At 34.4% G+C, this 72089-nt stretch overlaps 3 protein-coding genes and 1 long non-coding RNA gene across 6 annotated transcripts; 2 read left to right on the top strand and 2 right to left on the bottom strand.

The window, feature by feature from the left end:
* The first annotated feature begins 15784 nt into the window (after window positions 1-15784).
* Window positions 15785-21366, top strand: LOC120086165 (RING/FYVE/PHD zinc finger superfamily protein). Its single transcript, XM_039042650.2, has 10 exons — window positions 15785-16931; window positions 17592-17678; window positions 17768-17899; window positions 18999-19130; window positions 19228-19293; window positions 19383-19493; window positions 20067-20159; window positions 20346-20376; window positions 20599-20669; window positions 21015-21366. The coding sequence occupies exons 1-10, from the start codon at window positions 15957-15959 to the stop codon at window positions 21090-21092; spliced, it is 1776 nt and encodes a 591-aa protein (XP_038898578.2). The 5' UTR covers window positions 15785-15956; the 3' UTR covers window positions 21093-21366.
* A 2509-nt stretch (window positions 21367-23875) lies between these two features.
* Window positions 23876-29937, bottom strand: ATSBT5.2 (Subtilisin-like serine endopeptidase family protein). The gene is made up of 9 exons (XM_039040470.2): window positions 29473-29937; window positions 27933-28186; window positions 27743-27854; window positions 25724-26240; window positions 25541-25641; window positions 25195-25440; window positions 25002-25116; window positions 24681-24891; window positions 23876-24575 (listed from the first exon to the last, which is right to left on the bottom strand). Exons 1-9 carry the CDS (start codon window positions 29661-29663, stop codon window positions 24004-24006), a joined length of 2319 nt encoding a protein of 772 aa, XP_038896398.1. The 5' UTR covers window positions 29664-29937; the 3' UTR covers window positions 23876-24003.
* Window positions 24779-26357, top strand: LOC150034030 (uncharacterized). Of its 2 annotated transcripts, none has more exons than XR_016531905.1 (2): window positions 24779-24919; window positions 25702-26357. It is a non-coding gene; the product is annotated as an uncharacterized LOC150034030 (long non-coding RNA). The 2 variants fall into 2 exon arrangements; XR_016531904.1 differs by lacking the exon at window positions 24779-24919 and adding an exon at window positions 25355-25489.
* Window positions 29938-48855: 18918 nt separating the features above from the next.
* LOC120085804 (la-related protein 1C-like) lies at window positions 48856-54339 on the bottom strand. 2 transcript variants are annotated; one of them, XM_039042002.2, is made up of 7 exons: window positions 53335-54339; window positions 52394-52973; window positions 52177-52309; window positions 51988-52078; window positions 49736-49807; window positions 49332-49476; window positions 48856-49253 (listed from the first exon to the last, which is right to left on the bottom strand). In XM_039042002.2, exons 1-7 carry the CDS (start codon window positions 53803-53805, stop codon window positions 49195-49197), a joined length of 1551 nt encoding a protein of 516 aa, XP_038897930.1. In that variant the 5' UTR covers window positions 53806-54339; the 3' UTR covers window positions 48856-49194. The 2 variants fall into 2 exon arrangements, with proteins under 2 accessions (XP_038897930.1, XP_038897929.1); XM_039042001.2 differs by having other exon boundaries at window positions 48856-49476.
* Between the last annotated feature and the right edge of the window lie 17750 nt (window positions 54340-72089).

Here is a 72089-nt window from a genome sequence, read left to right on the forward strand (position 1 = left end):
AAATACTGTAATAGATATGTGATATCAAACTATAGGATAAAAATATAATAAGATTATATTTATTATTAATTAATTGATTAATTATATGATAATTAAGCCAATTTATCACATTCGGACGTGGGTTAGTGGGAATGCGTCGGTTATTGTAACTGATGAAATAAAAATGAAATTATTGCATTTTGAATCGTTCGTTCAATCGTCCGTCCAAAAAAAAGAAAAAGAGAGAGTGCGTTGGTGAATCGTAAACGATCGCTTAAGTATCTCGAGAGCCTATACGATAGTCACTCTCTGCCTAAACGATCGTCCACCTCGCGCCTAAACGATCGCACACTAGTTCCTACACGATCAGATAGCTCCCCTAAACGATCATAGTGTATGCCGAGTTTGCTAAATGATCATATATCATTTGCTAAACGATCGTTCCGTACAATCTACACGATCGTGTAGTTTCTCCTAAATGATAAGCATTGTGCTATACGATAGCGCCTTTTTCCCTCCCACTTGCTTATCGCCTACACGATCTGGTCTTCTTCTTTCCTCTACCAAATTTACCAAAGACTACGCTTTGCGTTCTCACTCCGAAAATACATGGGGCTCTTTTCTGGTGGTGTCGTCCCCATTGCGTTTATGAGTTTGCAGTTGTTCATGCTGCTGCAGTCGACGCATCTGTTTGGGCATTGGTTGATCGGGTAGAGATTTCCACTGCGTTGAGTTCCAAAGTTTGAAGACTATCTTCAACTGGTATGGCAACTCTCTCTCTCATTTATTTCTTGTTCAAAGCATGCCTTTAATTGACTGGTTGTTTGCATAACTGTACGTTTGAATGTATATTGTTGTATTTTGGTCACTGTGAGATCGGAGCGATCCGAACGTTCTCATGGAACTCTTCAGTAAGAGATCCTTCAGAAGGAACTCTTAACGTAGAGAACCAACGAGCAGAAGCAGATCGTTCCAAATCCCATTGTAAAAGAACACGAACATTTACATTCTTACAGAACAGTTATGCATCAAATCTAAATTACAGCATGCTTCAAAAGGAAAATACAAGGTATCGAGTAAACATACCCTTGAAAAACCTTTTATTCTATTACTTCCTCGATCCAACAGCCAAGCGTCCAATAGGTCGAACGCAACACGAGCAAACCAGTAAATTGCACGAACTAGTAGAACCTTGAACACAATCGAGTAACACTCGATCCTCGACCCTCAAACAGAAACTCGACACTACAATGAGGCTACCTTGATATTCTCGGTGTGAGAATCCAAGAGGTTTGGGCTCTATATGGATTTGGTAGAGGGAAGGAGGAATTGAACGATCGAGTAGGTGGAAGAAGGGAGAAAGGAGAAGTCTATCGTTTAGACTTGGGTACTCGATTGTTTAGCATCGAGTAGCTATCATACAGGTTACTCGTTCCTTGATCGTTGACTCTCTCAAAAGCTATCATATAACTTTTGCTATTTACCCATTTGACCATGAAAAAAATGAAAACGATTTTCATTTTATCCATCAGTTATAAAAAACTGATTAAAACTTTCCACTAAGTTGGTTATTAGGAGAGAAAAACGAAATTCAATTATCTCATAATTGATTTAATTATAAGTAAATATAATAACTAATCTATCATATTATATTTATAACTTATAGTTTTAATATCACATCATATGTAATATATAAACCATAGTTCTTTTTCTCCTTTATGGCATTTAATATAAATCATATTTATATTAATTCCTCCAATTAATATATCTAATACAACAAATCAATTATATCACATATAATTGAATCAATTTAATTATATCATATATAATCAATTCCCTCTTGTTAATTTGAACACTTCAAACTAACCTAAAAATTGATTCTCAACATGAATCCATTGAGCTACAAGGGGACCTTATGAACCTTTAGCTTGAAGTTCTAGCGGTAGTGAATAATTGACTAAACTCTTTAATCACGATATCCACTATCCGTTAACTATCGTGCACTCCACTAAAGACCGACAGCTGCACTCTTCGCACTACAGATATATTTTTGTGTCCATTGAATATAACCAATCAACAGTATGATGACCCTTCACAAATCGTTCGTAAATACAGTTGGCCAATTTACCGTTTTGCCCATGTAGTTACATCTAACTTCTTAAGTACTACTAATTCCTCTAATGAACAATACTTCATAGTTCTACTATGAGTAAACACTTCTCGGGCCAAGAGAAGGTGTGGTGCCACATTGTTCAAGCCCCGGAATCAGCCCTTAAGGGAGCAATTTATCTATTTACCCCTGCTTCGGGGAAGGAGTGAATTCCGTCTTGTGTAGCTGAGTTCCTAGCTCCCCAATCAGACGAATCCCCAAAGTGGTAGGTTTGAGTCGGTGATCTGGCCACTCGCACCCATACAAATCAAAGGACCACCCTCATAGGCAGGAGTTCCTAAATCACTCAGAATTAAGGTCATGTTACCTATGGTCATCCTAGTGAAATGAAAGTCTCTGTCATGAACGGCGTTATATAATGAGACTAAACATTTCGTGGTTCGGTCTTATACAAACTCCTTTGTATAGAGAATCCCACTCGTATGTCTAATACATGAATGGTCAAGATCAGACCATTAGTAGCACTTTACAACACTTGTAACATCTACAAAGCGGGCGACACTTGTAGCATCACCAAGATAAGGTTTTCCTCCTTTATCCATATACTACAGACTATTTAGGTCATCACTTAAAGCACGATCTACTTGTATGTCTCCACATACATGCTTAAGTTACAATGATAACCAGGGATCTTAGTTTCTTGGTTTGTGGTTAATGCAACTAAAATATCTCATATTTCATAGACTGAAGTGAATAGAATATCTTATATTATAATCATAAAAAAGTTTGTTCATTCAGATGTTTACAAACTATAAGACGCTACGAGATTTAGGGCATCTGTCGGTCTTTAATGAAGTGTCTGAAAGTTAACGGATGGTGGATAAAGTAATTAAAGAGTTTAATTATTTATTCACGTACCATTGGAGCTTCTAGCTATAGGTCCATAAGGTCCCCTTGGTAGCTCAAAGGATTTAGTTGAGAATCAGTTTTTGGGTTAATTTGAAATGTTCAAATTAATAAGAGGGAATTCAATTATATATGATATAATTGACATAATGTATATGATACATTATAGTTTAATTGAACGAATAAAATTTGAATGGAAGGAACTTTATTTATAGAGGACCTTTGAGCGAAAACGAATCGTCCAAATCCCATTTCGATTGAATGCATACATTTACAGTCATACAAGAACAGATTATACGTAAAACTTATATTATAGCATGCTTTCTAAATAAAAACAAAGGATTAAGAGATTATACCTTTGAAGAACGGTTTTTTAAGTTAATCCCTTGATCATACTCGTTAATGAACGTGCCAATCAAGTCACGAACACTCCTCGAATAGCAATAAACAACAACTCGATCCTCGAACCAATAGGGACACTACCACTTGGTGACCTTAGTATTCTCGGTGTGAGAATCTGGGAATGGTGGGCTCTGCCTAATTTTGGTTAGGGGGAAAGTTTGGAGTTGGAGGAGGAAGATGATCGAGTAGAAGCAAGGCTATCGTATAGCTAAGTCTCTTGAGTGTTTAGAAAAATGAGTCTATCACATAGGCTCTCAATGTTATCATGTAGTTACTCGATCGCAAATCGTGTCTCACCAAGGAATTATGAAACAAAGTTCATTTATCCCAATTTTTGCCATAAAACTAAATCACTACCCACTAAGGGTGGTTAGAGAGAAAAAAGATAATTATCAAATAATTAATATATTATATATAAATATGATACCTAACTTATCATATTATATTTATAACCTATAGTTTTAATATTGCATCATAAACAATATATAAACCATAGTTCTTTTTCTCTATTTTATGGCATTTATATAAATCATATTTATATTAAATTTAATAACTATGTATCTTATTCATAGAAAATATATTTGAATCATATTCAAATATTTATTCCTCCAATTAAACAATAATGTATCATATTCGAGAGGCGTATGAGGAATAAATATTTGAATATGATTCAAATATATTTTCTATGAATAGGATTCATAGTTGTTAAATTTAATATAAATATGATTTATATTAAATACCATAAAATAGAGAAAAAGAACTATGGTTTATATATTGTATATGATGCAATATTAAAACTATAGGTTATAAATATAATATGATAAGTTGGTTATCATATTTATTTATATGATTAATTATATTTGGTAATTATCCCCTTTTTCTCTTTAACCACCTTAGTGGGAAGTTAAATGGTTTTATGGCAAAATAGGATAAATAAAAATATGTTTTTATTATTCCAAAGTAGAGGCACACGATTAACAAGTTTTCTACACAACAACCTTGAGAGCCTATGCGATAGACTTAGTTCACTAAACGATCAAGTGACTTATCTAAGTGATAGAGTTGTCTTTCTCGATCATCTTCCTCCTCCAACTCCAAAACATCCTCCTAACCAAAATAGCCAGAGCCCACTACTCATGGGTTCTCACACTTAGAATACCTAGGTAACTAAGTGGTAGTGTCCTCTTTTGGTTCGAGAGTTGCGTTGCTGTATGCTGCTGTTTGGAGTGTTCCTGCTTGATCGAGGCATTCGTGAAGGTTTGAGGGATTAACACGAAGAACAGTTCTTCGAAGGTATAATCTCTTAAACCGTGTTTCATATTTAGAAAGCATGTTGTATTTTATGTTTTTTGCATAATATGTCTATATTTACTATAAATGTATTTGTTCAATCGAAATGGGATTTTGACGATCCGCTTCCACTCAAAGGTTCTCTGTAAAAACGAGTTCCTTCAGGGGCATCTCACAATATCGCAAAACAAACACGGTAATCTAGATGCTCACTCCATGGGAATTTAGAATGCCTGCGAAATAAACAGTCTCTTATAAATTTTTGAATCACCAAGTTAATCTGTTGGCCGGCTACATCATCAATACAACGAATGCTTAGGTTCACCGTCCACTCAAATTCTCAATGTCTCATTTATGACATGTTTGTTATGAATTTGAATTGCTTCAACCTCAGTCATTCTGAGGTTTTACATGGGTTTTCCAAGCTCCTCTAGGCTCTTCCCCTAATTTCTCTCAACACTTCTAAGTCACCTCAATGGTTCTCCAATCTCTTTATTAAGCTCTCCTCATGGGTCATCTTGAGCTCTCTCCCAAACTTCTATAAGTTCCACTAGGCTCTTTCCTAAGCTCTTCTGAGCTCTACTATGCTTACCTCATTGGCTTTAAAGCTCATCTAGGCTCACCTTATGGGTTCTCTAAGCTTTCCTAGGCTTACCCCATAATTTCGATGAGCTTCTCTAAGCTCACCTCATGGATTCATTGAGCTTATCTAGGCTTCATGAGTCCACCAAGATCACTCTACGCTCTCCATGGGTCATTAAGCTTCACTAAGCTATCCCTTTGGGTTCTCTAAGCTCTCCTAGGTTCTCAATGAGTCCTTTGAGTGTTGGATTGACACCATCACGCAGCGGAAGAGTTCAGGATCCATAAATACTCTAATTGATTAATTTTGGCATAAAAGAAACATGCTAAAACAAAGTATAGTGGGTTTCAAAAACGTACCTTGCCCGAACCGTTGAAATCTCTATTTCCAGCTGCTAAATCCTCCAAATCCTTGTGTAGACCACCACAAGATCTTCCCTAATATCCTTTTGATGCTCTAGATTGAGTTGTAGGACTCAAAATAAGCTGGAATCAAAGGGAATATGGAGAAACCTCACTGAACCAACCCATTGAAAAACACCTTATTCATCTGAATTTTCAGCAAAAAATTCAATCGATTCATCAATCATTTCTTCACTCCAATCTCTTCAATATATTTCAGACTATCATGTAAAGAGATGTGTTGTATGGGATGCAGCTCATGCTTGGAGTAAATCACGGAAGAGGTGATAGGTTCCTTGTAAGCTAGTTGAAGATGAACTTGAAAAACCCATTTTTCAAGTTCGTGTAATTTTCAATTTCCAAAATCTAAAATTGATTTTAAAATCATATTTTATTTCTAAAATAAAAATTTATTGATTTTACAAATTAATTTTCTAATAAAATTAATAAATAATTATTTAAACAATTTAAATAATTCTAATTAATTTAATATCCAATATTAAATTAACTTTTACATAAATCATCTTCATATATTTAAATCATATTTAAATATATTTTCTCCAATTCCGTTTGATTCTAATTTGAACGTTTCAAATTAACTTATCACGCTACTCTAGAGCTAATCCATTTCCGAGCTAGTAAGGAGACCTCATGGACCTACAGATCATGGGCTCCAACGATCCGAGATTAATCGGCTAAACTCATTAGACCGATCTAACCCCCATTTGTTAACTAATAGGTCATTCCATTAAAGCCCATAGTTGAACTCACCTCACTGTAGATATATTATGTCCATTCGATATAACCATGATTAGTAAGTTAACCCTTCACAGGTTGTTCGCAATAATGGCTGGGTCAAATCTCTGTTTTACCCTCAAAATTACCTTTTATTCCTTAAATTCCCACTGATCCCCTAATGAACAATTGTTTTGTGATCCAATCACAAAACCGAGTCCCTCTCATGCCAAATGAGAGGGCGGGACCCCTTGTTCAAGCCCAAGAATCAACACTTAAGGGACCAACCTCTCTACTATCCCTAAAACGGGTAGGAGTGAATTCCCTCTTGCATCCTATGTCCCTAACTATCTATCCAGTCTTACACCTGAAATGGCAGTCTTATTGAGTCGGCGCTGTTGAGCCAACCCTCACCTATGCAAATTTAAGGGCAATCCCGAATAAACAAGAGTTCATAGTTAGCTCAGGATTAAGGTCAAGTTACCTAGGTCATCGCTTTGAAATAGTCATTCTTAGTCAGTAAACAACGTTATAAAGTAAGAGTGACTTATTTCGTGGTCCGATCTTGTACAAACTCTTTTGCACAAGAACACCCCCACTCCTCATGTCCAACATGGACGAATTAGGATCATTTCGTTTGTAGCACTTTACAACTCCTTGTAACAACTACAGAGTAGGCCGCATCCAATAGTGTTACCAGAATAAGGTACCCAACCTTATCCATATACTATAGATCATTTTGACTATTTACTCGAACCTGATCCACCTTTATGTCTTCACATAAAGTTCAAGTACTCATCCAATATTTAAGGGACTTTTAGGTTTATTGGATTTCTATTCAAGCAATAGATTTATTCAATAACATCTTTACTAAATTTTCAGAATAAGTTCCATTGTGTACATACTACGAGTTTTAGGACATAAAACCCAATATTGAGCCCACTTTAAGCTCTTCTCATAAGTCTTATGAGCTTCACTAGCCTCTCTTTATAGGTCCTCTAAGCTCCAATAGGCTCTCACTATAGGTCCTCTAAGCTCACTCTAAGCTCCTCATAGGTCATCTAAATTTCACTAGGCTTTCCTTATGGGACCACTGAGCTCCATCAAGCTCTCCTCATGAGTCCTTTGAGTTCTTTCTAAAAGTCTTTATGGGTCCTCTAAGTTACCACACTAGGCTTTTCCATGGGTCTTATGAGCTTCACTAAACTCTTCTTATGGGTTCTTTGAGCTCTAAGCTCAACTAAGATTTTCCCATGAGACGTATAAGCTCTACTAGGCTTTCCCCATGGGTTGTTTGAGCTCTATTATGACCTTCTCATGGGTCCTTCTAAGCTCTCCTAGGCTCTTCTAGAACCTTCTTCCTAAGCTTTTCTAAGCTCAAGCCTTCCTAGACTCTTCATGCCTAGTCTTCTCTAAGCTTAGGTCCTCTTGGGCTTCTCTTCATGCTTAAGCTTTTCAAGGCTCAAGCCCTCATATGCTTCTCACACCTAAGCTCCTCTAGACTCAGATTTTTCTTGAGGCTTCCGTAGGCTCATCACGCTTAGGCTTCTGTAGAGCCTCCCTCCTAGGCTTAAGCTCTTCTCATCCCTAGGTCTCTCTAAGGCTATCCTCATGCGTTTTAAGCTTATCATAAGACTATAGCCCTCCTATCTCTCTATCCATAACAATAGTCATATAGAAAAAATATATAGCAAAGATAGTTAACTTGAATATCTAAAATTATATTGTATATATAAATTTTTATTCTGAGAATGAAATTTTTTATTAAACATTGAAATAAAGCTTCCCAATTCATATTAAATATATACATAGTCATGTAGAAAAGAAGAATGATTAATCCCTAATAAACCTATAAAAGCTATAGTTTTCTTAAAAGCAACCAATTTCATATATCAAAACAAATGACAAACCCAAAACAACATTAAATACTTATATACTGCAAATACAAGTGATACATATTCTTTAACTGGTGGAGGATTTAATCGATGAATCTAGTTTTTATACTCTAATAGGTGATGATTTATACATAGACAATCTATTTAACAAAAAAAAAAAGTAAAATGAGCAGAGTTTAACTCACATAGTATTTATACTATCAATCTTGAAGTTAGAGGTTTGATTCCTCCTTTCACGTAGGTTTGATTCCTCCTTTCACGTACCAAACTTTTTTTCTGTTGGGTTGTGGTGACTTAAAATTAGCCGCCAAAAACCTGGTGGCTAAAATTATGATGAACGCAATATGCGATGCATGTCTTAAGATATGCGTTTTACTCATGCGTCAGTGGTCATACGTTGGAATGAAAATATGCGTTACTCTTATATGCGATGATCATGCGTTCCTGTCACAATTTTTCTTGCGCTCGCGCCAAGTATAACGCGAACGCAAGTTTCTCGGGTGATCCGAGGTCAAACTCAGGGACTTGTAGCTAAATGTATGTGGTGAGTGTTTGTGGCGAATGAATAAAAGAATGATGGGGGGTTGTAAGCTAAGCACTACTCCTACTCTTAACTAACAGACAAAGTAGTGGGAATATGAATGAGAGATAGAGACAAGGCAACTGTTGACGCGTAGTAAAATGCATGGAAAATAGATAAAATGTGAAGATATCTTCATCGCAACTCTAAGCTTGACCGCAAGGGCAACCTCAGCCAATGCAACTATTGCGATCATGCCATACACACCCGCTGCAAATGCACGTGGTTTGTAATAGCAAACGGAACTTATTCCTAAGTCTCCATTCTTGCTTATGCAATCTTAATCTAGCTCTCCCGAGTTTTGATTCTAACCTAGCTCTCTCAAGTCTTAGGTTCTTTCTTTAGACTCTCTCCCAAGTAGCTCTAAAGGTGTGATGGACGCATACATAAGACAAGGTAACCACAAAAGCCTGATTGATGTAAGATTATTCCTATTCCTAGAGAACACTTGCTTACATTGCTTAATACGATCAACTACTTACCCTCTCAGGCAGTTAGTTGCTGCTGATTTTACTCATAGACAAGCATTGCAACCGCCTATAGACAGACGTTGCTACAGCTTCACACTAAGAAAATAAGGTTTTCTCACCATACTTACGCAACGCACACCTCCCGGTGGTTTGCTACATGCTTCATATTCTTATGTCACATGACTAAGTATGCGATACTTTAGCAATCTTACTCAATGATGCGATGAAAGTTAAGGATACTAAGTAAAGGAAGATGGAGATGGAATCGAAGGAAATATAGAAATGCATTGATCACAAAATGTATTAATTCCTTAAGCCAAAATGTAATACAATACAATATAAGAAAAGAAGAGAAAATGAAAAGACCAGCTAAAAGCAATGTCTTGCTTCCAGCAGATGTGTGTCAAGGCTACTGGTGGTGCCATGGATGGGCGGTGGAGCAGACTCTCTTGAGCTCTAACTCCGACGAAGTCTCCGGTCGTCACTCGGAATAGATGAAGGGGATGAAGAACGCTCAAACTTTCCTCTCACGCTTTCATCTGGATCACAAGGATCCGTCCGAAGGCCGAAACTTGGATTAAATGAAATTCTGATCAGTAGCTTCTATTTATAGAGCTTGATCGCTGACAACATTAATGGACCTACTCTGATTTTGACATTCGCGGCGTGATGGTCCTTTTCTGAATCTCTGCTGCTAATGGCGTGGTAGGTGAAATGTCAACATCATCTTTTGATACTCCCGAGATATGCGATCATGTTGCATTTCACCAACCTTGCATTCATCCCTCTATTATGGTCATCATCATGTAGCCGCAACGTCCTTGCAATGACCGCATTCACTCGATGACCGCAACTTCTCAGCGATGGCTGCATTCGCTTGGCAACCGCAACTTCTATACGATGGACGCATGTGGTTGATGGCCGCAACATCCATGCATCAAACGTATGTGTTCGCCTTTGCGATGGAGAAATTCTCCGCATGCGGTCGTCTATGTGATAGCCTGGCTTTCGCGTATGCGCTCGCATCCTACGTTAGCTACACAGATAGACAATTGAACGCATAATAATGCATAATAGTGGGTTAGCTGAGATTCTTAATGCCGATAGACGCAAACTCATTTTCTCATGAATTCCTAACATAATCGCCGCATATTATGCTTAACAACCCTCATAATTCTAAATAAAAGGCCTAAGATGACGTGCATTTCTGCATGTCATCAGGTTGATGCCCTAAATCTCGTGGATCTTGTTGTTTATAATTGTAATGTACAAATAATTTATTTATTTAATAAAATATGAGATGTTTTGTTTATCATTTCGTAGCATTAACCCACAAAACCAATAATCTAATATTCAAGGTTATCATCAGTAGCTTAAATATGTATGTAGAGACATACAGGTGGATCATGTTTAAATGATAACCTAAATGGTCTGTAGTAGATGGATAAGATTAGATACCTTATCCTGGTAACACTACAAATACAAACTGCTTTGTAGATGTTACAATTTTTGTAAAATGCTACAAATGATCTGATCCTGATCATTCATGTAGACACATGTGAACGAATGTGTTCTATACAAAGAAGTTTGTATAAGATTATACCACGAAATGACTAGTCTTATTATATAACACCGTTTATAATAGAGACTTACATTTCACTAAGATGACCATAAGTGACGTGACGTGAATCCTGATAGGTTGTAAACTCTTGCCTATGAAGACGACCCTTTGATTTGTATTGGTGAGAGTGGCCAGATCATCGACTCAATAAGCCTATCATTTTAGGGATTTGTCTGATTGAAAAGTTGAGAACATAGTTACACAAGACGGAATTCACTCCTTCCCTAATGTCTGGGTAAGTAGATAAATTGCTCTCTTAGGGGACTGATTCTAGGGCTTGAACAATGTGGCGCCATACCCTCTTTTTGAAGAAAATCGGAAACAAGATTTCCATGAGCAGCGGAAGCAAGACTATTCCAAATTAGAATCACGAATTAACATATATTTATAGTCGACTTAAAAAAATGGTTATACAATTACAATGCATAAAATACAGCATGAACAAATACCAAATGTATAGAGGGAAACTCTACACACATATACAGAAGCGTCTCCACGCTCCGATGCGCACCTCTGATCGAACAACAGCAACCACGAGCGCTCGATCTACACGACTGCAACACAGCACGAACACCGCACGAACACTTCGCGCTCGTCCTCAACGATCTCCTCGGTCACGAACTCCTCTGCAACAACAAATGGCCTCCATAGCACCACGAACGACCTTCAGAAAACCTCGACAGTGTTGATTTGAGTTTGACACCACCAATAAGGCGACCTTGGTATTCTCGGTGTAAGAATCCAGAGGGTGGGCTTTGTTCGGACTTGGTATGAGGCAGACGAAGGGAGGAAACAACGATCGCGTACACGACTAGGCAAGTGGGAGATTGCTGAGACCTATCGTATAGGTCGATGCCCAATCGTTTAGATAAAGCTATGTGATCGTCTAGCAAAAACTATGCGATCGTTTAGCTCTATCGTTTAGCTCAGTCTGTCGCGTGCAGACTCTACACGATCGTTTACCTTGGGCCAGAAATCGTCAAACAAAGCTATTCGATCGTTTAGTAAATACTGCACGATCGTTTAGCTTGTCCAACCGTCGTTTAGTAAATCTGTATTTACTTGACGACTTACGTGAGTTTCTTTTTGTGGAGAGAAAACTCAAAATCTTTTCAAATTTTTGTAAAACACTTCTTTTCGAAATAGGAAACTACTTTCCTTTTAAACTCACGGTTACCATGATCCAATAACCACTCACTACTTTGGTTATTTAAAAGAAAAAGTATTAATTATCCAATAATTAATATTATTATAAATATAAATGATAACCAACTTATCATACTATATTTATAACCTATAGTTTTAATATTTCATCTCATGAAACATATAAACCATAGTTCTTTTTCTATTCTATGGTACTTAATGTAAATCTCATTTACATCAATCCTCCACTAGATGTATCTTATACATCATATCGATTATATCATATATAATCAAAATACCTCTTGTCAATTTGAACATTTCAAATCAACACCAAGAACTGATCCTCAACAGAATCCAAGCTACCAAGGGGACCTTATGGACCCGTAGATCTGAAACTCCAACGATACGTGAATAACTAACTAAACTCTTTATTCACGGGATCCACCATCCGTTAACTGTCAGGCACTCCACTAAAGACCGACAGCTGAACTCTCCTCACTACAGATATATTATGTGTCCATCTTAACCAATCAACAGTGCGACAACCCTTCACAGATCGCTCGTAAGTACAGCTGGGTCAATAACCGTTATGCCCCTGTAGTTACATATGTCTTCTTAAGTACCGCTGATCCCTCTAATGAACATAAGTCATAGTCCTACTATGACTGAGTCTTCTCTTCCAAAGAGAAGTTGTGGCCACTATGTTCAAGCCCCGGAATAAGCCCTTAAGGGACAATCTCTCTACTTATCCCTGCTTCGGAAAAAGAGTGAATTCTATCTTGTGGATTGAGTTCCCAGCTCCCAGATCAGACAAGTCCCCAAAAAGGTAGGCATGTTGAGTTGGCAATCTGGCCACTCTCACCCATACTAAGGACCGCCCTCAAAGGCAGGAGTTCCCAAAACACTCAGAATTGAGGTCGTGTCACCTATGGTCGTTTAGGTGAGATACAAGTCTCTAGTATCAACGACGTTATATACAGAGTCTAGTCATCTCGTGGTCCAGGTCTTATACAAATTCTTTGTATAGGACACCTCCGCTCCACTCTCCACATGAATGGTCAGGATCAACCATCTGTAGTAGTTTACAACATTTGCAAACCTCTACAAAGCGGGTCGTATCCGTAATGTCACCAGGATCAGGTATCTCACCTTAATCCTTATACTACAGACCGATTTAGGTTATCACTTAAGGCATGATCCACTTGTATATCACATATACATGCTTAAGTTCACATAAGATAACCAAGGAGCTTTGTTTATTGGATATGATTAAATGCCAGAATTAAATAATAGTTATTTTATTCATTGAACAATGTGTATCTTTACAAAACAACGAGACTCCGGGAGAATTAGGACACTAATCCCAACACTTTTGGCCCGAGAAGGGTTTGGTCATAGTTAGACTATGACTTATTGTTTATTAGAGGGATCAATGGTACTTAAAGAGTAAGATGTAACTACAAGAAAAAAATGGTAATTTGACCCAACTATACTTACGAGCAATTTGTGAAGGGTCATCCCACTGTTGATTAGTCATATCCAATGGACACAGAAATGTATAGGTAGTGCGAAGAATGCAACTGTCGATCTTTAGTGGAATGATCGACAGTTAATGGATGTTGAATAATTTAATTAAAGGAGTTTAATTAATTATGCAAGTATCATTGAAGCTTCAATCTACAAGTCCACAAGGTCCATTCTGTAGCTCAACAAGGTTTATTGGGAATTTATTTTGGATTGATTTGAATTGTTCAAATTAATTGAGGGAATTAATTATATTTAACTTAATTATATATGATATAGTTACTATAATATATTTGATACATTATAATATAAAGTCTATTTGAGAGGAAATAATATTTGAATATGATTCAAATATTAATTATGTGAATTGGATTTATGCAATTAAATTTAATATAAATGAGATTTATATTAAATACCATGCATTAATGAGAGAATTAAAATTATATGTTATATTGTAATTGATACAATATAAAACTATAGGTTATGTGTTATATATGATAAAACATATAGTTATATATATATATATATAACACATAATTTTTTAATTTAGTTATATATATATATATAACACATAATTTTTTTAAATTTATTTTAATTTTAAAATTAAAGGGACCTTCTTTAATTCTCTCATAGTGGGAAAAACTGAATCCTACGATCTTCTTCTTCACATAAGAGTTACAGTGGGGTTTCAACCATTCTCTCTTAAAAAAAAAATTCCTACAGACACTCTCCCTCTAAAAAATCTCTCTCTTCCAAAATCTCAAAACCCACACATCATGAGAAGTTTTCATCCCAGAAGAATATAGAGGTAACTATTTGTGATGGTGTCGTCACTGGTGTTGCTCTGTTTGTGATTGATCGTAATCATCGTGAAAAGGAGAATTTACAAGAAGAAACTGTTCTTCAAGGTTAAATAAATCCTAATACAATTTTTTTTTCCTTCTCAAGCATGCTGTAAAATTAATTTGTTAATTGCATAATTATGTTTTGTAATTTTCATTTTATGTAAAAAATAAAAAACTGGATCGATCATACTTCCACAATGGAACTTCATCGTTCCCTCATTTTCGACTATTGCAACATATGAATTTGGTTTATATATATATTTCAAAGAGGTGTGAGAATATCTCTCTAATTTACAAATTAACTAGTTGAAACATACTTAATCTGTAAGTGTACTTTTGAAGTCTTAAAATTATAAATTAGGATGGTATACTTACAGTTAGACCCTCTAACTTTCAATGATAAAAAAATTTAACTTTTTATAATTAAAAACATGAAAGTAATTGTGATTATCACAATTTTTTAGGAGTGATTTTTAAAATTTGTCCTAATAAAATGTTGAAAGTGAATGTTTTGAATTCTTGGCCTAGAATAATACAATGCACAATTGGTCATCATTTTGATTTCTATAATTTGAATTTCATTCTATTATTAGGTTATTGTTGATTTTTTTAAAAAAAGTCTTTATTAACATTCCAATTTATAAATTTTGAAAAGGTATTCACATAGTGTATTTTCTTAAATGAAAATTATTATAATCATTTAACCAATTTTTAAAAAAAACCAAATGATTAAATTTAAGATTTATTAAAATATATGGATTAAATTTGGAAAAAAATGGTTAAAAATATAATTTTAATCCTACTATGTTGTTTGTTGGATTTTAGTATATATACTTTTATATGTCTAATTTTAATCTATGCATTTTTAATAATATTAAATTTAATCTCTTTAAATTGATTTTTATCGAAATTGATTAAATAATAATAATAATAATTTTTAGACAATAAATAGAATATGTGAATATGTTTTCCAAATTTAGAGTGAAGATATTAATAAATAATAACAAAATTTTAAATTAAATTTAAGATTCATTGAAGCTACACAAAATATAAATACTAAATAGAATAAAATAAAAAATTCTTAAAAAAAAAAAGCATAAAATAAAGAATTGATAACCAAAATAGTACTTGAATTAAAAATTTATTTAGAGATGACGTGGCAAAGGGGAAAGGCCGTGTGTACAAAACTTCCCGTGCTTTGGTTACATGCAAATGTTTCCCAATCCTTCCTCAAAAAGGGAAAAATAATAAAAGCAATTAAAATAATTGTAATAATAATAATAATTAAAAGGAAAAAAAAAAAAATCCGAATCCTATTACTAACCATTTTCCTTCAGCAATCCCTTTATTTAGTTCTTGGAGTCGTCTTTTCGGTAACGTTGAAAAAGAAACTTCGGGATCCTGATAATTTCATTCGAAGAAATCTCATTTCAAGCTTCATCGGTACGGCGAATTTCTCACCGGCGTCGACGATGCAGAACGGGGATTACGGTACTGCTCCCTATTTCCAATACCCAAATCTTCAAAACCTTACCCTCAATCCAAGCCCTAATCCAGTTCCCACTCCCTCCGATCGCAACCAGAGCGCTTACGCCTCCGCGCCGCCCTTCTCCACCAATTACGGGGTCTCCGATTACCCTTCTTATGCCCCTAATTATCCCCCCTACTCCCAGAATCCCGATCCCGTCCCTGCCTCTCCGACTGCTCCTCTTTACAATCCTCCGTCATCGAATCCTAATCTTCAGACATTCAATCCCACTCCTCAACCACCTGCTTTCCCTCCGTTTGAGTCTCATGTGCCTTATCAATCTCCTTCTCAGTCGCAATCGTATCATTCAACCTATGATCAGCATCAGACGGCTTCCAATTATGGCCCCCCTCCACCTCCACCTTCATCAATTCCCATGAATCAGAGCTCTAATTCTACCCCTACTCCTAATTCTCCGTTCTCCTCCATGTATTCTGCTCCCTTTGGCTCTTTGGCTCCCCCGTCGTATGAAAACCCATATGAAAGTTCGGTGAAATTTGAACAAGGAGGCGGATTTGGTGATGATAGATATGGAGGTTACGGTCGAAGCCGGTCTGAGTTTGGTTCGGAGTTGTACGGTAAGCGGCCGGAGGACGCGGCACCGCGCTTTGACTCTGGCTATGATGACGGTTATGGCGATGGAGTCTATGCTTACCAAGGTGGCAAAGTTGAGCCTTATGGAGCTCGCGGTACAGCTTCGAAGTCTTCGACATGGTCTGCTGCGGCGCCTGCTTTTGATGATTATGGGAGGCCCATCAGTATTCCTCCGAAGAAAGACCCGCCGGCGAGTTCACTGAAAGTAGTCAGGGCGATCCCTAAAGTGGAAGCTCAAGAAGACGTCAAAGATTGGGTGCAGAAGTTCCGGGTGAAGCTCTTGGCTGAAAGTGGAGGTCAGAGCACCATGGATGTACTTTGTCAGGTATGCCATGCATTCATAGGACAATTTTTTTTGTTGTAGATATCGTTATTTATCCAATTGTCACGCATTGCTGTTTTTCTTTTTTCTTTTATAGTTCTATACGACTATACATTAGAGGCAAAACCTATAGAATTTGATTGTTAGTCTGTACTGGCATGTTCTTTCGCATCTTAAGTGATAAAAAGTCTTTAGTAATAATTTAATTATCGAGTTACTTATGAATCGGGAACTGTTAATTTCATATGGGGAATCTGTTCTGTGAAAATATTTAATTATTCATGATCTAATCTAATTACTTTCTCTTAGGATTTTCTTTACACTTGCACATTGGAGCTTTTTTAGTCGCTATTTTGCCTAGCCCTTTGCATCATTTTTTGTCATTTCCTCTTTAGAATCAAGGTTTGAGTAGAATTTTAATTTTGAACTATTTATTTCAACTGTGCATTTATCCAATTATTGTTTGATGTAATCTAATTCCTGTTCTTTTTAATACGTGCTTTATGTTTGCACGTTGGAGTTTTTTAGCCATTGTTTTACCTTCTCATGATTTTTTGTTCTCTCTTTATATTTTCTTTGTTCCAAGATAATTTAATTGTTATTAAGTTATTTTAGCACATCAATAGGGCTTGGTTATTTACTCTCTTTTGTAATCATTTTTAGGTTGGTTTAGATGGTATTCGGATGCTTGATCCAAATTCTAGTCGGACACTAAGGATATATCCTCTTGAGACCATCACCAGATGTGAAGTAAGTTGAGACACTGGATTTTGCTTTTAGTTTACTTGGAATTCTCTGCCATGGACTAACCATATGGTTTTTTTATTTATACTTGTAAGGTATATGATTCATCTACCCTGGCTTTCTGGTCCAAGAGCTCTGTGGATATTGAGCCACGGCGTATTAGATTGCAGTCAAACAAGTACACTACCAACACGCTTCTGGACACAGTGACTGCTGCAACTGTACAGGTACTAATCCTTACCTGTTCCTTTTGTTTTATTCTTCTTATTTTTTTTTAACTCTCTAGTTATTTCAAAATAAAAAATTAACCACTTATGACTTGCATTAGAAGCATTTTCTTTAGAATTCCTACCCCTGCTATAGTCTAGGGTCCGCTGGATGGATGACAAAAAAATTAGATAAAAAATGTGAAATGACTAAATTTTTGAAAAAAATGTCAAATGGCTCTTTGTTGACGTCAAATTCGGGTGAAATTACCAAAATATACTTGAGCGCACACGGAAAAATAGTCTCGCTCTCTTCTTTTCTCACTCACAAATCACTATGTCTCTCGCTTTCGCTCGTCTCGCTCTTTCTTCATTTCCTCACTCATAAAATCACTCCTCTCTCTCGCCTTTTGTTCACCGGAGTTGGTCGCATCAAAGCTGCTCGTGTGGACTCATCAGGCCGGAGAAGAAGAAGAAGACGTACAGAGGAGAAGAAGCCGGAGAAGAAGAAGACGACGTACAGAGGAGAAGAAGCCGGAGAAGAAGAAGATGACATGTAGAGAAAGATCTCTCGTACCGGAGAAAAAGAGGAAAAAGAAAAAAAGGCAATAACGTAACTTCAAATGGTCATGACATCAACAAATGGGCGTTTGACATTTTTTTTTTTCAAAAACAGGGTTTTTTGCCATTTTGGACCTTTAAAATGGGTCTTTTGAGCAATTAATCCCTATAATCTATGCAATTTGTGATCTCAAGACATTATTGGACAGTAAGGAATGGACTTTGTCATACACCTTTGATGTATAAATGTATTTGTGAGGTGTTTTCACTCATGAAGATATAGTTGATGCGTGTTCTAGTTTATCTTTTTGGTTCTTCCATTCCGTGGCTATAAATCATCTTAAGGTAACCTTTTGTTTAATGCCTGGACAGTGTACAGATATCATAGATAAGTACTGATCAGTCTCCAACTTAGATTCTCTATGCGTGATAATATTGACACCTTTTTTTTTCAGAGATTATGAACTCTTTTCTATATGTTCTTCCCCAGTTATTTTTTATAATGGTAGTTAACTTGATATGGTTCCTTTATTGTTTTGTTTTCTTTTTGAAATCACAGTTTAAGGAAATGGGCGGTAGAAGTAGGCCTGCTGAATCTTTTAAGGTGCCTGAACAGGCTACAGAGAAGAAGAAAGGGTTGGTTGATTGGGTGAACCTGATAAAGCCAGGCAACGAGGAGAAAGACCATTGGGTATCTTAACAGAGTTGTCATAAATTATCAGCTTGTTGATTTTAAGCTTATCTGAGGGTGTATTCATTTACAATGCTTTTTCTGTTGATGTTTTTAGGTACCTGATGAAGCAGTCACAAAATGTACAGCATGTGGGACAGACTTTGGGGCTTTCGTACGAAGGGTAGATTTGTTTTCTATTAATAATGGAATTAGGTTCATTAGATTGCCCTTTTTTATGAATCTCATTGTTTCTTTCAACCTTTTTCTCAGCATCACTGCAGAAATTGTGGAGACATTTTCTGTGATAAATGCACTCAAGGTAGAACAACTCTGACTGCTGAGGAGAATGCTCCTCAAGTTCGAGTTTGTGACAGATGCATGGTATGTCATGTATAACTTTGACTTGTTTGATATTATTATTATTAGTGTAATTTCTTTCTTTCCTTATTTAACTTAGTTCTTTTATATGTTTCTGGTTTATGATTATATTTTATTATCGGTGTTGACTGTGTTGTGCATAGTCTATTATAGACGTGACTTGTATTATATATGAAAAATTCTTCAAGGATATAATATAACAGGAAACATATTAAACCTGTGATTGTTTATTAAGTCCAAAAAGGAAAAATCATCAAGTGTAAAAGTTGTAAATTTCTGTCAATTCTTTACTCAAGAAATGATGGTTCGGTGTCTTGTTGAACTGATTAAGAAAAGCTTATATTGAAATTTGTTGATTTTTAAGACCGCACATCCCATTAAGTATGTTTAAGAAAAGCTTCTCTTGAATTTCCCTTCCCTCTTTGACAACTATAACGAATTTTAGGTTTTAATCATTTACACTTATTGGGAAGTGTGGATGTTGCGGGTTTATGTATTGCATTGCATTAGGTGGTGATCCATTACTGCAGGCATTAGTGTGTTGGCTCTTAACATGTCTTTTCTTCTTGTTTTCAGGCGGAAGTGACTCAGAGGCTCGCCAATGCCAAGGAATTGGCCAGTAAGCCTGGAGGGTTGCATAGCCATGAGGATCTTGCCAAAAAACTTAAGGTAGTAATGTTCTATATCTTCCCTTTCCGCATTTCATGCTTTTTGAGCATTGTGATTTGTTCTTAGTTTAAACTTCTTTCCTGCAAATGTACTTGTGAGAAAGATTCATATAAAAAAAGGTACTTATGATTTCCACCTTTCTTATTGCATCAGTCTAATTTTATTTTTACTTTTCTGTCATTGTAGGACGAAATGGAGAGAAACCGTAGGTCATCAGGTAATTTCTTGTTCTGGAATAGATAATTTAAATGCGTTGATAGTAGTAGTAAGATGCTCCTTTCCTAATACACGGATTGAAATTTGAAGCATATGGTTATGCATCCTCCATCCATTCTGGATGTGAATGCTTCAAACTTTGGGGTCGTTATTTTGAAATATTCATTTTTGTATTTAGGAGAGTAAGCATTAATGTATTTGTCACTTCCCTGGAATGCCACAGGATCCAAGTCTGACGGATCTGGGAAACGGATGAAGGAAGTTGCATGCCCGACTTGTACTGTTCATTTACAGGTTTGATCCTGGCATCATTATCATTTCTTTTTTGGTTTATGCTACAAATTGATTTACGGTTGGAGCATCTTTTTATATGCTTAGATACACCCATTTTTTCCACTTCAAAATATCGTTTCAAGCACCTAGAGAGTCGTTGCCCATAGACCCTTAGCTAACTGTCGTGGACTCAGTGGCATGATAACTTGGGGTGTTTGGGACAAGGTGTAGAATTGTTGTCTGAAAAGTTGCAAGTATGAAGAGTTGTTTAGTCGTGGAACGTTTCCTTTGGAGGGTGCTTGTAAATATAAATGCATCTGCAAGAAAATAGATTGATGTATTAATTGATATGTGAAACATTTGCAGGTCCAGGTTCCAAGCTCAGGTTCTGAGACGATTGAGTGTGGGGTTTGCCAGCATCCGTTCCTTGTCAGCGCTCACTGACTCCTCCTACAACGAACGTTCTTATAGGAATGTGGTTTCGTAGAATGGGTTGTTCATTATGATATTTTCTGTGTTTTAAGTTTCCAAATAATTGGGCCTTTCTTTTTTTCTTTTTATATTATATTTGTTCATGGTTCTCTCTCAAAGGCCTTGAGCTTCAATAGCTTGATATCAGTTGTGGTTCCATACTATTGTTTTGTAAATGGAGTTTGTCTTTCATGAAAACACACGGCTATTTTGATGTACAATGTTATGCTCCCTACCTTACTATTTATACTCACTTCTCTTCTAATGCTATTATTTGTACCCAATCTAATAATTACGTTTCTGTGTATATATATGGGATTCACTCCTAATCTTGGAAGATCAATTAAACAAAATATTTACAATATAATGCGAACTCTAAAAATATTAGAGGTGAAAGGTGAAAATAAATTTAAATCTCTACAAATTCTCAAACGAGTCCTTCAATTTTCAGTGATATAATTATTTGGTCTGCCTACTAGATATTTCTAATGTATACTTTAGTTTATTATTCGCATTTCCATTGCCACCAAATATTCAAACCGAACCAAAATTAATCTACCACATATTTTTCTATAGTTAGAAGTAGGATACCATCGAATACCAACATGGATATATTTCAACTGATGTTGACTAATATAAATATAATATACAGAATAGATATGTTAACTTGCTTAAAAATTATAAATTAAATTTATTTTTTGAATTTTTATTTTTACAAAATTTTTAAAATATCCATACACATCGACATTTTAAGTCTTGTTGTATGCAATATTAAAAAAGATTATTGATTTAACTACAATTAAGCTTGCAATGAGTTTGAAATCTCATGTTTTTTCTTGATTGAATTATAAAATCATAAGTTTTCTTCATTAAAATATAAAATCTTATTTATTTTCTCAATTAAATTATAAAAGATTCACTTTTAACTTTGGAGTATATTTTAATTGCATCCTTAGGCTATCATTTTTATTTTTGTACTTTAAAATTTATTCCAAAATACTATTTAACTTCGGAATTGTTCCAAAAATATATTTTCATATAAATAAAGGATAAAAAATGATGTGATAGTTGATGTGTAAAAATTTACAAGCATACATGATATTTATTACTATTAAGACTAAAGTAGTTGTTATCCTTTATTCTATCTCATGTTAGTATGTCTTCAAATATTTAAAAATAGGCCTTCGTCAATTCCTATCTCTTTCTTTCTTTCTTTTTTTTTTCTTATGACAAAAATCTCTCAAAAGTATTATTTGGAATCAATTTCAAAGGTTAAAAGTAAAATGAAAGTCTAAGGAATATTATCTATCATTTAGCATGTGTTTGGAATACTTTTTTCAAATGTTTAATTTAAAAAATAAGTAATTTTGAAAAAATTTCAAATGTTTCCCAACCACTAAAAATTGATTTTGAAAAAATAATTTTGTAAAATTAGTTGGTTTAGGATAAATACTTGAAATCAACCTTTAGAAAAATGATTTTTAAGTGTTTATCGTTTGATGGTTAGTCTCTCGCTAACTTGTATAGTTCTTAAAATTACAAAAACAAATATTTTTTGGCCTATTTAATTAACTTTGTTAGCCCTTTTTAAGTTTTATGGTTCTGATCCGATCGTGGAAAATCATTCTTGCAAGGCCCTTTACTCTCACTAATTCCACTTTTGCAAGTCTCTAGAAGCGATCTCATATATATGCCCTTTATAGCCCCTCCTTAATTTTCTAGTGTGGAACAAGTGAAAAGTGTAACTCTCATATGCCTTTATGGGGTTGGCCCTAAGGTGAATGTGGGTCATTCCAACGCCCATGAATTAGTGAACTATTGGAATGGAATAGAATAAGATAAGTAAATTCCCGAGTAGATTCTTGAAAATCTCGATCTTCAAAAGTCTAAATGTGTTATTTCTGAACGAAATTAGAGTATTAGGGGTTGATTTTTGGCTATTTGAGGGATTTTCTTTGCCAGTGGAGAAAAACTTCCGAGGAGATGCCGCCACTGTTTTGACATTGAAAATGGTTATACTCCAAAGGAAGGAGATAAGCTTTGAGAACCCTCCTCGATCACATTTTTTATTAAAGTTGCTTTAGCTTCTAAAATAGAGATGCTTATGCTTTTAACTTCTCAACTATATAAATTATAAACTATATAGTTGAAAATTGTTATGAGAATACACATTTTAGAAAATAAAACCAAAGGGAGCAGAAAAGTTTACTATCGTTGGAATGCTTTAAATATATTATCTGACGCTCCAAATGAACTTAATTTGTATTCATTTATGAGTTATTTACGATTATGTGCCTAGGAATTACTGATTTAGAGAGATGTCATACATAAACCCTCTAACCATATTAGCGTCTTTATCATTTATATAGTTTCATATTTCTCTTTAATAATAAATTGATCTCTTTTACTACTCATGGATGTAGCTAACACTGTTAATAAATCATGTAAATCTCTGTGTCGATTTTTTTATTCTTTCTTTGCTTGATTCAAGTGAGGTCTCATATCCCTACCAACTATCATGTATCTGTGAAGTTGAAATTCAGTTGTTAGTTGTTACTATGTCCATTTTCTTGTTTCTTTCTTCTACCCCACAGTCACCATAGCAACAAATGGGAGTCTTAAATACAGTCTTGTTCAAGATCATGTCATCACTCAGCCCCATCTGACAATCTTAATGTTTCTACTCACAGTGTCTTTGACCTTTAATTTTGTTTTAGTGATTCTTTTTTTTTTAAGATGGAAGCTGTTCAATCAGGTTAGACATCTAAAACACCAACTTCGTTTATTCAGATGGTAACATAGTCCAAACTGAAACAGATGACTAGAGCATTACAAGCTTTTTGACCTGGTTAATTGAAATTTGTTCACCGTTTTACAGGTAATCTTATGACTCACTACTCTTACTAGTGACGACAAATGGACTCCGGACTCGATGTTTTCCATCGGTCCAAGTTATTGAACCAAAGACTTCATTCAGTGTGGATACAGTTGAGGTGAAAACCACTTGGTAACTCTGCTTCTCATTGTTCTTCCCAAATTTCAATATCTCTGGAATCACTTTGACATCTACTTCCCCAGGTGCGTCTACACTGACTGTGTAAACTGCTTCACCATCGCCACCAACATTTGTAACTGTTCTAATTACTTTCTTGCTTTCCTTGCCTTTCAATTCGGATACTGCTATTGTTGGGTAGTTCATGTTTGATATGTAGTATGCAGTTGAATTCTTGGGGCAATCAAACTCATCAGGAACAGTAGTTGAGATGCTCTTAATGGTGGACCGATTATAACCTCGGCCGCAAAGGTAGTTTAAGTAGTCTGTTGTACTAGTTTCATAGACTAGTCCTGGTTGTAATGCTCCATTGGTTGATATTTCTCCTGCTCCATAATCATAAGGTGTGGCTACTGATCCCGTATCCAAAGTCATTGGTGATCCCAAGTTATTCGTTTGGATTGCTGTAAATTTTTTTGAGAAAAAATTGCTCATCAGTAAACATGTTCAGTTCAACAGAAAAAGAAAGAAGATTATCTTTTTCTTCCCTTGTGTGATTAATTCCTTGCCTGTTGTCATGATGGCCGATCTGATTGCTGAGGGACTCCATGTGGGGTTCTGAGATTTTACAAAGGCCACTACGCCAGAGACATGCGGGCATGACATTGAAGTTCCTGATATCACATTGAAGAGTGGTGACTTCGTTGCTTGTGGAGTAGAGCTTGAATCATTGCCAAGCCAAGCTGCAAGAATGTTCACTCCCGGTGCTGATATGTCCGGCTACATCACAATTAACTTTCAAATTCAGGTGTGAAGCAAGAAATTTTCTTCATGAAGGTCAAATTTTAAAAGTCTATCCCCTCTTCCTCCCTTAAGAAACTGCCTTTTACCTTGATCATGTTTAATACCGCGGGATTAGGCCCTCTGGATGAAAAATATGTTATAGCAGGCGCTGGCTTATAGTTTATTATGGTCACTGTAGGCAGGATTGTAGCAACTGGATTCCTTCAGAAAATATCAAACTCAATTAGCCATTGAAGGTCAGTAGGTTCAAGCTACTAAAGAAGATATTTAAACTTTTACCCGCTTGAGGTAACATAGGAGAGGAGCTCGGCACCATCCTTTTTGCTAATAACTGTCATGGGAGAAGGAAACTTCTCTGCAACTAATTTTGAGTTGTCATCAATCAAAACTACCCCAACCCCTCCAAGATTCTTCACTGTTTCAGCCTGATCTTGCCAATCGGAACCGCCTCCTTCGACACTGTTTTCGCAAATAACTATCTTTCCCTTCACGTGAGTTTCATCCATGGAGTCTTCAGAACAAATCCTAATTAAATTGGAGACATAACATCCAGAGAAACTCATTAGAAAGCTTTGTAAGAAATCTTAATAAATCAGTCAGCATTTCATCTCTTATATATATATACCTTGCACTGTCTTCACTGGCACTCGCTTTCTTGGCTGATTTGCCTTGTATTAGTGGGTATACAGGAGATTTTTGAAGATTAGAGAAATTTATACCTTCTCCCTGCATTATATTTTTCAAATTTGAAATAACTTAATGTTGTTTTGGGTGTTTTAATTGCAGTTGCTGAAGGAATTTGAATTACCTTGATCACTTTTTTGTTGCCCAACACGACATCAGACTCAAAATCCCTATCAATGGTGGAGGCAGCCACTGTAATAATCCATGGCGCGTCGTTCACCACTGATCCCGAAGAGGGACCGTCGTTTCCAGCGGAGCAGACGACGGTAATCCCCTTCTCAACTGCATGAAAGGCTCCGATGGCAATAGGGTCGGCCGTCAAATCCGGTCGGAAGTAGGAGGGTGCACCGAGAGATAAGGACAATACATCGACCCCATCGGCGATGGCATCATCAAATGCCGCCATGATTGACGACCCATGACAGCCGTCGGCTACGCAGACTCTGTACATGGCGATCCTAGAGCCAGGGGAGCCGCCCTTGGCCGTCCCAGCTGCGAGGCCATAGTACGATGCATTAGCCACGGCGCTTCCGGCCGCCGTAGATGCCACGTGGGTGCCATGTCCAGCTCCATCTCGAGGTGAGTGGAACCGTATTCCGTCGCTTTCAGAACTTTCGTAAAATCTTGCTCCAATTATTTTTCTGGCACGACAAACATGTCAAACACACTCATTCACAATATAGTTCGTCATCTTTACTTATCCCAACAAATTGTGATTGCAATGACAATTTGTTACAAGTATTTTTTTTTAATATTTATATTCCTTGTTTATGTATGTGACAAGAGAGAAATTGATAAAGATAGATGTATCTTGAATGCACATAAACTATATTGGTATTTGGATAAATATCAATTTACATCTCTGAAATTGGGAGGTTGTATCAATTCAAACCATAGATTAATAATTATATTAATTTGAACAGTAAACTTTCATAAGTATATCAATTTATACTCCAAACTAATAATTGTATCAATTTAAACTCTAAATTTTCATAAGCGTATCAATTTAAACATTGAAATTTTATAAGTGTATTAATTTAAACCATTCATTATATTTTATTTGGATATATATATGAAAATTTAAGGTTTAAATTAATACAATTATGAAAAGTCAAGATTTAAATGGATACAAACATTAGTTTGGGGTGTAAAGTGATACTATCCTTCAAGTTTTCAGGATTTAAATTGATACAACTATTAGTTTATAGTTTAAATTGATACAATCCCCAAACTTTAAGGGTATAAATTGATATTTGTCCTTGTTTTTTTTTTTCAACTATAGTTCAAATTTTTTAATTATATATTTTAAGATTTATTATATCCTATAATCATTGAATTCATAATATCTATTTTATTGACAAAAAATTAAAGGAAGAAGTAAGACACTTAAAAATAAAAGTTAAAACTGAGTTAAATTACAAATTTAGGAGATGTTTGGGGGCGATGAGTTGGTTATTATAGTTAGTGGATTATAATAATTTGTGTTTGGGTTACATATATCATTTGTCTAGGTTATAATAATCTTGTGTTTGGGATGCAAACTATTTTTGTTTAAGTAGAAAATAATTAACATTGTAGAAAAATAAGAAACGAGTGGAAAATAATAAATGCGGTAGCGAATAGTAATAACCTTAGCAAAGTAGATTTTGTAATAATATTTACTATAATTAATTGTAGATTATATGCTGATATATTTGGTGTCTCAAATATGGAGTGAACTATAATAATCTATTGCACCAACTTCAAGTTAGTAAGTTAATGTCTATTTGTATTAATTTTATACACTCTTTTTTTTTTTACTTCAAAATACTTTTTAAGCACTAAAAAGTCAATTAAAAAAGTTCGACAATTCTAAACTTTGAGATTCATATCTATTTAGTATTCAAACTTTCAAAATTACAAATTTAATATTTGAACTTTGATATTCTTTTAAAATTTACAAATATGTTAGTTCAAGCTTATATCTAATACATAGATTAATTTTCAAAATAAATAAAATTAAAAATTTATAGACTTAATACACACGAAATTAAAATTTTAGAACCTCATGAAACATAAAACTCAAAATTTAGATACTAAATTAAACAAAACCCAAAGTTGGAAGTAAATCAGAGTGGCAGTACTTGTGTGCTGGCACACTCACCTGTTACAGTTGGAGGAAGTGAAGTCATCGCCTACCATGCACGTACCTTTCCACCTCGAAGGTATTGGACTCATACCCTTGTCACTAAAACTCTCCGATTCCGGCCAGATACCTTAATTTTCCGGCGAGTAGTTAGAAGTTAGAACAAGCTTGTTATTTTAATGTTTTTTTGATATATATATAGAATTACCAGTGTCCAAGATGCCGATAATGGTATCATATGGTTGAGGAGATGAATCTGATTTGGGATTAGCGTCAATTTTGACACTTGTCTGACTGACCAAGAAATCCCATGAATGAGTTGTGTGCAACTTCAATATTGGATCTGGAAAAACAGAAACAACTCCAGGGCTTTGTCTCATGGCCTGAGCTTCCTGTTCTGATAGATGAGCTGCAAATCCTGTGAACCCATGTTTATATGTGTGTACCACTGCCTTCCCATTCCTACGTAGTTCCACACAACAAACAACAAACAACAATATCACATCTCACTTTTTCTCTATAATATAATCTAACATCGCTCTTCTTCCCTTTCATGTTACTTATATATATGTATATATGTCTTTCTGATTCATTTTTAATAGAAAGCATTGACTCAAGTTTATTCTCTATTTGAATTTTATAAGTATCTGATTTATGGGGTGTTTTTATTTTGTGTTTAATAAGTCTATAATGTATTTTGACATTTTAGTTTTCTGTCTAGTAAAACTTTGATGTATCTTGCATTAAGTCTAGATTTTTTAGACACCATTCAAATTTAAAGATATATTAGGTACTTTCTAAGTTTAAGCTCCTTTTTTGTAACTATTTTTAAATTTAAGTTTGTTTTGTCTCGATTTCTTTGCTATGATTTTTACTTTCTTTGAAGAATATTTGAATGCTTATTCAAAATCTAAACCATTTTTCAAAAAATATGGTCTCATTTGGTAACCATTTCATTTTTTGTTTTTAGTTTTTGAAATTAAGCCTATTTTCTATCCTTATTTCTTACAATGATTTGCATCCAACTTTAAGTGCTGGTTGAATTTTTAACCGTATTTTAAAAACAAAAACTAGTTTTTAAAAGCTATGTTTTTCAGTTTTTCAATTTTAGTTTGTTTTTTAAACCATTGGCAAAAAGTAGATAACAAATGAAGAAATTTGGAGGAAGAAGTAGTGTCCATAGGTTTAATTCTCAAAAACAAAAAATGAAATGGTTACCAAACATGGTTTATTTTTTTTAGTTTTTAAATTTTGACTTTTTTTTTAAGACAATGGTAGAAAGTAGACAATATAATATAAAAATTTAGAGATAAAAGTAGCATTTAGAAGACTTAGTTTTTAAAAAAAAAAATCCAAAAACTAAAACAAAAAGTAGACAAATATAATATAGAAATTTAGAGATGAAAGCAGCATTTAAAAATTTAATTCTAAAAAACAAAAAACTAAAAACAAAATAGTTATCGAACAAGATCTTAGCGACTTTAACTTTGGTTTTTAATTTTTGAAAGATAAATCTATGAAAACCCTCAAAATTTTCTTTACTATCTATTTCTTACATTTTTTGAAACTAAAAAAACAGTTTTTAAAAAATTACTTTTGTTTTTAAAATTTAGGTAAGAATTCAATTCTCCTCAATAAAAAAAAGATTAAAATCGTTGGAATTATAGTAAGAGAAAATAAATTTAATTTTAAAAAATAAAATGGTTTCAAACGGAACCGGAGAAATCGAGATGTGTTTATAACGTTACCGCCTGTGGACAGAGTTTAGAAGGCGAAGGAAGTCAGTCCTGGAGGCGGACGCGGATCCCATATAGACGATATAAACGCCATTATTTTTTGGACCTTCAGCAGCAGCTGTAACTATTTTAGCATTTTCAGAAACAAGCGAAAAGATGACACAAACAAAAACAAAAAAGACACAAAAAGAAATGCTTTGCATGGCGTCTTGGGTTGGCTTCTAATTGAGTAAAGTTCCCTTGAATTTCAAAGCTCTTCCCCTCACCGAGTCCTGATTTATATGTTTTTACAGATGAAAACTGGTGGTTGAGATAAATGGAAAAATGATTTGTTATTGGTGGGTTTCATGATCAGAGCACGCGCACTGCCCATATAATGTCAAGCTTTCCCCTTATCCACACGTAGTGCGCCTTGGTTAAATAAAATGGTGGCGGGCTCATAACAGTGGCCATGGTGGAGATTTTCAAGATCATCACAGGTAAGATTTCTTCTCTCTTTTTTCTTTTTATATAAGATTCAATCAAGCCCATACTATACATATATTTGGTAACAAATTTTAAAACCCCCACCCATGACATTTACATGGATGCCTAATTCATTTCTATTTTTATACTTAATCCTTGTGTTAAGATTTCTAACGTATGTCTTGCAAATTTTATTTCCTTGTTTTGGGGATTCATGCTGGGTTTATGTTTCTAAATGATGGAACTTGAGTGATATACGTCAAGTTTTCTCCTATTTTGGGTTGAGGTAAAGAAATCACAGTTTGGCCATAGTCTCATAATTCGAGTACAGCTTCTGCATTTTAATTTGTTCCATCTTTTCAGTTATTGCTTTGCAGTTTCCATCCCATTTCCCATCCTTATTCCTCCATCATCTTCAAAACTTCTTTTCTTTCTTAAGTACTAAACTCCATATATATATTTATGGTTCAACTTTCAATAAACCAATCTCCCATTACTTCAACATTCTTTCCAAATATCTACCTAACCCTCCTAAAAAACATAGGGAAAAGAAGGGGAGGCCAAAGGAAGGAGAAAGAGAAAGGAAAGAGTGAAGCCGAGGAAAGAAAAAGACGAAAATGAAAGAATAAAAAAGAAAAATTTATAGTCACCCCGTGTCACGGTCATGCTTATCCAGGACGTGTTGTCCATGGCCGCACGACCGCCTCCACCTTTTTTACTATGCTTTCATCCTATGTATTTCCTTTTGCTAGGTAGTTAGGTTTATATGTACTTTTCTTAGTGAGTGACCGCTAGCCCATTTCCATATGCAAGGGTGGCGGATGTGTTTTTGTTCAGAATGCACTATATGGGGATAAGACCAACCATCACTTCCCCATACCCGGAGTAGTACGTTATAGAGTTGTTGTTGTTGCTTATTGCTTTATAGTCTACTACAATCTTTCTCTTCTCTATTCTTACAATCAAACTGTTTGCGAAAACCTTTTCTCCAAACCCGTTTTATAAAACCGTTTTCTCCAAAATGGGGGTGGAAGTTGTGAGAGGAACCCGGTGTGCCATTGGTTGTTCGTATTTGAATTGGCTGACTTGTTCGTGAGCGGGAACAAGTGCCGCACAATCGCTAAGTGAAGCTTCAGAAAGTGCAATTGTGACACCCTGCACCTGTGACGGTCGGGCCAACAACGCTCGTTATGAGAGGGAGGGACTTATTGAAGTAGAAGCAACACTAAGGTGCCGTTTGGATGACAGATATTGTTTCATGAGTATAGATATTAAATATTTAAGAATCTGTATTTAGATAATATTTGTGTTCAATTCAATATTTGTATATAGAAACTAAAGGTAAAGAATTATTTAAGGTAAATATAAGAAATCAATTAAATTTAACATTGATTATTGTTATATTAACTAATGATTTAATTGATAAAATAAAAATAAACAAATATTCTTTAATTAAACATAATTAAATTAATTACTAACGATAACTAAATTAATGAATTAATTAATATAAATATTGATAATTAATATAATAATTTATATTAAATAGTTAAGATATCATGAAACATTAATGGTAAAGATATTAGTTGAAATTTATTAAGTCTAAATAATATATTTATATTTAGTAATTAATTAAAATTAGAGAAATCTGCATTGAATAATACAAAAGGGAAAAAAATGTGATTATATATACCACATTTTTAATATTTGCTATTATAGCAAACATTAACCGGTCAACCTTTCCTTTTTTTCAAAATTCCAAATTTACCCTCTCTTTCCCTTTCTTTTCTTTTCAACCGTTCGTCACCTGGCTGTACTTTCCTTTTCTTTCACGTTCTTCATAATGAAATATCCATGAAATCCCATTCGTGAAGCTCCATGATACTTCGATCAATTCCAATTCGTGAAGCTCCGTGATACTTCGATCAATTCCGATTCGTGAGTTCGTTTTTCTTTTTTCGATTTCATCTTTGATTGAGAGTTTTTTTTTTCTTTTAACGTTCATTCTTATTTTTTCGATTCTGTTTTTCAATTTTTCCTAAATAGTTTCTGGTCATTTAGTCTTTTCTTTCTCTTTTTCTCAAGAACCTAATGATTTCTTCAGCTCACTATGAACATAATGGATTGTGAGCAAAATTTGTGTGTTTTCATGAAATTTTGCTTTGTTCATTACGTTGATATTTTGAGTTTTGATTGATTAATTAAGTTAGGGCTTGCATTCTTCACTGTTTCATTTGATACTGTATATTCTTTCTATAAACATATCAGTGTATTTTGATGTTTGATATTTTTAAGTTTGACATTACAGCTACATTGGCTTTGTGTTTGTCATTGATAATGTCTATTAGTGTATTGGAAGATATCAGTGGCTATCATTGATAATGTCTATCACTGATAGAATGTGTGATTGCTATCATTTTTTATTTGTTCATTAATTTTTATTGATATCCATTGAAAGACATGCCTAGTTTTAGATTGGTATCAATGATATTGATAGATTTATATTTGCTTTTGATAGCTATTAGAACCTATTGATATTGTTATTCAATAGTTTTTGTTTTACTTTTGCAGGAATTTTAAAACATGGTTATTCCAATAGTTGTTTTTCATAGTGGAATATGGAATGAAAAACACTGTTATGTGAATTACAAATCTACTGGAGTTTTAGTAGATGATATAATGATTTTTGAAGATTTTATGGGTTTAATAGTTAAGTAGATTTGTTTGGATGTGCCTACTTCTTCTATAGAACTTTCAGTTTTATTAGATTTTGTTATGAATGAGGTTCAAAATGTAGTTCAAATTCGTGAAGATAAGGATATAACTTGGTTTTTGGCTTTAGTTAAGGAATACAATACACGACATCCTTTGGTTGCTCATGCTGGTAGTTCATGTTTGGAAGTGTCTTCTAATGTTGTTTTTAGTGGAGCTGGGAATTATTTGTCTATTGTTTCTTCTTCTAAACCTATGATTGATGATGGTGATTTTTAAGTGATTATGGATATACATATTGCTCGTGATTTGAAAGAAAAAGATGTGTTTGCTAGTAAAGAGATTTTATCAAATTGTTTTTACTTGATAGCGGTTAAGAAGAATTTTGAATTTAAGACTATAACGTCAAATTCAAGAGTAATTGTGTTTCGATATGTTCAAGATGGTTGTCAGTGGTATGTGAGGGCGTCCGTTATAAGCGAAGTGTTTTGTGGATGCTTAGGAAGTTTATTGATATTCATGATTGTTCTATAAAAAGTATTCAAATTTGTCATAGGCAAGCTTCTTCGTCCTTAATATCTGAATATTTGAGAAATGATTTTAGATTTAGTTCTTCTCATACCTTAACTCCTAGTGATATTGTGAATAAAGTCCGTAAGGAATTTAGAGTAACTATTAGCTATTATAAAGCATGGAGGGCAAAAGAGCAAATAATGAAGTCTTTGAAAGGCGATGCACGTGAATCATATGCTTTGATTCCAAAGTTTTTGATGAAGTTAGAAGAAAAGAATCTAGGTTTCTTATTTCTGACTTATTATATGATCTATCAATGATAGCTTCTATCACTGATATCTTCCATCACTGATAACATGAAAATAATGGAAGCTATTGGTGATGGACTGCAACCAGTGATAGAAGCCATTGGTGGTAGGCATCAATCAATTATATACCTTTTGTAATCTGGCTTAACTGTTTATTTTCTTCTTTTAGGTACATTTACTGCCTATGAAGTTGACATAAATGGGAATTTTAAGTATTGTTATATGGCTATTGGAGCATCAATTGAGGGTTAGAAGCATTGTAGGCCTAATATATCAGTTGATGGGACGTTTTTGAAATGTAAATATGTTGGGACTCTTTTGATGGCTTCAACAATTGACGGTAACAAGCAGATTTTTCCTCTTGCTTTTAGTATTGTTGACTCTGAAAATGATGCATCCTGAAGATGGTTTTTTGAGAATTTAAAGAAAAGTTTTGGTGAACGAGAAGGATTAGTCATTATTTCTTATCGGCATTTTAGCATTCTGAAAAGTGTTATGAATGTTTTTTCAAATGTTGAGTATTGTGTTTGTCTACAACACCTTTTGCAAAATATGAAGTTGATTTATAAGGATTCTTTAATTGATGACATATATTATAGTTGTGCCAAAAGCTTATACAATTGATAAGTTTGAGTTTTATATGAAATGAATGGAATCAATATATCCTACAATTCGGGAATATCTCAGTAAAGTTGGTTTTGAGAAGTGGGCACGTGCACATTCTAGGAGAAGAAGGTATAATATGATGACTATTAATATTTCAGAGTGCTTGAATAATATTTTGAAAGAGCCTAGGGAGTTCCCCGTTGCATCATTACTTGATTATATTAGAGAAATAGTTCAAAATTGGTTTTATGAAAAAAGTCAATCAACATTATCCATGAAGACTGTTTTGACTAGTTGGGCAGAGTCTGAGTTGCGAGAGCAACACAATCAGTCAAAAAGCTTCAAGGTACAAATACCTTAACTATTAGAAAATATCATTAATAACATGTTATCAGTGATAAAAGCTATCACTGATAGTTTTTATTTTCACTGATATTTTTTGTTTTCACTGATAGCTTGAAAATATTTAATCAGATAGGGATAGTATCACTTACAATTTCGTTTATATTTTAGTTTTCATTGACATTCCATTAGTTCACCTAGTTGATTACATTTCGTTGACTGTTTTATTTTTCAGGTTAATCCTATTAACAATGAAGAATATAAAGTAGTTGATGGGGACAATAACTTTTTAGTAAATTTGGCCTATAAATCATGTAGTTGTCGTGTTTGGGATTTGGTGAAGATTCCATGTGCTCATGCTTGTGTTGTTATTCGTGGGCTAAATTTAGATATATATACTTTTGGATCAGACTACTATTGGAAATCATTGTTATCAACCTATAAAGGATTAGTTTATTCTATTGGAAATCATTCTGATTGAAGATCTGTCGATGTTGGTGTGAATGTATTACCTCCAATAGGACGTCCGACTGGACGACCACGTAAACAAAGAATATTATCAATTGGTGAAAAGAAAAGGAGCTCGAAGTGCAGTCGATGTCATCGTCGTGGCCATAATTGTAGAACATGCAAATTTTCACCAGTTGTTTAATGAAGAAGCTTGATTTATAATTGATATTTGTAATGAAGAAGCTTGTTTTGTAATTGATGTTTGTCATCAATTTATCAATGATAGTGAGACAGCCGATGTTTTTCACCAATTTGTCAATTAGATTGTAGTTGTTGCTTGTTGTCATCAATTTAACCATTAGATAGTGAGACAATTTGTTATTGATGTTTGTCATAAATATATTAGAGACCTTGTTACTAATGTTTTGTTAATGGAACAGACCTTGTTGTTGATATATCATTCTTTAGTCAATATGATGCTTTTATTTATGAAGCTTTCGTTTTCATTTAGCCATAACAATTGAAAGAAATGATATCAAGCTATCTGTAATAGCTTCTGTAAGCAATTAATACAATGAAGTGATAGATTCTATCACTGACAGTAGATAAGCATTTTTGTAGAAGATCCATCAATGATAGACTCTATCACTGATAGAATCGCCAACTAAATGCTACATGATCGTATAGCATTACTGATACCATACTATCAGTGATAGAAGCTGTGCAGCTTGTGTTTAGAGGATTTTTAAGGAGGATATCGCTCTCGGGGGAAATCTCGCTAGGAATTGAGGTGAGTATCGCTAAGAATTTCACAGGAAAAGCTTGGTATCGTTCTAGAAGGTATCGCTGATAGTAGATAAGCATTTTTGTAGAAGATCCATCAATGATAGATTCTATCACTGATAGAATCGCCAACCAAATGCTACACGATCGTATAACATTACTGATACCATACTATCAGTGATAGAAGCTGTGCAACTTGTGTTTAGAGGATTTTGCAAGGAGGATATCGCTCTCGGAGGAAATCTCGCTAGGAATTGAGGTGAGTATCGCTAAGAATTTCATAGGAAAAGCTTGGTATCGCTCTAGAGGGTATCGCCGGTGTCGCTCTAGAGGGTATCACTAGTGTTGCTCTAGAAGATATCGCTGGTGTTTATCTAGAGGGTATCGCTGGTGTCGCTCTAGAGGGTATCGCTGATGTCGCTCTAGTGGATCTCGCCAATGTTTCTCTAAAGGATCTTGCTAGTAACAAAATACTATACGAAGTCAACTATATCAATCACATTTATGAATCAGTGTCGCTCTAGAGGAGTAACTATTAGCTATTATAAAGCATGGAGGGCAAAAGAGCAAATAATGAAGTCTTTGAAAGGAGATGCACGTGCTTTAATTCCAAAGTTTTTTATGAAGTTAGAAGAAAAGAATCCAGGTTTCTTGTTTCTGACTTATTATATGACCTATCAATGATAGCTTCTATCACTGATTGGAGTCTATCACTGATATCTTCCATCACTGATAACATGAAAATAATGGAACTATATCACTGATATCTTCCATCGCTGGTGTCGCTCTAGTGGGTATCGCTGGTGTCGCTCTAGTGGGTATCGTTGGTGTCGCTCTAGAGAATCTCGCCAGTGTCGCTCTAGAGGATCTCGCTAGTAACAAAATACTATTCGAAGTTGCAACTATATACATTTATGAATCAATCACATTTATACTATACGATCGCTCTCTTTTCCCTCCAACCAAAAAACCTCTAAAATAAATTGAAAGTTGCAACTAAATCAATCACATTTATGAAGGATTCACATTGATTCAATATAACTATCATTGATCTTGTAAAATAACAATGTAATTTCCAAAATCATAACAATCACTATATATTGTCAAAATAATTTCCAAACTATTGTCAAACAGAAGTCTATTGTCAATAAGCAAGTCTATCTATTGTCAATCACTATATATCTTGTAAAATAACAATGTAATTTCCAAAATCATAACAATCACTATATATTGTCAAAATAATTTCCAAACTATTGTCAAACAGAAGTCTATTGTCAATAAACAAGTCGATCTATTGTCAATCAAAGTTGTGATATTTTGAGACCAAAGCTTGGAGTGTCATCATTCCACTTGAGATTGCCTTGTAGCTTTGCTTGGAGACACCTTGGTAGACACATTTGGAGAGACCTTCTTTTTGTCTTTTTTTTGTTTCTTTCGTTCTCCAAAATTTTCTTGGTTGGTTTTACATGTCTTTTTGGTCTCTTGTTGTCCTCTATATTTTCGATGACAACCTTTGGTCGATATTTTTTTGGACTCTTTTTAAGAGTCTTTTCAATCACCTGAAATCATGGAATCAAATATAACATGACATCAATGTGCTATCAGTATCAGTCAAGTTAATAAAGCTTCCTATTATTTATACTATCACTGATAACAAACTATCAATGATAACGTGTTATCACTGATAGTTGGTTATTAATGATTTCAGATATCACTGATAGCATGCTATCAATAATGCTATCAGTGATAGTGTGTTATCACTGATAGTTGGTTATCAACAAACTGATTTCATATATCACTGATAGCATGCTAATGTTATAATTAAGATCATCAATCAATCAATACTTACATTCTTTTTCGTCATATCTTCTTTATCTTTTTCTTCTTGATCTTCCTTTTCATCTTCAGGATCATCATGCAATTATTCTTGCTGGTCATTCTCTTGATCATCTTGAGCCTCCTTGTCCTTAGCAGTGTCAACTTCAGTATGCATGCATATATCATTTTTGTTATTGTACTTCTTTACAGAAAAAGAAAATCACAAGTTTTACCTCTAGAACTTCCAAACTTGCATCTAAAAGCTCCAAACTAGATGATGGAGCTTTGTTCTTCTCAAGAGATTATTGAGATTGCTTTTCACCACCTTCATTTGTTTTTGGAAGTTTATCACTGTGTGGCCCAATATATCAAGAATCTCCTTGTGTTTTTCATTGATGTCCTTCTTAATATCTTCTTGTCCTCTTTTTAATTCTTCAATTGGCTCTTGTAATGATGTAATTCTTCTCCCGGTTGACATTTTTTTTTCTTCTTTTTCTTTTTCAATATCCATCTCCCTAGTTTCCACCTCCGCAAAATAGGCATAATAGTTAGATTGCAATTCTTGTTCAGTTGGAACAAATGAAGCAACAGTGAACTGAAAGTTTAATAAAGATGTTAGTGATACAGCTAATTTATAGAAACAATTACTGATTTCAAGCTATCACTGATTGCTTCTATCTACAATAACATGCTATCAATGATAGAAGATATCACAATAGTTTCAAATGACTGATAGAAGCTATCATTGATAGTGGTATCTTCTATGTCATAAAAGCTGAAACATCAGTTATAGTTTCTATCATTTGATAGCATGCTAATAATATATAAATAAAGGAAATAACAATGATAAAAGACTTACACCAGTGGCTTTGAAAATATTGTTGTTGATGTGTTGCCAATCATTAGGTTCTTGAGACTCTCATTGAGTAAGTCTAAGTCCATCGCTTTTTATTCTTCGTGCAAATCCAATAGTGGGGTTGGATAATCTTCGTATAATTTCAAAAGTCCAATATACCAAAGCTAGTGGAAATTCTTGGAGGAAAATGGAAGATGCCTTATTGACGACAACCTTCTTAAAAAACTCTATAGTTAGTTCAAAGGAAACCCTGCCCCATGGATAAGATCTAAACCTTTCTTCGTCATCCAACATTTTTAGATGCTTCCAACTTACTTTGTTATGTCCTTGTGTAGGAATTAGGAAGCTTTCTAGAAAATATAAGTGTGCAAGTTTGACCTTTATATCAATGGGTATGTTGGCATCAGAACCTAACAAATTAAAAGTAGGTTGGAGCTCTCTTCTTATAATTTTTTTATTTGTCTTGGAAAAGAAGTTCCTAATTGTGTTGTCCATTAATTCCTGTTCACTATAGATACCATCTATAGAGTAATCATCACAATTTAAACCTGTTGCTAAACAAAAATCCTTGAGGCCAAATTCTGAAATATGTCCTAAATTAAAGGCCAATATATTTTGCTTGGTAGTTGTGCATTGTCTTCTAATAAGGTGTGATATGAGTTGGTTGGGCATCCTTTTCATTTTCATATCTAAGAAATGTCCAAAAGGACATTCTCTTTTCATATCTAAGAAGTGTCCAAAAGGACCTTCTCTAAATAGTTGGAGTGATGGCTCATCTAATTTTTCTATGTTAGACAGGACATCTAAATTTATGAATGAGCTGACTTTTAATGGATTTGTCCATTCACTTTCTGGAACAATTAATACATTTTTCTCTATATATAACAATAACATAAACGTAAGAAAAAAGCAACCATAAATCTATATAATTTTATAAAATATCATTAGATTGTGACCTTGATCTTCTTGTGTTTTTCCCACATGTTGATCTTTCCAATGTTTTTCTATTTTCTTTCTCCATTTATCCTAAAAACAAACATGTGAAACCATTACATTCATATCATTGATAGCAATAATAGTGATAGATACTTTTCCTATGAATAAACAATCATCAAATCACAGTACAGGGAACTAAATTAGCATCAATGATAGCAGTGATAGTTTGTTGATAGACAAATCCATCAACAAACTATCAATGAACTGTCAACATATTCCTTAAAACATCAGTGATAACTTCTATCCTAAAAACAAACATGTGGAACCATTACATTCATATCATTGATAGCAATAATAGTGATAGATACTTTTCCTATGAAAAAATAATCATCAAATCATAGTACAGGGAACTAAGTTAGCATTAATGATAGCATCCATCGGTGCTAGTTTGTTGATAGACAAATCCATCAACAAACTATCAATGAACTGTCAACACATTCCCTAATGAAAAAACTTCAGTTAAACAACAATAAATAACTTCAGTGATAACTTCAGTTGAACAACAATAACTTCAATTAAAGCATCAGTGATAACTTCAATGATAACTTCAATAATAAATAACTTCAGTTAAACAACAACAAATAACTAAATTAGCATAATATTCACTGAAACATTAGTAAATCACAACGAAACACAGTACTAATCTTCACATAATTAGCAATCAAACACAGTCAACAATAAACTATCTACATATTCCTCGAAAAACTAGCAAATTACAATCAACATTACAAATAATCTTCACATAATCAACATTTTGATGACTATTAGTCTATGATGACTACGCTGTGATGACTACACCGTGATGATACACTATGACTAAAATGCATAATAAAATGAAAGACCTAAAACTGTCAATGGAGAATGCATGTAGCCATAATTTGAAAAACTATTTATCTTCTTATATAAACTGTCAATAGAAGAAGTACGAAGCCTTACGTTTTCGAATTCTTGTTATCAGTGATGAAGAGATGAACAAAGGAAAAAGAAGAAACAAAGAAACGAAGAAGAACAACGTATCTTTTGAAGTTTGGAGCGAAATCGATGGGAAAGAAAACGATACTATCGGAGCGGTAGAAGACAGTACTGTCGAAATCGAAAAGAGACGCACTATCAGAGCTTGAAAGGGTTGGAAGTGTTTTTCGTGTTTTTCGGAAGAAGATGGAGGGTCGAAATGAGGTGGCCAAACGGTTTTATATGAGCCCATGTCCATTTTAGTCTTTTTCTTTTTCTGGGCTAAATCTTTAATATAAAAAATCTATATTTGCAAATACTTTTATCTTACTACATAAACTCTAATATTTATTGTAAAATAAATATTCATGCAACTTCCCCTTAAAATTAATGGTAATTTATACTTGTTATTAATTTATTAATTAATTAAACTAGTTCATCTCCAAGACATAACAATCCTACACTTTTACAAGGTACTAAAAAACCTATGTCAAATGGGTTTTGAAATTCCCTACGTAATAATATCATGGTTTTAGAAAATGGAATTCTATAAAACAAACAGAAATATTAAATATCTGCCTAAAATATCATGCATAAAACTGTGAAACAAACGGGGTTTAACTATTTTAGAAGTTTCTTGAAGTATTTACATAAATAGCTTAAGGCTCCATTTGGGTTGCTATAGTTTTTAAAATAATTGTTAGTAGTTATGTTCTTAGAAGAATCAACTATTATAGGAAGCTAATTGGCATTTGGTAAATTTCAATTTTAGACAAGTATTTGGTAAATTCAAATCGGATTTTCTATAGTTTAGCTAATCAAATTAGACATTATTATTATTATTATTATTATTATTATTATTATTATTATTATTATGAGTTTTTAAATTACAAACTATATTTTACCCAAAAAAAAGTACAAATTACATCTCGTTATTTCTTTAAATTATATGATAAGAAGTTGAAAAGATAGCTATTGTGTAAAATTATTATAATGAACAAATGTTATTTGAATTTAAGTACAAACAAAATGTAACAAAAAAAACTATATTATCTATTTAACATAAAGATTTAAAAATTATATAAGAAAATAAATCATTCGAGAAGCATTTGGATGACAAATGGGAGAAGAAAAATGAAAATGGATAACAAGGGTAAGGGTTTTCTTATCAATTATAGTGTCAATTGAAAAAAAAAATATGCTGACCGAACAAAAAACAGTAAAAAATAAAAACCTGAATTTGTTGTGGTTGAAAAATAGAGAGATTATAGAAAAAAATTTCTATCTTTGAAAAATGGCCTGATTATTAAGGAATCTAAAATAGAAAGCTAGTTGTCAATCAACATTGAAATTCATAAGATTTAAAAAGTGGTTTTATATAAACTTTTAAAAAATCTAAATTACCAAACGCGTAAAACGCAAGCTAACACAATGACAAATGTAGCATAAGTGTAAATATTAGACATTTCTAGGTTTATCTATAATATTGTAATTTCTCAATAGAAATGGTCTAAAAATATCCAAGTATTTCTTTAGGATTCAAGGAGAATTCCTTTAGATAAGGATAATCCAAGAAATATCTAGAATAGGTAGATTCTTAGAAGAGCTTAAAAAAAATCTCTAAGGATGTCATGTGTATAAATAGAAGTTGCGTCCTCATTTGTAAAGCAAATAAGCAAATAAAGAAAGAAGGAAAAGCAAGAAAGTTAGAGAGAAATCTATAGTGAAAAGTGAGTGTATTTATCAAAAGTGTCGATACTTTTACATTTTTAATAAAAGTTTCTTTCTTTTAAAGAGATTGTCTCTCTTCCTTCTGTGTCAATTTCTTCGACGCTGAGAGAGGTGCAGGAACAATTTCTTCAACATAAGAGAGGTGATAATTATTATTAATTTATATTAAATAGTGGATAGAAACTATGTAACTATTTAATATAAACATTTTGTTTGAATCGGACAGAAACTATGTAATGTAATTTGAGATTTTTGTGTTCTTTTTTTGTTCATTAATATAATTCAAACATTTGACTTTTTGATCTAAATGACAGTATTTCGATGATATATTATAATACTATTTTAAATGATGTCGTATACTTTATATCTTAATTTATATAAATCTTTTTCTAGATTTCCTCCTAATGCATAAACCTTTTTGACTGTTTTTAACTTCTTTTTTGACAATATATGAAGTGGAAAATTGAACCTCTGATTTCGAACTTAACAATATAAGCATAATACCAATTGAGTTAATTATAATTTAGGTAAAATACCAATTTGGTTGAGGTAGCTTCAAATGTTCAAATTTTATATTTGTATTATTAATAAATCTTAAATTTAGTCGTTTAAAAGGATAAATAATAAAAATAATTTTCAAAATTTTATATAAATAAGGTTAATAGAGATATTTTTATAAAAAGAAAAAAGAAAAATCAGCAGAAAACTAATATTAACAATTATTTTTAATATTTATTGATAACATTTAAACTAAATTTGGATATTTAAAAATACATTAAGTCAAATAGAACAAATTTCAAAATAGAGAAATTAGATGTTATTTTTGATTGAATAATTTTTAAGAATACGTAACAATCGAATACATTAGTTATATCACATACTCAATATTATAAAAGAGGGGAAATGTTTTTTTCTTTTCAATTTTTTTTTTAAAAAAAGTTAGAAGCAATTATAAAATTGTGATGGTGAAAGTACATCAAAATAGAGATTTTAATTTTTGAACTAGGCAAAAATAAAACATAATAATTACCGTTAAATATAATGTGAGAGTGTTTTAGTTGTGCATAAATTCCCTGAAATATATTATTGTCTGATAGTTTTGGTGCGCCACTAGAAGCCATTAAGGCACTTAATTTTTTGGGTAATATTATTAATTCTCCACCTTCAAGTTCCAACAATCACGACACAGAGTTGGTTCTAACTTCTTTGCAACACTCAAAAGTATAGACTCAGACCAAGCAATAAATAAATAATAATGATGATGTTGCATCCCAATTACTTGTTTGTGCTCTGCAATATTGGACTCTTCTAGACTGTACACAACAATAAACTAAAATTTTAATTTTCTATAACACTTAATTTGGAATTTAACCATCATAGTTGGCTAAGATAAAGAAATTTTATTCAATTCAAACTTGTAATGACTCAACTTATGATACTTATATCCTGAAGTTCCATTTTCTTTTCTTCTTTTTTTTTTTCTTTTTTCTTTTTTAGACAAATACTAATATCACATAATTATACACAAAAGAAAGTCAAACTAACTTCTATCCGCCTCTATCAAAGAAATTAAAATTTTACTATTTTGTGTAAATAATTTTTCTTATTTTTCTATTTTTAAAAATCCTCCATCAATACATTAACTTTGTTTGAGATTTTCTTTTTCACTAAAGGGGTGTTTGATAAATGGGTATGAATTGAGTTGAGTTGGGTGGGTATTTATTACCCATGTTTGTTAAGATCGTAAAGAAAACCTATGGGTTATTAAAATCCCATTTTTTACCCACTCAAAACTCTCCTTTTTTATCCCCTCAAAACTAGGACTTTTTATTTTCAAAACTTATTATATTAGAGAAATATTAGACCTTTTATATCAGAGAAATATTGTTGTTTTGCTAGAAGTCGAGGGTTGAGGATTGGATTAATGTAGAGGTCGAACGTTGAGAACTTGACAAACAAAGAAAAACTTGGAAACAATATGTATATTAGGGTTGTCGTAGGTTGAAGTTTCGATATACATAATTCGACAAACAAAGAAAAACTTGGAAACAATATGTATAAAGGGTTGTACATAAGTCGAAACTTCAACCCTAGACAAGTGAAATCTCGCTAATTTTGTGATGAGGATCTCACTCTAGAAGGAAATCTCGCTAATTTTGTGATGAGAATCTCGCTCTAGAAGGAAATCTCGCTAGAAATGTGGGCTGAATCTTGCTAATTTTGTGATGAGGATCTCGCTCTGGAAGGACTCGCTAGAAATGTGGGCTGAATCTCGCTAATTTTGTGATGAGGATCTCGCTCTAGAAGGAAATCTCTTTAGAAATGTGGGCTGAATCTCGCTAATTTTGTGATGAGGATCTCGCTCTAGAAGTAAATCTTGCTAATTTTATGATGAAGATCTCGCTCTAGAAGGAAATCTTGCTAGAAATGTGGGCTGAATCTCGCTAATTTTGTGATGATGATCTCGCTCTAGAAGGAAATCTCGCTAGAAATGTGGTCTGAATCTCGCTAATTTTGTGATGAGAATCTCGAGAAATGTGGTCTGAATCTCGCTAATTTTGTGATGAGGATCTCGCTCTAGAAGTAAATCTCGCTAATTTTATGATGAGGATCTCGCTCTAGAAGGAAATCTCACTGGAAATGTGGGTTGAATCTCACTAATTTTGTAATGAGGATCTCGCTCTAGAAGGAAATCTCGCTAGAAATGTGGGCTGAATCTCGCTAATTTTGTGATGATAATAGAAATGTGGACTGAATCTCGCTAATTTTGTGATGAGAATCTCACTCTAGAAGGAAATTTCGCTAGAAATGTGGATCTCGCTCATGAGGAGGATCTTGCTCATGAAGATCCTCATGAGCGAGATCCTCATTTTTTTTTTTTTTAATGGAAATATGTTATTTCTATTTATTTGACTTTACTATTTGTATTTGCTTGACTTTACTACCAACGTGGCTGCTACTTACTTTCAACTAACACTCAAATTAATTTCACTCTTTAATTAATGAGGTTAAATTAATTTCACTCTTTAATAAATGCACCTAACTCTCTCCAACAACCACTTATTTCTCCCTCTTCTATTTATAGATGACTTCTCACTCATATGTTTTATATTTCCACTGTCTTTCTCCACTATATTTCCATTATCTTTTTCCACGTTTCATATTTCCACTATCTTTCTCCACTAAAAAAAGGTATGCTTTTGTTGGTTACTCTTTAGTTTAATTTATATTTTTTGTTGGTTACTTCTTAGTTCAATTTATTTTATTTTATTTCTAATCTAACTATCATTGTTTTGTGTTTCTTGTGGGATCCAAACTAATTGCACAAATCATTCATAATTAGTTTGAGAAGGTTTGTTATTTTGAGGTTGAGTATCTCCTTTTTTTTAGGACTTTTTTTTTTTATGGAAATATGTTATTTGTTAATTGTTGGTTATATTTTTTTTTTGAAATACTAGTTCATAAATTTTTTTATTAATGGTTGGCGACATTATATTTTTTAATCTAATACTTCTCAAATTTTTTTATGAATTATGGGTGAAATAGTACTATTATGTAATTTTTTTTAATCTAATAATAAGTTCATTTCAATGGGTGAAAAATAATGAGGATCTCGCTCATGAAATTTAATTATTCAATGTTCATTGCTTACTTTTCTTTTACTACTAAATGGAATTTAATTATGGAATATTCCAAGTATGTCGTGAAAATATTTTGTGCCAAGACTCTGTGCGAACAATTTAAATTGGAACATATAATTTCAGCAGTTTATCCTTTATTTGTGCATATGTTTAATTTATAGCATCTTTTCATTCAACAAACATATGCATGCAGCATAATGGCAGGTAATGATAAGAGGTCTAAACACGTATGGTCGAAGGTGGAGGATGCTAAGTTAGTGGAAACTCTATTGTATTTGGTGGAGATCGGTTGGAGGTCCGATAATGGGATGTTTCGACCAGGATACCTACAACACTTGGAGCGAATTCTGCATGAGAAAGTGCCCGGGTGCGCACTGAATCAGAACACCATTGAGTGCAAGGTGAGGAGTCTGAAGAAACAATACAACACAGTATCAGAGATGTTAAGTCAATCGGGGTTCGGCTAGAATGAGGAGTTCAAATGTGTCCAGGTCGAGAGGGAGATTTTCGATCTTTGGGTTTGGGTAAGATTCTAGAAAAAAAAAATGTACGGATACGTGTTATACTATAAATATTAATAATGTGTATGTGTATCAATGCAGAGTCATCCCAATGCGAAGGGGATGTGGAACAAGTCATTCCCACATTATGATGACCTCTCCACCGTATTTGGGAAAGACAGAGCAGTATGGCAATCAAGTGAGGACCCATACGTGATGGCGACGAATGCATTCAGAAAGTTTGAAGATGAGATTCAACTTGGATCACAGGACTGTCACACCCCTGAGGTTCGCCAAACAGAATCATCATTAAATCAAGATGAAATAGATGAAGAGCCAGCAGAGCAATCTACAAGTAGAGCGAGTGTACCTGCCGAGTCATCTCGAGGCAGTAAGAGGAAGAGGTCATCATTCCAAGTTGAAATGAACGACATCATGAGATCGACTGTTGAAATGCAGAGCACACATATGGGTAGACTTGCATCGTGGCAAAAGGAGAAGTATGAGCTGGAGTTTGGGCGTCGGAAGGAAGTAGTAAATGCCATATACAACATTGATGGCCTGGATGAGGATGATCAGGTCACCCTTATTGACCTCGTTGTCACAAACATTCAGAAGACAGATTGCTTCCTTGCAGTACCAGAACACACACGGAAGAGGTACTGCCTCCGTTTACTAGGAAGAAACATGTAGACTGACCACAACCCTACATTTTGTTTATAGTTCTTTTGGATAACAGCAAATAGACAATGGACTGTCATGTCGAAAAGAATGATAACTTTTGCATACTTGAAAACATGTACTTTTTGTGTTTATAAATATAATTAATATTATAAGTATCGAAAAGAACATGTATTTTGTGAATTTTTCTTGGATATATATACATACAAACACTCAATATGAAATATATATACAAACATTCAATATATATACATACAATATACAATATACCAATTAATTGAGCAACAATATGAAATATATTTTGTTGGTATATTTTACCGATTGAAGAGAATTAAAATTATAATAGTTTTTGAAAAGAATATATGAAAAATAATCTATTATGTTCTACAAATTGAGGAAAAAAATTGAGATTATCCAGTTTATGTCATAAATGATTTGAAAAAATACGTGTATATTTGAAAATTAATCAACAATAGCAAAACATAAAAATAAAAGAATGAAAGAATGAAATAAAAAACAAATTGAAAAAAATAGAATTAATCTCATTCACAAAAAAAAACTACATCAGATCCTTCAACTCAACTCAGCACAACAAACACAGACAATAATTACCAACTCAATCAACTCTGCACAACAAACACAAACAATAATTACCAACTCAACTCAACTCTACACAACAAACACAGACAATTTAACTTCCCAAATAATATAACTCTCCAGATAATAATTACCAACTCAACTCAACTCTCTACTTTTATCATATACCAAACACACCCTAAATCTCTCAAAAACTCTCATTCATTGTCTGACTTGATTTATAAGATCAAAAGCTCTTTAGAGTGGTCAAAATTCATATTAAAGCGGTCATACTTTAACAAATTAAAAGAACAAGTCAAAAGTGTTAATTTAGAATCTCTTTTAAAAGAAGAAGAAGAATTAAAAGAATACGTCAAAGTGTTAATTTGAAATCTCTGGGAGATTGCATCAATTTTCTAATCTTCTTCGGTTTAAGAATTTATAAAAACTGTTTACATAATATAATAGAATCGATCTCAAAAGCCACTCTGATTTAAGAATTTCAACAGACTTAAAATTAGAGCAAGAAACAATCAGAAATCGAAATCGAACATTGATCAATAACTAAATCCAACCATGTTAGGACTAGAATGGTCATCCCTACCTATGAATCTACATCCATCCTTAAATGTCGTCGGGTATTGTTCACTCCCCTGCCATAGTCAGAGAATACATCCCAATCCTAAGGACCAATACAAAATGCCTAGAAAATCCACTATAATAATGTGCTCGTATTACACTCTAACCTGTCTCCTAAGAAATGCAAATCATGTATAGCAATCCAATAATTCAGATATGATCGAACAACAAGAAGTGAGAATCACAATTCTAATTAGAACCAATATTTCTATGATATAAAATGCTTAAAATGTCATATAAAAACCAGAATTTCTCGCCTGAAGATGCCTATATAAAGGTGAGAGAAGAAATACCATAAAGGAATCAAAGAAGAGAAAGTGGAATTGAGGAGTAGGTGGATAGGACTTTTATGGCTTCTCAGGTTAAGGGGAGAAGGTGGTCAAAGAACTTCCAAAAAGATTTGGGGAAGGCGACAAAGACAACCACTAGAAGCCAATTTTGTGATCGTTCGGACCTGAAGATGGCCACATAAAGGTAAAGCTTTGACAAGACCAAAGAATGCAAAGATTAAAAAGGAAGATGGGAAAGAAAGAAAAACATGTGGTAAAAGCGATGATACCTATCTCGGTCCCGTTGCTATGAAGACAAAGAACAGTACTAGAACTAGAAGGCAGACTTGCAGAAAACAAAAAAGTGATCAATGTTTTTTCAAAACTTCATCCTAATCGGGTTTCCTGAATAGTAAAATAATCATCCAACAATCAATAGACATATATCGAACAAAGATGAAACAGAAAAAATAACATAATGCAAACGACAAATACAAATCGCGGATGTCATAGACATGATCAGCCAACATTTGCAGCCATTAAATTAAAATTCAAGGCGCATTTCCTTCCAAAAAAAAATGGTCATTGATGATTCAGAATAGTGTTCAATGAATGTTATATACTTCAGTCACTAATGTCATCCATAAAGCATGAGAAACATTGAGAATGTACTTCAACTACGCGTATACCAAAACTAAACTTCTCTTCTTTTATATTTGGAATAATAAATAAATACTCTTCGTATCCCCAAAAACTAGCCTCTTTAAACTGCCAAAATGAGCATGACAAGAAATGGCATGACACATGGAGGAAGAGAGAGTTAGCAGCCAGACCCTCTGTAAGTAGACATGGTATTATCCTAACCAACATGTGCTAGAACCTTTGGGAGAACAAAATTGATCAGATATCAGTCTGAACATCCTGATTCACCTCCCCATTAGTAAGTTTTGAACGAGCACCTGTCTCGGAAGATTGCAACTCAGTAGTACTCTTGGTATTATGAGGATCACTATCACTGGTCATACTTTGGTTCATACCTTCATCCACTCTGACCCTTTGAAAAGAATTTGCTAGAGTATCATGACCTGATCCACTTGGAGTAGAAGAGACCAAATCAGTCCTATACCAATTGGATTTTGTTGTCCATTTCTTCCACTCATTTCGCCGTCTGATCTTATTATCCTGTAACAATTTCAGCAGAAAAATTAGACCAGCAGTACAACTAGAGCGAAACTCAACCCTTTGCTGCTTTCTATAACACTAGATATACACACACACACAAATCAGTAAATTCACAACCCAAAAATGGGAAAGACTTCAATCAAGAACGGATCGGTCATCAGACAACTAACAAAGAGAGCGTACTTCATGATACCACACAAAATACATTGAATGAGAATACTGGGCAGGATTGATTTCGTAGCTGGATATGAAAACTAACCTGCACTTCCACTTCAGTTGATGCTCTCAAGGATTCTACTATCCATTGAATATTGTTAGTCAAACTCAGTACCTGCAAAAGCAAAAGTATAAATGCAGCAATCAACCACAATAGTGTTTCTAATTCATTCTAAATAATCCACTGAACTGCTGTATCAATCAAACATTTGAGGGCATATTTGGCCTAAGGAGTACTTAACTGACTGCCCACCTAGAAAAATCAATTTCATGAGTTATTAACTCCTTACACTATGGGCCCCTATGACTAAACAATTTTTCAAACTTGACAACTCCACTCATTACCCCAAACGTCTAAATTATTTTCTTAATAATTTCTTAATCATTTGAACGAGCTACTGTTTAAGTTGAATAAGCTGTAAGAAAATTAGTCAGGGAAAAATTATCGTAACAAAAGCCCTGTTATTATTTTTTTTATAAGAACAAAAGCAGTGTTATTAAAATAAACGTTGAAAATTAATTTAAGCAGACACCACAGCAACCGATATAAAAACTCATTTTTATAGTATAGATAAGTGTCAACCAGTATAACACATACTGGATGAGGAAAAAACTTGGAGTTACAGAGTGCACTAAAAGTTATACTGAAGCCTTTTTTTCTGAAAATAAAAGAAAATCATGAACAGATATGACTATGATGAATCAATACAATTTTAGTAGGACATCTCTTTGTGCTCCCTGGTTTCACCACAAACAAGATCAAGAAACCAAATTTTACCACTAAACACCACTCTAACCAAAATTTAATCTTCCTTTTACATTGTCTGATTGTTGACAAGAAAAGTTTAACTACTCAATGAAGCAGAACTCTCCTTTTTAAAACAGAGGAATAAAGAATAAAAGCCAATAGAAACGAGAAAAAGGTAGACGGTAAGTTAAAAAAGTGAAAAAAAAAAAAAAAGATTAAATCATGTGATGTAAACCATAGCCCTAACTGGACATTGAAATCATTTGGCCATTAAAGACCAAAGATTGCATGTATAAACACAAAAACGCCAGTATAAATCAATAGCCTTATTCTAATCAGAAGCACATTTTAGAAAGAGAATTACAAGTTACAAGTATGAAAACAAAAATAGTTAGTGGAATGATCACATTGACTTTCAAGTATCTCACTCTAACATAATCTACGAAGGAAACAAAAAAAAAAAAAAAAAAAAATGGTACCACTACCAAGTACCACCTCATTATTTTCTTTAAAGCACCATTACCTTCAAGCTGTGCAGGTTTATCACCTTAAAATCATACTTATCTGACAGATGGCTTCAATTTATCCTTAGTTTGGTGTCTTTGAACCGATAAAATTGAGTCTCAAACCAATATAGCTGACTTGGGTGTTTGGTACATTCAATTATACATTCCCCACTTGGTCAAAAGATCACCAATTGATCAACTCAAACAAAATATAGAAAAATAAACCCTCCACACTGATTGCATGTAACTTTAAAATCAGACTGTTTGAAAAAAATGAATTTAATCAAACCTAATTTGAATTCTCTAAGCCTTTTAAGACTGAATCATCAACAATTTTAGCAAACCTACGTGTTTGGTAAAAATTAACCATAACTTTAAAATTTAATTAACACTTCAATTAATATTGACATAAGAAAAAGTTGTATCTTACACAAATCTTGTTGACTAACCAATTTCTTCATTCATAAAAATTTCAATTGAATGACTTCCGTTAAAAACAAACAGTAAAACTAATTTTTTGTAAGCAGTCTAAATCAATATCATGCAACATCTGATATTTTCTCACAGTAGCTAAAAGAGATTTTTCTTCTTCAATTATATAATTGTACCCGCACTTAAACATAACTCATTTAAGGGCCCTTTACTTCTTCCTTTTTGTTTCTGATACAGTAAAGAGTTACGAGCAGAGAGAAAGTACTATTTATTAAATGACAAAGAACACTCTATATGATAAATTAACAAGCGAACTCCAGAATTTCTGTTAAAGAAACCAAATTAACACTAAAAAATGGTTTGTTAGAAATCACTATGGTTCCTATTGACAAACTTCCTAAAGCTTAAATCACAACTACTTTTCTTCTCATTTTACGTTTTTTCTTACCTTAAAAAAATATCCATACACACATCTTTAAATATTAAAGACACATTACAGAAATAAATTCTTGCCCTTCTAATAAGCAATTTATCGAATAGAATTCACTACTTATATATTTAACTTTCTTTATTCTCATAAAGAACAGCAGAATTATGATCAGAGCTTACCATAGGAAAGGTAGCTATCAGAGAAATTGGCACCCAGCCTTGATCGTCCATCTGGGACCTTAAGTAATCATCCTTTACCAAATTACCATCGCTGCGAATAGCACAGACAGGAATACAAAGTTATAATCAGTAATGATAAAAGAAACAACCAAGAACCAAGCGGTTCCTTCATATAGTAAACCATATTACCTGAAATAATATTCAATCTGCTTAACTATTGATGCAGATAGAGTGGGATCTACAGCAGGATAATTCGCAGGTCGTGGCATGAAAGGCATGCCTCTGTAAGGCTCCAAGGGCAACGTAGGAACATAGACAAACTCTGATCAAAATAAGGATGCAAATTAAAATCACATTTAAAAATTATATAGCCACTGTCATCGTTAGTCCCTAGAAAGATACCCACCTGGAGGAGTCATGGGATTCCCATGAGGTCTAACAGCCTGGGGAAACTGAGCAGTGTAAGGTGGCAAAGGCCTCATAAAGCCTCTAGTATGAGGCCTGTGCGGCTGAAAATGAGCATCTCGAGCATTAGGATATATTCCACGATCTTGACCACGTTTTCCTCCACGATTGTTATGGTAGTGACCATCACCACGGGGGTGGAGGGCTAAAGTCCCCCTAGGAAAGAAGTTTCGGTGATCAGTGGCAAAATTTATTTGAGGCACAAAGCCTGCAACACCCCGTGGATCCCAGTTACTGAACAGTGGTTCTCCTGAAGAAGGATCAGGAATTGCTGGCATCAGATTACAATAACTAGCTGGAGGAATTTGAAATACAGGAAAAGGTGGTGGGGGAGGTGGTGGTGGAGGTGGCGGAGGTGGCGGAGGGCGATAAAAGCCTCGTGCAGGCCCTCCCACTGAGCTTCCACCACCACCACCACCCCGCCTTGATGGTCTATGTCGAGCAACCACTGTATGCTTCAGACTTGAGTTCGATTTGGCATTATTTGTAGCTTGCCGCTGAGGGGGTACATTGATAGATCCCTGATCGCAAAACACAAGATAGACTACATCATGCACAAGCATATTGAAATCGAATAACCATTAAACCGTGAGGAAGCATTTGGCCTATAAGACAGTTACAAAAGTATAATGACATGGTTGAAGAGTACTGAAGGAAAAGGGAAATCAAAATTCACAACATAATATAGCCCCATTCAACATTCTACCGCATAAAACCTATATGTACACAACGACAGAGTTTCAGTATCATTAAAAAGAATAACAAAAAAAACCACGCCATTGAAAGAAAATTGGAGAATTCTATTAATCTCCTAATTTTTCATCCATCCATCAACGTTTTCGAGAGTTAAATATGACGTTATCAGAAGTAACATCATCAAACCTGAGAAAGGGGGACTGATACTTCGATGGTAACCTTCGGAGGAGAATCAACCGCTAATTTGGGTGAAGCCCTCGCGGATTCAGCAAGAGCAGGCCAAGAGTCTGCCCCCATTACAGGACCACCCTCAACAACGCCATTCGTAGGCTTGTTCCAAGCCTGCTTCTTCGACGTAGCCGTTGCATTACCGTCATTTGCATCATAGTTCTCGGAAGATGTAAAGATATCGGACGGCGGTGAAGCAGGAGCGGGGGTTTCTGTAGCAGAAACCGCTAGCGAAGAGAGCGATGACGAGGACGACGACAGCTGGGACTGATCGACGGGTGAGATCGATTCTGGCTCACCTCGGACGATTTGAGCCCACGGAGACTGAAGATTCTTCCGCCGAAACTCGGAGCTGTTGATATTATCGCCGGACAAACCAGTTCCACTTGGCGAACGATGATTAGATGAATAATCGGTAGCCTTCCCCATTCCAAATCCAACCTTAGTATCTCAGTACCCAGAAACAAATCAAGAAAAAGAAAAACTTCCAGAGAGAGATTGATCAGTACGTAACAACAGAAAACCTCAAACTAGATGATCAATTGAGAAATCAATTAATTATGGAAAGCATGATTTCCTACAGCCAATAAGAAAAGGATACAACGACGAAAAACAAAAATTAGGGTTTCGAATGCATAATTTCGACGGAGATCAATGGATCTCTCCCGTTAAAATCTCAAGCAGACGAAACCGGCGGGCTTCTCCTCTCCGTTCCAGAGCGGCTCGCTCACAGAAGCGAACGCTTCCAGGTTTTCGTTAAGAAAACTGGAAATTACCAAAAGCCCAAATACTTACTGACGTTTTTCTTTCCCACTTCATTCCTTAACCCGTATCCTGTTACGTATTTTTAATTCCCTATTATCTTAATTTACTACCGTGCCCCCAATTTTTTAAATATTCATCTTCATCAACAATAACGAATTCCATTTCTTCCTTTTTGGATTTTTTTTAAATAATATTAACAATAATAACAAATTCGAATTTGTATTTTATAAAAACCAACCAACTTGCTGTTATGTACTTCACTCTCATATTATAAGATTCTCCGCTTCAGATTTGGACTAGTTAATGTAATATTATATTCAACTTTTTTAAATAATATTATTTTATTTATAATAATAATATCAATAAAATATTTTTTATTTACCTAACAATTTGAGCACAAAAGCACTGATTGCTATCCAAGATTCATTTCATTATTATTGAATGTATATCTATATTTTTTAGCTCGTGTATCTAAATATCTAAAAAAATGTTTCAAAAATTTATTTATTTGAATAACAATTAAATATAATGTAAATAAATATTTTAATTTTTGTTTTTTTAGTATTATTTTTTATTTATATAGTATAATAACTTATTTGATAGCTTATGATATCAAGTTTGAATTTTAAGAGTTGAATTGGGATTAATATTAACTTTGTTTGTTTGTTTTTTTTGGTTATATATTCAAATTTTTACCCTTTTTTTCTTTTACCCCAAAGGATCTTTATATCTGCTCCTCCAATTCAAAAGTAATAGTTTTTTTTATAAATAATACTTCAAATAAAATTAAGTTTTGAATATATATCTTGATTAAATTTTGAATATATATCTTATTGGCCTACTAAATGATAGTGACTATAAATCCAAGTGACTTAATGGACAAAACATTGTTGTTTCATTTGTTTATTTTACACTAGGATATTGGTTTAAAAAAGTGTAAGCAAATAGAACATTATATATTATATCTTATATTTAAACCACACCAACTAAAAATCAACTCAAATATATTTGAGATAAAAGATAGATACAATTTTTATTTAAACAACAAATAATATAAATTAAAACTTCATATTCAATTAGTTTTGTAGACATATATTTTAGGAAATTATATAAAAGTACAAAAAAAAAACATATATTATAGGTCAACTCTTATATAACCTAAATAATTTTTATATGGAGTGTGGATGGAATCTCATATCAAGTTAGGTAATAAAGTTCAGACCAGCTAAGTTAGGTTCGTATTATAAAAACAAATTATTTATTTAACATAAAATGTAATTCTCTGTTTTTTTTCTCGAGCAAACTTTCTTGTCTAGGTAGATTTAGTAATTTTACTTAAATTAGGACATATTTTACCTCTAAAAATGATTTTAATAATTAAAAAAAAATTATTCTATGAAAAAGTATTTAAAGATAATAATATTAGAATTAGTTAAAAATCAAACTCCAATTCGATTTTGAAAATCCAACTATAAATCATTTTAAATAATTTAAAATTGTAAAATTGAATTCTAAATTGATTTTGAATGAGGAATAACATACTTCATAGTGATTTTGAATATCCTAAAAGTGATTTTAACTAATTCAAAATCACTACAGCATATATTTGAATAATAACAATTTAAATGATTAGATTTTTTGTGAAATTAGAAATTTAAAATATTTTAAAATCTCTACCATTATCTTCTAAATGGTAATTAATAAAGTAATAAAACAATATATATTTATTTAATATATTCTTAAGATATATTTGTATATTCCGTTTTGTTTATTAAAATAATCCATATTTAGGATTAAAATTTAGTTCCTGAAAATTTTTATCCCAACTCCAACTAAATATTTGTGACTGAAATAATAATAAAATATATTTATTTAATTTTAAATTGAGTAATAAAATAATAAAATAATTTAAGTACTTATTTCTTTATTAAATTGAAACCGTTTGAGCCAAAATAAACAAAGCAACTAGGATAGTACTTGCTATCAATATTGATAACACGATAACAAAAGGGTTTAAATACTTATTTATTTATTAAATTAAACAAATATTTGAAATTAAAAAACAATATTGGAATAACAAATTTAATTATTAGGTATTCTTTATGATTATCATGAATCTCCCAATCCTAACAAGATCGTGGTCAACAAAATTATAAAATAATAAAATACATGCAAAATAAATAGATGAAAAAGATTGTGAATAAATATCAATACACATTAAAATTATATTTTAAAATTGTTAACACACGTGCATCACAATCGAAAGGTTCTATTTGAAAAATATTAGGAACTATATTTTTATTTCAGTTTTTTTTTAATCTATGTGCTCTTAAAAGAGTGATAATCCCTTACTTTAAAATATTCAATTTGATTCATATATTTCTAAAATGTGGATATTTTGATGCATATTATCAAAATTTGAATAGAGAGTAAATAAACAAAAAATTTTAATACAAATTTTATGGCTACAAACATTAAAAAAAATAGTTGAAAAGATTATATAGATGTAATTTAGATTTGATCTTAAATTAAATATAAAAAAAATCTTTTGTATTTATGATCATTTATTTCCAACTTGAAATTTAAGATCAATTTTTTTTAAAAAAAAGTTATTTTATATTTGTGATCATATCATGGTATGCATGAAATAAATTAATAAAAATACTGATTTTATTTTTTTTGTTGGTAAGATAAGAATAACAAAAAAATATATATATTCACATGAAATAAAAAATAAACAAAATTATCTTTATATATGTAAATGAATAATAGATATATTTACATTATAAAAGCTTCTTGTTCATATGCTCTCTTCCTCATCTAATTGTGCTGGAAATAATGAATTTAATAAACAACAAAAACAAAGTTTATATGTTTTTTTTTTAAAAAAAAACAAACAAACAAATTTGATTAAGTACCTAAAAAAACAAAAAGACCTATAACAAAATATTTTAAAAGAGATGGAAGAAAAATGGATAGAAATTTAGATTCAATTTTAATAAGAAAAAAATCAAAACTAAAACCAAATTTTCTACATGAATTATCATATATATATATATATATATATATATATAAAAGGACTTTTTTATCACTACAAAATTACATTTTTTTTAAATAAAAATTAACTCACTTTAATGTGAATTTAAAAGAAAAAAAATCTATTGTCACTATAAATCATTGAATAAAAAAATTTCCAATTTAGGCATTCATGTTAAAAAAGAAAAAAAAAAAAGAAATATCACATTTTGTCTCTAATGATCCCTACCACATTAAAACATAAAAAAATAAAATAAAAGACTATAAAAATAATCATATACAAAAACCAAAAAAATTGAAGGGAGCTCATGGAAAACTGCAATTGATAAACAAAGTGAATGTAAAGAAAATGCCTATGAAATAAAATTGGCTAAAAAACAATTTTTTATATAAGCAAACACTTTGATGAGAGCTTTATGAAAAATTTTGATGAAATTGATCATAAAAAACCCCTAATAGAGAATTGGAGATTTAATTTAGTTTATGAAACATTTTTTATTTCAAATTCTTGAAACAAATTTAAATAATTGGTAGAGACGACCCACTCGGAATTCGAAAAAAAACTTAAAAGATTAAAAGAGAAAGAAACAAAAAAAAAAAAAAAGTAATTGAAAGCAAAATAAAATTAGGCAGGTTTATAGCTGAAAAACAATCTTAACATAAACAAACAATATCTACACAATGAAAAAATGGCTGACAAGAGAAATAACAAATGTTGAAGTTTCATTTAGAAAAATGACAAAAAGGTTTCACAATTGTAAAGATAGAAAAACAAAAAATACAAATGGTTAAATGATCAAACTACCCAAAGACTAACCAATTGAGTACAAATAGACAATGCTTCCAAAACAACTCGAAAACTACAAATATACTTTATCTACAACTTCTAGAAGCAAATAAATAAATAAAATGGACGATCTCAATGGTGTGTCTATGGTGCGATGGTCACGATGGTGGCATGCGGCTACTTAGAGAACCCGTCGATGATGAGCAAAAGAAGATTTGATAGTCATACAAATTGAAATGTAGTAGAGAGGTGATAGTGAGAGAAGGAAGAATGGAAGGTTGTAAAAGAGGTAACCCAAGATGCAACGTGAGGAGGGTGTGTTAGCATAGATTTTAAAGGAGAGGTTGTGGCTGCAAATGGAAAATAGGAAAGAGAGAAAGAAAATGATGGGATATAAGGGAAAGAGAGAAAGAAAAGGATGGGATAAGAGGGAAGTATAGTAGAATTGGTTTTTTTTTAAAAAAATATATTTTTTAAATATATAAGGAGGAAAGTGCTTAGAAGGTTGAAAGAAGGTTCTATTTCGGCTGAATTATTATTCAAATATATAGCGTATTTGCAAGATTCACAGGTACATTAGAAAATAGTCAACAACCACACAAAAATCATAATTCTCCGGTGTTCCCTACAATCGCGGAAGTCCCAATTTATTGTTGTGTCTAACTTTGATTTTCTCCAATGAACAAGATTTCATCTTCTTTAACCGAAAAATAAAGAAATTTGATTATAATAATGAAACAAAAGAATATTGAATCGTCATATAAGAACAAATGAAGAGGAAAAATAGGAAAATCGATAGATTGATGGAAAGAGGAAAAGAGAAAAATCTGGCATTAACGGTCAAGTTCACTTCAAGACTAGGGAAGACTGTATGCTTTAAGCTTCAAAACTCTTCAATCGTTTACCTGAATGCAGCTCAATCGTGTAGACGAAGCTCCAAAGAACTAGACAATAGTTCAATTATGTAAACGATAGTACGAAGCACTAGACGATCGTGTAGACGATAGTTGATTAGAACTAAACGATTGTATAGACGACGACTAAGGAACTAGACGATCGTATAGACAATGCGATGCGGAGCTAAATGATCATGTAAATGGTGCGATAGGAACTAAACGATCGTGTACACGATACTTAAGTAAAAGCTAGACGATCGTAGAGAAAGAAAGAAAGAACACAAGTATTTAAGTGGTTCAGCCAAAGGCCTACGTGCACTGTGCAAATCAGGAGGGCCTCTTTTTATTACTTCTTCTTTAAACTTCTTACAGAATGAATGTCTTGCTCTCTCTCTTTCTATTCTCTCATTTGTTTTCTTTTTATACAAGCGCTCATAGTCAAGAAGAAACTTTGGTGGTTACAACAAACATAACAGAAAGAAGACGACAACGAACAACTGCTTGCAACTTCATTTCTTGTCTTCGGTTATTTCTATGACAATCTCCACTTTTGTAAGCATCTAGAGTACCTTTTCCTCTTTGCTTGTTGAGCTGACTTGAGTTAACCTTTTTCAGGTAACTCGAACCTGAGGAGGTCTAAGCATCGACCAAGCTTGCTTAAAGGAATTGTCTGGTCAGCATATCAGCCGCATTGTCTGAGGTATGTATCTTTACTACCTCAACTTCTCCTTTCTCAATCTCTTGTCTGATAAAATGGTACTTGATGTCAATGTGCTTGGTTCTAATGTGAAATTGTTGATTTTTAGATAAGTAAATTGTATTCTGATTGTCACAATATATTCTCACATTTGTTTTTGTAATGCCGAAATCGTTTAGTAATCCCTTCAGCCACAAATCTTCTTTCACAGCCTCAGTGCTATAAACTCAGCTTCTGTTGTGGAACAGGCCACAACAGACTGCGAACTTGCCTTCCAATTTATCAAATTGTTCCCTATAGGAAAACATAACCAGATAGTGAGCACCTCCTATCCAAATCCCCTGCATAATCAACATCAACATAACCATACATTTCATCATTGGAGGGTTCATTCTGTCTATAAAAGATAATTGCTTCCTTTGATGAACAGAGATACCTCGGTATCCATTTGACTGCTTCCCAACGTCGTTTACCAGGATTGGCCATGTATCTACTGACAAACTTGTAGCATAGAACAGATCTGGTCTGGTTGAAGTCATTAGATACATCAAAGATCCTACTACTTGAATAGGGAACAACCTTCATATGGTTTATGTGATCTTCATCTATACTTTTTGGACTGTTTGCAGCTGAAAGCTTAAAATAAGGAGCAAGTGAAGTGCTAACAGGTTTAGCACCATCCATTTTGAACCTTTGCAGTATTTTACCACAATATTCTGATTGACTCAGATACAATCAGCCATTTTTTCTATCTTTGTCAATTTCAATGCCTAGAATCCTTCTAGATTCCCCTAGGTCTTTCATATCAAACTCTTTCTTTAGGAGCATCTTGACTTGCCCCAACTCTTCTTTGTAACTTCCAGCCAGCAGCATATCATCTACATAAAGGAGTAGATAAACTGGTTCCTTGAAGCTTTTAGAGTTTATATACACACAACAATCATAAGAGCTTCTCTTGAATCCCATTTTGGAGATTACTTTATCAAATCAGTCACACCAACACCTTGGTGACTGCTTGAGCCCATAGATAGACTGAAGAAACTCTTATACAAGAGTACCTCTGAGCGGAAGCGGATCGTTCCAAACTCATTGTGAAAGAATTACCACATTTACAATCTAACAGACAAGATATGCATTATACAATAAATTACCGGCATGCTTTCAAAACTAAATAATAAGAGAACAAGAAAACATACCAGTTAAAGAACTTTTCCCCATAGAAAATCTTGTTCTCTCCAAAGGACTGCTCCTCTCGCTCTCGATGGAACGCCCAAGCAATCATTCATCAAATCACCGGTCGTCTACTCATGAATGGCCTCCACACGAACAAGCAATGGGGATGACACCACCACTTAGAACCCTTGGGATTTTCGGTGTGAGAATCCAAGAAGTGTGGGCTCTGTTGGATTTGGTAGAGGGAAAGAGGAAACAAAGATCCTATACCATGACCAAGCAAGTGGGAAAAGTCAGGGTCTATCGTATAGACGATGCTTGATCGTTTAGTAGAAGGTATAGGATCATTTAGTAAATAGGTTGTGATCGTATAGACGATCCTTTAGTAAACACTCGGACGTGCGATCGTTTAGGAAAGAGCTAGATAATCGTTTAGCAAATCCTATGCGATCGTTTAGAAAAAGGCGTGCGTGTATACGATCATGTAGAAACTCTGAGCTATCATGTAGCCTCTCGGTTTGCTATATGATAAGCTATATACACTCTGTGAGTGAATTCTGTGATCTTTTTGCAAAATGAAAACGATTTTCATTTTATTCTTCAGTTACAAAAACTGAATGAAACCTCCCACTAACACACGGTTACTGAGAAAACGTCGACATGATTATCCTATAATTGTCCAATTAAAATAATAAATATAATCATATTATATTCATTAACCTATGGTTTAATATCACATATAAACCATAGTGTTTTCTCCTCCACTAGATATAAATCATATTTATATCATTTTTCCTTCAAATAATGTATCTCATACATAAAGTCAATCATATCATATATAATTAACGAGTTCAATTATATTCGCTCTTGTCAATTTGAACACTTCAAACTGACCCAAAAACTGATTCTCAACTTGAATCTATTGAGCTACCAAGGGGACCTTATGGACCTATGGCTTGAAGCTTCAACGGTACGTGAATAGCTGACTAAACTCTTTAGCCACGAGATCTACCATCCGTTAACTACCAGGCATTCCACTAAAGATCGACGACTGAACTCTTCTTACCACAGATATATTTCTGCGTCCATCGGATATAACCAATCAATAGTACGATAACCCTTTACAGATGCTCATAAGTATAGCTGAGCCAATTTACCATTTTGCCCCTGTAGTTACATCTAACTCCTTAAGTACCACTGATTCTTCTAATAAACAATACAACATAGTGCTACTATATGTGAACATCTCTCGGGCCATGATAAGGTGTGTGGTGCCACATTGTTCAAGCCCCGGGATCAACCTTTAAGGGAGCAATATATTTACTTACCTCTACTTTGGGGAAAGAGTAAATTCCATCTTGTGTAGCTGAGTTCCCAGCTCCCAAATCAGACGAATCCCCAAAGTGGTGGGACATGCAAACTAAAGGACTGTCCTCAAAGACAGAAGTTCCCAACTCACTCAGGATTGAGGTCATGTTACCTATGGTCATCCTAGTGAAGTGAAGTCTTTGTTATGAACGACGTTATATAACGAGATGTTAACACTTCGTAGTCAGGTCTTATACAAACTTTTTATATAGGACACCCCTGCTCACATGTCTTCACATGAATAATCAGGATCAGGCCATCTGTAGCAAGTCACAAGACTTGTAACTATTCTACAAAGCGGACAGCATTCGTAGCATTACTAGGATAAGGTTTTCATCCTATATCCATATACTACATACCATTTTGTTTATCACTTAAGACGTGACCCACTTGTATGTCTCCACATACATCCTTAAGTTACAAACGACAACTAGAGATTTTAGTTTATTTGTTTGTGGTAAAGCAAATAAAGCATCCAATGTTCATAGACAATAAATGAAGAAAATATCATATATTATACATCACAAGCGTTTGTTCAAAACTGTGTTTACAAACTACAGGACACAAGAGTTTAGGACATCATCCCTAACAATCTCTCACTTTTCCTAAAGTGAGTGGGGTGTACAATCAACTAGTACAAAACAATAAACTAGGGCACCAAGGCCCAATACAAAAATATCTCCCACTTGCCCCAGTTCAACCGCGAGTGGTCCCGTAGACCCATGCTTTGAAGGTGACCCTCAAACACTGTAGCTGTGAGAGCCTTCGTAAATGGGTCGATAATGTTGTGCTTCGAAGCGATCTTCGTGACTATCACGTCCTCTCGATGCACTATCTCGTGGATCAAATGATACTTCCGCTCTATGTGTTTGTCGTGTCTGTGACTCCTGGGCTCCTTAGAGTTCACCACAACACCACTATTATCACAATAGAGAGTGATGAGCCTATACATGTCTGGAACCACTTCCAGCTCTTTCAGGAACTTCCTAAGCCAAACAGCTTCCTTAGCAGCTTCACAAGGTGCTACATACTCAGCCTCCATCGTGGAGTCAGCGATGCACCCCTGCTTAGTGCTTCGCTACACTACTGCTCATTCGTTAAGAGTGAAAACTTACCCTAAAGTAGACTTCCTAGAGTCCTTATCAGTCTAAAAGTTAGATCCGTGTATCCAGTAAGGATCAAATCCCTAGTTCCATACATGAGCATGTAGTTCATTGTTCTCTGAAGATACTTGAGGATGTTCTTAACTGCGGTCTAGTGACCCTGACCTGGGTTAGACTGATACCTACTGACTATTCCCACATCATAGCATATGTCTGACCTAGTATAGAGCATTGCATACATCAAATTGGCAACGACAGATGCATATGAGACCCATCTCTTCTCCTCAACCTCTTGAGGCGTCTTAGAATACATTTCTTTAGACAGTGTAATTCCATGCCTGAATGGCAGTAGGCCCCTTTTAGAGTCCTGCATCGAGTACTTGAGCAACATCTTGTCAATGTACGATACATGAGACAACGCTAACACTTTGTTCTTACGATCCCCAAAAATCTGTATACCCAGAACAAACTGAGCCTCTCCCAAATCTTTCATTTGGAATTGGGTCGCTAGCCAGTTCTTAACTGCAGTCAGTAGTCCTACATCATTCCCAATGAGTAGAATATCGTCAACGTATAATATTAAGAAAACTACTGAACCGTTGATGATCTTCTTGTAGACACAAGGCTCATCAACGTTTTGGTCAAGGCCGTACGATTTGATCGCAGTATCAAATCGAATATTCAAGATCGAGATGCCTGTTTCAGCCCATAAATGGACCAATTCAGTTTGCAAACTTTTTGCTCTTGACCTTGAGCAATGAATCCCTCGGGCTGCACCATATAAATGATCTCCTCAAGATTGCCATTTAGAAAGGCTGTTTTGACGTCCGTTTGCCAAATCTCATAATCATAATAAGCAGCAATAGACAGGAGGATACAGATCGACTTCAACATGGCAACAAGTGAGAAAGTCTCCTCATAGTCGACTCCTTCCACCTATGTATAACCCTTTGCCATAAGTTGAGCCTTAAAGGTTTGTACCTTCCCATCGGAACCTGTTTCCTCTTGTAGATCCATTTGCAACCTATAAGTCTCACCCCATCAGGCTAATCTACAAGATCCCATACTGAGTTGAAGTATATCGACTCCATCTCGAGATCCATGGCTTTAACCCATTCATCCTGGTCAACATCCTCCATTTCCTTCTGATAAGACAACAGATCCTTAATGTCGTCATCGACTATCATAGCCAGGATTTCTGTGAAACACAGATAGCAAACAGGGGGGTTCGCAACCCTCCCACTACGTCGAGGTTCCCTCAACTATTGAAGTGGAACCGACCTACCAGATGAACTATCATCAACAACTCTTGCTGATGAAACAGGCCCTTCAACAACCCTTGTTGAAGTTTCAGTAGTTTCGTTGGAAAGCTCACGTAACATGACCTTACTACGTGGACTGTGCTCCCTAATATGATCCTCCTTCAGGAAGGTAGCGTTCGTAGAAACAAACACTCTGTTTTCCAACGGATCATAAAAGTAACCCTTTCGTGTACCTTTGGGGTAGCCTACAAAGAGGCATAACCTCGACCGTGGTTCCAATTTCTTGGGATTGGCCTCAAACACATATGCTGGGCAACCTCATATGCGGAAGTGACGTAAACTAGCTTTACGCCTGTTCCACAACTCCAGAGGTGTTCTCGTAACACTCTTGGAAGGAACACAGAGTATATACACTACAGTCTCCACTACAAAAACCTAAAACAAGTCCGGTAAGGAAACGTAACTCATCATCGAATGAACCATGTCCAAAAACATTCTGTTTCTCCTCTTCACTACACCATTCTGCTGAGGTGTACCCAGCGCTGAGAGTTGGAAAATGATGCCATGTTTTATCAAATAGTCCTAGAATCCCGAATCCAAAAACTCTCCATCCCGATCCAATCGAAGTGTCTTAATTCGTCTATCCAATACATTTTCAACTTCAACCTTGAACTCTCTGAACTTTTCAAAGGATTTAGACTTCCGTTGCATCAAATAAACATACCCATACCTAGAGTAATCATCAGTAGAACTGATAAAATACTCATAGCCTCCCCTGGCTCGCACATTCATAGGACCACAGAGGTTAGGATGCACTAACTCTAGAGGCTCTTTGGCTCGATAACCTTTTCCAGTAAAAGGTCTTTTAGTCATCTTACCCTCAAGGCAAGATTCGCACACCGGTACAGAATTTTTCTCTAACTCACATAGAAGGTCATTCTTCACCAACCTCTCAATTCTATTAAGATTGATGTGCCCTAATCAAAGATGCCAAAGTTGGGCATTTTCTTTTGGAGAAACACGTTGACGTTTATTTTGAGTTACGGAAGTTTTAAACATCTCTACGTTATGGAGAGAACTTAATGCTAACGACCTTAGCACATACAAGTTATTTTCCAGTTTTGCTGTACAAATTTCTACTCCATCTTTATGAATAAACACTTTATTCACATTAAACTAAAGGGTATATTTACATTGTAACAAGCACTTTACAAAAATTAAGTTCCTTTTTCAACTCAGGAACTACAAATACATCTTTTAAAATAAGAAATTTGTTCTGTAAAGTCAATTGAATTCCTCCCACTGCCACAGCTGAGATGACGTGTCCGGTGCCTACTCACATCGTCATCTCACCAGCCTCTAGCTGCCGCTAGGATCTAATCCCCTGAAAAGAAGAATAAACATGATTAGTGGCGCCCGAATCTATAATCCAGGCAGAATCATCATTCTCCACTAAACAAGTTTTTAACACCAGTAAATCATATTTACTTTTATTTTCTTGGGCATTAGCCTTGACCGCCTTGTTTTCCTTCAACCAGCGAGGACAATTTCTCTTTCAGTGTCCGTCTTGGTTGCAGTGGAAACATTAGCAGCACTAGCAAAGTTAGATTCTAAGTATCTTGCAAGTGGCAAAATGCTTCTTCTAGTTTTGTCTCTTGCTAAGGAATAATTTTGTAAATCTCCACGTGTCTCTACTTGTTCACTTAACACAAGTTCACTAGTCTCAACAGTGTAATCACCTTCGACTTCTAGATTATGAGAATAAGTAGAAGCTCCTTGATCATTTTGAGGCCCCACCTCAAACCTTGTACTACTGGTCTTAGATATGGATGTAGATTGTTGCTCGAACATCATAAACATCTCATTTTCTCTAAACCCCACATCTCTACTGTTTACACATCTCTTCTTAATAGGATGCCATAATCTATAACCCATCACTCCCGGGGTAAAGCCTAGAAACATGCATTTGACAACCCTTGGTTTCAACTTACCATGGCTTTGATGCACATAGCCTACACACCAAAACACCTTCAAGTGTTCCAGCTTGGGAGGCTGTTCTGTCCACCTTTCTTCTAGAGTTTTTAGCTCAATGGACTGATATGGACACCTATTTAGAGTGTAGATTGTATAGGAAACAACCTTTGCCCAATATTTCTCTGGCAAAAGAGCATTAGACAGCTGAAATCTCATCCTTTTAAGCACTATTCTGTTCAATCTTTCAGCAACTCCATTTTGTTGAGGTGTATACCTCACTGTTTTGTACCTTATCATACCATTTTCCCTGCAAAACAAGTTGAACTCCTCTCTACAAAACTCTAAACCATTGTCAGTTCTCAAGTGTTTAATATGTTTAGAGGTTTGCTTTTCAATCAAGATTTTCCATTTTTTGAAGCTTCCAAACACTTCATCTTTGGTTTTTAGAAAGTAATCCCAACTCTTTATTGAATAATCACAACAAAAGAAAGAAAATACCTTGCTTCACTTAGAGAAGGAGAGTGAGCTGATCCCTATAAGTCTGAATGCACATATTCAAGTATCTCTTTGGAAGTATGTTGTCCTCTAGAGAAGCCTTGCCTTGTCGCCTTGCCAAGGATGCAGTGCTCATAAAAGTTCAAGCTGTCTCCAACACCTTTAGGAAAAATCCCCTGTTTTGAGAGAACTTGCAGCCCTCTCACACTAATATGAAATAGCCTCTTGTGCCATAGCTCATCTTCTGTGGGTTCTTTATTTGTTGCCATCAAGGTTGAATGTGCCATTTGCACATATTTAATGACATACAAGCCATTAACTTTGGTTGCCACCAACACTACTTTTGAGTCTTTAATTATTTCAAAAATGCCTCAAACTCCTTTGTATTCACAGCCAATGGAGTCAAACATCCCCAATGATAGGAGATTTCTCTTCAATGTAGGAACATGTCTCACATTCCTAATCAACTTCACTGAACCATCATGCATCTTCAAGGAGACAGACCTAATTCCAACAGCCCTACAAGTATTTTATTTCCCATGTAGATCAGCCCTCCATCCCACTTCTTGTAGGTACAAAACCACCCTTTAGATGGTGTCATATGGACTAAACAGCCAGAATCTATCACCCAGTCTTGAGTCTTCATAGAATTCTGCTCTCCACACCCTTCAATTGTAACCAAGGCATCTGAATACACAAGGGAATTTCCCTCTACGGCAACCTCTATCTATTTTCCTCCTTTGTTCTGTTGGTTTAGCTTCCTCTTCAAGGCATAACAATCTTTCTTCACATGTCCAAGTTTGTGGCAAAAATAACACTTGATCTTAGTCTTGTCACCACCATTCTTTTTTCCCTTCCCATTGTTCTTTGTTTTCCCTTTTGAAAACAAGCCTTCTTCTCCTTACTGATATTTCTTTCTCATCTGTAACTCTAGCTACTTGATCATTGGGCTCAGCTACACATGAAACACATGATGGATGGACACCGTTATCGGAAGGTTCAGCTTGTAAGCTACTGATCCCACTCTGTCAACCACTTGATATGGTCCATAATACTTGGGAGATAATTTCACAAACCTCTTTTGCCAAACTAAAATTTGGCGATAGGGCCGCAACTTCAGCCATACCCAATCACCAACTTGAAATTTCACATCACGTCGCTTCTTGTCAGCAAACTTCTTCATTTTCTCCTAAGCCACCCTAAAATGCTCCTTAAGCACCAGTAACACAACATCTCTGTCTCTCATTTGTTGGTCTAAAGTCGCATTGGTAGTACAATCATCCCCATAGTAAATCAGCACTGGGAGTTGTCGTCCATACACAATTTGAAAAGGGGAAAAACCAGTAGAATCGTTGTACGTAGTGTTATACCAATATTCTGCCCAATGCAACCAGTTAACCCATTCTCTCGGTTGCTCTCTGCAGAAGCACCTCAGATACATTTCCACGCTGTAATTCACCACCTCTGTCTGACCATCCGACTAAGGATGATAAGTTGTAGTGCGATGGAGCTTGGTACCCGAAAATCGAAACAACTTTTGCCAAAAGTGACTCACAAACACCTTGTCTCGGTCTGACACAATTGACCTTGACACGCTGTGCAGTTTAACTATTTCTCTACAAAATGTATATGCTACAATACTAGCATTGAAAGGGTGTTTCAAAGGCAAGAAATGAGCATATTTACTTAACTGATCCACTACCACTACGATCACATCATACCCCCTAGCCTTCGGTAGTCTTTCAATGAAATCCATTGAAACGTCAGCTCATACAACATCAGGGATAGGTAGTGGCATTAATAATCCAGCTGGTGACAAGGCTAGCGATTTATTTTTCTGGCATACTACACACTCTTCCACATACCTTTTAATAGCTCCCTTCATGCCTTCCCGTTATAGCTCCCCTGATATTTCTTATATGTCCTAAAAAATCCGGAATGACCACCAAACATAGAGTTGTGATACGTATGCAAGATTGTAGGGATCAACGAAGAAGTGCTAGAAAGTACTAACCTCCCTTTATACTTCAACGTGCCTTGCTGTAGAGAAAAATCTTGCACTCAATCCTCCTTCCTCAATACGCAATCTTTAATTCTTTGTAACTAATCATCGTGCTTAACTTCTTTCTAGATTACAGCTATGTTAATCAAAGTAGGGGTTGATATTTGGGCCAAATGAGCTTCCATCTCCACTTTGGATAAGGCATCCGCGACACCATTCTCCAATCCCGGACGATAGATCACCTCAAAATCATACCCAAGCAACTTAGCTACCCACTTCTGATGCTGTGGTTGTATCGTCCTCTGTTCAAGTAAAAATTTCAAAGCCTTCTGATCAATCTTGACAACAAATCGTCTTCCTAACAGATATGAATGCCACCTCTGCACGGCCATGACAACAACCAATAATTCCCTTTCAAACACCGGCTTCGCACGATCTTTCAAGAACAGAGTATGGTTGTAAAAAGCGATCGATCACCTTTATTGCACTAGCACTACGCCTATGTCGTACCTGTAAGCATCAGTCTCTACCTCAAATGGTATGCTAAAATCAGGAAGCGCCAACATAGGCAGTGTCATCATAGTTGTCTTGAGCTTCTCAAAGGCGAACTGAGCATCCTCTGTCCATCGAAATGTCCCCCTCTTCAAAATTTGTGTCAAGGTCGCTGCTATACTACCATAATTCTATACAAACCTTCGGTAATAACCAGACAAGCCTAAGAATCCCCGCACTTCCTTCATTGTCTTAGGCACTGGCCACTCCAACACTGCCCGTACCTTCTCCGGATCGACCTCCACGCCTTGTTTAGAAATGATGTGCCCCAAGTACTCCACCCTATCTTTTGCAAACTGACACTTTTTCTTATTAGCATAAAGTTCGTGCTCCCTTAAGACTGATAATACCACTTTGAAATGCTACAATTGGTCTTCTAAGTTTCTACTATACACCAAGATATCATCAATGAACACTAACAGAAAGTGGCGTAAATGAGGTCTGAATATATGGTTCACCAATGCTTGAAATGTAGAAGGTGCATTAGTTAAATCGAAAGGCATTACTAGAAATTCATAATGCCCCTCATGTGTCCGAAAGGAGGTCTTTTCCACATCTCGCTGGTTCATTCGAATTTGGTGATATCTAGACTTCAAATCCAACTTCGAGAAGAAAGCAACTCCATTTAGTTCATCAAAAAGTTCTTCTACCACAGGGATTGGAAATTTATCTGGAATAATAGCAGTGTTAAGAGCGCGATAATCCACATAAAACCTCAATCCACCATTTTTTTAACCAGTAGAATAAGGTTAGAATAAGGACTGGTGCTCGACCTAATGAAGCTCGAGTCCAACATTTCCTCCACTAATTTCTCCATCGCGGCCTTCTGATGGTATGCATATATGAATGGATGAACGTTTATGGGGTTGGTCCCTTCTTTTAAATGAATGTGATGCTCAATATTCCGACGAGGGGTAACTCCCCGGGCCATTCAAATATGTCTTGAAACTTATTGAGCAAGTCTGACAGAGGCTCTGGAACTGATTCAGCTTCGCTGTATTCCCCTTGCTCGGCTGCTAACTCACCCCCATTTAACAGTCTACATTCAACCAGAAATCCCTGATCTTCTGTCTCCCATGTTTTCACCATACATTTTAGACTGATCCTTGCCTTCGTCAGACTTGGATCCCCCTGTAAAGTTATCTTCCGACCCTCATGTGTAAACATCATTATTAGTTTCCGCCAGTCAACCTCTGTTTTCCCCAAGGAATGTAACCACTGCATCCTTGAAATCACGTCAACACTCCCTAGCTCCAATGGTAAGAAACTATACACACTCTCCAATCTCCTAGCCTTCTGATCAGTCTTGGCAATTAAATGTTTGTTAAGTTTTGTGTCTCTGCGAGCAAACTTTTTATCTTGGGTGTATTGCAGCTTGTGCGACCAGGTTGCAAACAATGTTGAAGTGTATGCGATGCGCTAAAAGCCAATGTTGATTCCAAAGTAGAAGGGCAATCAGTCGCAAAGAGTCGAAGGCAGTTCTAAGCTCATGGTGGCCAACATGCGCCCAACAATTGTCGGAAGCTCCAATGGTCAAGACAACTTGACCCAAGCAGTTGAGAGCCATCTTCTACACGGAAGACTCCTTGCGGTGACAACACTCTTATTTTTCCAGGGATGTCTTCTACTTTATCTTTACTTTGCTTTCTTAGTATAGGTTATTTTTATTTTATTTTTAATGTTATTTTGGATATATGGCGGCTTCCTTGGTTTTGGGTACGTTTGCTCTTATAGGTGCAACAATAAGTCTCCTCGGTTCTTAGATCAACGGAAGAATTCCTTTCACCCTTCAATGTAAGGCTTCAATCACGTGGATTCCAACGCATGAGCACATGCGTTGTTTCGCCTAAGGTATTTTCTTGTTATCTTGTATGCCTTATCCTTTTGACATTCTCTTTTTCCCGGTTGCATTGTTTTGCGATGTTTCTATGATGGTACGTATAATTCACAACATTTTCTAACTAATCAACGAAAGGCATTCTTTACTTTTATTAGCTTCTTCAAATTTTGAAAGTCTTAAGTTTTATTTTGCGCAAACCTGTGTTCAAACATTTATTATCGCATTCTTGTATTTTGTTTTTAGCTTTGCGATGAGAACGCTGCTAACCTCCAAGTTTGGGGGTGGCAGCGGTCTCGGAGTATTGCGTTCATTATATTGCGATTATTGCAAAAAAAAGTTAAAGTGAGATTTTGGGAATAATAACTCCACTGTCAACGCAATGAGGAAACCCATGTTGATAAGAGTTAAGTTGTGAAAGGCACTTGCTCGAAGTTTGGATGTCCGCATGACACACGTGGGGGAAAGCCAAAACAAAGGCAAGTCGCCAAGATCAGTGCATTAACGCAACTCCTTTGTCCGGCCCAAGCCAAAACAAACGAGACAAGAGTTGAGTTGAATGTGGAATGCAACCGAAGTTGGATGCCCGCATGACACACGTGGGGGTAAGCCAAAACGAAGGGCGTAACCAGGTTTAACACCGCATTTGAACAAGTCATCGCAAAGTTTTGAATTTTTTTTTTTGAATGAACGCAATCTCAAAAGCTAAACACAAAATTGCGGTGAATGAATAAAAGTTTTTGAACAAAGGCTTGCCGGATTTAAC

The sequence above is a fragment of the Benincasa hispida genome, chromosome 9 (genome assembly GCF_027475165.1).
Source record: "Benincasa hispida cultivar pf3 chromosome 9, pf3_genome.v1.1, whole genome shotgun sequence".
Taxonomy (NCBI): Eukaryota; Viridiplantae; Streptophyta; class Magnoliopsida; order Cucurbitales; family Cucurbitaceae; genus Benincasa; species Benincasa hispida.

Bases quoted from the DNA above. Each gene is read 5' to 3' on its own strand.
- ATSBT5.2 (XM_039040470.2), bottom strand. From the start codon at position 29,663: ATGCAAAGCATTTCTTTTTGTGTCTTTTTTGTTTTTGTTTGTGTCATC. The intron at 25,642-25,723 runs GTAATTCAAATT...AATATAATGCAG, and splicing joins GCAACAAAAAAGTGATCAAG to GGAGAAGGTATAAATTTCTC. The intron at 25,441-25,540 runs GTATATATATAT...CAATTTAATTAG, and splicing joins GCCAGTGAAGACAGTGCAAG to GATTTGTTCTGAAGACTCCA.
- LOC120085804 (XM_039042001.2), bottom strand. From the start codon at position 53,805: ATGGGGAAGGCTACCGATTATTCATCTAATCATCGTTCGCCAAGTGGA. The intron at 52,974-53,334 runs GTTTGATGATGT...TTTTGCGATCAG, and splicing joins TATCAGTCCCCCTTTCTCAG to GGATCTATCAATGTACCCCC. The intron at 49,808-51,987 runs GTAAGCTCTGAT...TTGCTTTTGCAG, and splicing joins TGATAGCTACCTTTCCTATG to GTACTGAGTTTGACTAACAA.
- LOC120086165 (XM_039042650.2), top strand. From the start codon at position 15,957: ATGCAGAACGGGGATTACGGTACTGCTCCCTATTTCCAATACCCAAAT. The intron at 16,932-17,591 runs GTATGCCATGCA...AATCATTTTTAG, and splicing joins CCATGGATGTACTTTGTCAG to GTTGGTTTAGATGGTATTCG. The intron at 19,494-20,066 runs GTATGTCATGTA...TCTTGTTTTCAG, and splicing joins GAGTTTGTGACAGATGCATG to GCGGAAGTGACTCAGAGGCT.